Source organism: Astyanax mexicanus, chromosome 8 (genome assembly GCF_023375975.1).
Source record: "Astyanax mexicanus isolate ESR-SI-001 chromosome 8, AstMex3_surface, whole genome shotgun sequence".
NCBI classification, from domain to species: Eukaryota; Metazoa; Chordata; class Actinopteri; order Characiformes; family Acestrorhamphidae; genus Astyanax; species Astyanax mexicanus.
In genome coordinates, this window is record NC_064415.1 from 18,262,784 (window position 1) to 18,334,872 (window position 72,089).

Genomic DNA, 72,089 nt, shown 5'->3' on the forward strand with positions numbered 1-72,089 from the left:
ACACAATAGAGACAGACCATATATGTCCAGTAACATTTATTTTACTTTAATCCTGGATATATGGAGATATTTGGAGTGCATTATTAGTATTATGACATTTTCAATTACTGAATTCTGTTACAAATCTGATAAAATTCTTGTTTTTTTTTTATTTCTCAGCTAGGGGTGTGATATATCATTTTAATTTTGTTGCAATGGTGTATTCTTGAAACATATATATTTTTTTATTCAGTGTTTTGTCTTATCGCCAAGAGTATCGTTATCATGAGAAATTTCATGAAATATCGTGATATTATTATAGGGCCATTTTGCCCACCCCTAGGATGGTGTAATAACCGAAGAAGTGGTTTGTTGCCTGAGGGCAACACCATGCCACGGAAAGTTAAACAGTATTTTTTCCTTTAAATAAGATCAAATTGATACCATAGAGGGTTAGATGAGTTAGACAGACCTGCTGTACACAGTATCCTCAGACTGAGGGTATGCTGGTTTACTGACAGGCCGTTACCTGCTGTCACTTTCACCAGAACAACAACAATGACTCAGTAGAAACACTTACATTTTCAGTTGAACGTTGATGTCGAGGTCGCAGCTGTAAACATAGTTAAACTTGTCCGTGTCCATCTTTAGTCTCTTAGAAATACTTAAAATAGAAAACTGCGGGTAAAACAGAGCAATAAACACACTGCAGAGCCGGTGTTACAGACTACAGGCCCGGCGCATACACAAACACTTACTCTCACACAGCCCTGCAGCCCTAACTCTCCTCTAACCCGCCTCAGCGACTTCCTACATTAATACCTAAACCCCCGGCGCGGTAAACACTGCGCTTATATTAAACTAAAGCGATGACAGGGCGCTTTTCTGTCCGCCTGCAGCCTCCATACTGAGTCTCTATTTACCGAGCATAACACAACACATTCACCGTAGCAGACACACTCAATCCATACCAGACACTCCGATCACTGCAGCGGACCCAGCGTTCATCGCGCTGCTGCACCGATTAGTCTGGTCTGAAGAGAGTCCGGACTGGGCGCTGGACGGAAAGTGAAGAGGGACAAACTTTCAGTTAAAGATGTCTCAATCTTATTAAAGGGCCCTAATACTACATTTTTGCATTCGTGTAGATTTTTACTACAAACAAAAAGCCTCTAAGTTTGTGTGAAGTATTAACCATGTCTCTTAAAGATGTTATTAATTATTTCTTCAGTATGGACAAACATAAGGAACAAGTAATCAGACATCCCAAGTTGCAAAAATGTATTTTAGAAAGGTGGGCAAGGTGGGCTTTTGTTGTTTTTTATTTTTTACCAGATATGAATATACTTTAGAGTAGTCAGAGGTGAAATGAGTTTTGATGGGAGCCATGATACTCTGTCTCTTACACACTGAAAGCATCAAGTCCAGGAGTGAAAAAAAAAACTGTCTGCCCACACTAAAAACTAATTGGTTGACTCACAGACAATCAGAAACCTCTCTGTTTTGCATGTGCTCCATGAATATGCACATGAGGGGAGTGCATTTCCCTTCTTCTCCCACTCTTTCCCATACGCAAAAGTCCTTAAGTCTGTGTCGCCTGTGTGTGCATTTGTGTTCACTCTTGGGCCACTCATTCTAGATTTTTTTGTCAAAAAAGTCTTTACACATACAGAACCAGTCAAAATTTTACACACACTATCTCTCATAAAAGTGGATCTTGAACAGCACAGCAAACTATGTATTTAGTGTTTGATGGTCTAACTGGTCTGTCAGTATAAGCAGGGTGGTTGACCAGTATGATTAGAGCTCATACCGATACAGTCTCAGGTATCGGTACCACTCGTCTCAAGTACACTGGTAAAGTTACATAGTTTAAAGCTGGTTCTAAAGCACATGTGTCAAACACAAGGCCCGCGGGCAAAATGTGGCCCGCCACGTCTTTTTATGTGGCCCGCGAGAGCTTGTAAGATCTTAGTGTCTATAATAAATAAGTCAGAAGGGTTCTTTGACCAAAAAATACATTTCCCACAATGCTTGTCGATTGTATTACCCGCAAAGTTACGGCTTACTGCCACTACACGGCAGTGTAGTCATTGATGTGGAAACCCTGCCGGAGGGAAGGTGTAACTTCGCGGGTGGAATTGAGACATATAAATGTTTATCCCATAATGTCCAGAAAAAGAGAAGTTGATGCAGACGGACGGCTGTGCTTCAAGGCGAAAGACCGGTATGCCTTTTGTGTTACGAAGAGTGTTACTGACCAAAATAAACGCTTTTTAGGAGAGATATAAGTTCTGTGTAAATATTTATAAGACAATAGCTGACAAAATCTGTTTTAATGACGTTAATAAACATCACTGGGACAGCGCTAGTCGCAGTTTCACCGCAGCAAAGTACGAGGACGTGAATCACTTATCTAACCAGCCTTTACTAATTTCTGCCCTCAATAACCCTTTCAATAACCTCCAATAGCCTTTAATAGTCTTCAGTAGCCTTCAACAGTCTAACCTTGCAGCCGTGGTGTGTCCACTAAACTCCGTAGTTATAAACATCCTGAGGTTAGCAGCGCGATAACTGACCTGTTTATAATGTAATCCCAGCAGTGACTCATGCTCTAAACGGCTGCTGTTAGGTGATTGGGCTGAAAGATGAACTGTAGAGAGCTGTATTATTCGGTTACAAAAATCTTTATTTCATACACAGAAGAACTTAAAAATTTTAAAAACGCTCCAGACTGGCTGAGCTGAGCCCTGTAGCCCGTGGCTGGGCTGTAGCTCTGACTCAGTAAAGACTGCGGACTTGTGGTGCTGCTGCTGCAGCTCCCACTAGTGGTTGGATGAGGAACTGCTAAATCTGAAGAAATGCTATGTTCTTAACAGCTCACAATTTGATTTTATATTTATTAAGCCTTATTTCAGTTAATAATTTCAAAGTTAATATAACTTGATGTCATGTCATTTCTATTCACTTGAATAGTTTGGTTCTTGATTGATGGAGTTTTTGGATTTCATGACATGACAAATTAAAAGGATTTATGTTAATAGAGCAACAAGCAAACATTTTTTCCATGCAACTGTAATATTTGATTGAATAAATAATATATTGAGAGTTATTTAACATTAAGGAGTAATTACATTCATTTACATATATTACATTTGGTTACATTTTATTACATTTATAAGTTACATCTGGCCCTCGGAGGACAGCCAATATGCCAATGTGGCCCTCGGCCAAAATGAGTTTGACACCCCTGTTCTAAAGTAATACTGCTGCTTGTTTTGGTGTTTTCCTGCTGTAACACACCCAGCTCGGTTTAGCGAGGGCATTTAGTTAATTATTGGATTAGCTGGGCTTTAATATGCTGTTAAAACATGACAAGAGTAGTTCTAGCGTTCAGCTAATGCTAGCACACTGAACTGGCATCACAGCACAGCAGCAGAAAACGCGAGCGGACTCGATCTGGCACAACACCAGCAAACTCTTGTCGTGTGGTCTATTAAAGGTTTGGGATAATCTGGAGCTTCACAGCATGAAGGAAAAGCAGCAACTATTGTAGAAATCTATTCCAGGTGTACTCTACCTCATGAAGACACTGAGAATAAAATACCAAGAGTGTGCAGATCTGTCCTCAAAGATAAACGTGCTACTTAGAATAATAGCTGCTGCTTTTTCTTCATGATGTGAATCTTAGCAAATTACAACAAGGCTTACATTGCCTTTTGGACCAGGAACCTGAACATTGCTGAATCCCAAGTGTGCACAACTCTGACCATTTCTAGGCATTCTTTAACCAGTGTGATGCCTTAAGTTATGACACAGTGCTCTTACAACTGGAACTCAGATGTTCACTTATGTTCTGTGTACATAAGCAGTGAAAACATTGTGCTTGAAAGCCCTCCAGTTGTCACAATCTCCCAGTGCTGCACGCAAAATATACTTTTTGCCATTCTGTCTGAGGGCAGTGGAAGGACCATGCCAGTAACACCAGCAAAGAAACTCACTGTTCTCTCATCTAATTCACATTTACGAACAGCGTGTTTCAGCCCATCAGTGCCCAATTACAAGTGGGAACTCTGTCTTCCCTGCTGAGGGCTGGCCTGAGCTTATATAACACAGTGTGATGAGTCAGTCTCCACACCAGTCCAGCAGCTTGCTCCATTACACGCTCCACTCACTGTTAAAGAGCTGTTTAAGAGGACAAGGACAATTGCTCTTCCACAGAAAACTTCATGCAGCCTCAGCAGGGGCTCTGGCCTTTCTCCCTGATGCAAACACGCATTCCTGGGGCTTGGTGCAAAGGGGGCAGTGTGGTCTCTGGATGGTCAAGTCTTCCAGCTGCTGCAAGAAACCGGGCCAACGGCAGAAACCGAACTTCCTGGTGTGCATAAGACATTACTGTTCAAATTTTATGAACTATTGTCAATAAAATAAAACCCATTTGGTTACAGACAATATGTACAATTAATTTTCAAAACATTTTTACAGGTTGCAAATAAATAGTCATAAAAATCTAAATGTGAAATAACTGATAATGCTGTAAAAAATCAAAATTAATAATCATTAATTACATTAATACTGCAAACCTGGCATAAATAAGCTTGATAAAAAATAACAGATACTTTAAACTGTTGGTAACACTTCACTTGAATGGTTCATTGTTAATGTTTTATATATGCAAAGAACATTCAACTAAATGTCTATTAAATGCAACTCAATTCTTAGTTGAATATAAATTATTCTCTTTTGGATGTAACCCTACACCCTATTCCTAATACTTAGATTTAGCAGAGTTAAATTTAGGGTTAGATGTAGGTTTTAGGTTATTGTAAGATTTAGGGTTAGCTGTTTATTTTTGAATGATAAAATAGTTTTATCTGGTATTAAATCCAGTAGTGCTGTCAAGCGATTTAAAAAGTATTTTAATTGAATTTCATGCTCTGTTAATTATTCATATTAATAAATTCATATTCATAACTCAATGCTAGCTAACAGCCAAACTCAGCTATAGGCTTGGAGCATGTTAGCCTTGATGCTATCTGTATTTCGGGATGATTTAGTCACTGATGTTTGATATCAGAATGATGTTAGAGTAAGTTCTATTGTTTGATATATGTATGATGTCTATACGTTTCTCTGGAATTCAGTTATGAAGGTCAGAACTTTGGCAGGAGCCAAGGGGGCCAAGCAGGGCCGTTTTGTTCGCATTACATTACAGTGACCGGAACTGTAGAGCTGGATCAAAGGAAACCAAGGAAAGAGATTAATCAGTGCTCAATTTTAATGTGTTATTTTTTCTTAGATTATCTAATCAAAATTAACATTTTAATTTGACAGCCCTACTAAAAAGCTAACATAATGTAATTGATTAGTATTAATCTGAGCAATTTTTAAAGGGTTAGACAACATTTTAAATGTGTCTGATTCCTAAAAGTAAGGTACATTTCAGCTTGAGAGATGATACACACAACATTACAGAAGCCCAGCCAATCAAAGTAAAGCATGTGATTTAAATTGTCATGAGCTCTCTAAACAAAGATAGATAGATCAGAATGTTTTGTTCGGAGGCAAAATAAGAGGGATCTAAATAGGATTCTTAGTATTTTTTGTCTCGATCAAAGTGACAGACTTATTAATATGTCAGGTAACTTAAAATACTTAACAGATGCTATATTAGACACATTTAATGTTGTAACAAATGTATACAATGTATAATGTAACTGCATTGGTGGAATAAAGTATATAAACTAGTGTTTTCACAGAATCTTTCTATGCATTTAAGTATACATTTAATTGTTCCTTAGGGTCTAAATGGAAAGGTTAATTCTGTGTCAAGAAAACAGCTTTCTATTGTAAAGGCAAAACATGCTGCAGAGTCATGGGGCTGGAGCTCCTCAGAGGAACAGTGCAGGAGCTGAGGGGCAGCGGTGAGTCAGTCTGTCCGGACTGCGGCGTGTGGCCCAGTTACTGAGTAGCAGCACCACAGGCCTGACACAGCAAGGAGCTTTCAACACCTCTCAAACTACTGTAGGGTAACAGGGGCACAATTGCTCCATGCTGAGAATAGTGGGGCCCCTGGGTCTCTTAAAAACAGGCCGGTTTCTCCTATCACAATTCTTTCCACCTTGATAGCGAAGGGGATGAGAGATGAGCTAATGTGAGGGTGAGTAATGTGTAATGTTTGGTTCTGGCTCAAAGAGCATTACCTTTGTGTTCTAGATTTCTAGACACACCTTCTCGTGACACACAGCAAGTCTCACAACCTTCAGATACACACACATACACAAATTCATCACACTCAACACCAAGCGTAACTAGCAAGATCTTTAACAAGGGAAAAAGGTGATGTTAAAGGACATTACATCTTCCTTTCCCCACTCGACAGACAAAAACACATACACACCTACCTGTCTGCCATTCCACACCTAAAACACACAATAAACTCAGGGACACTCCATTACACACTGGACATTACCGGTACCTTTTCTCTGAACCTACGCAGCAGACAGTGTCTTATTTTAAAGTTTTTTTTTCGAATATGCTTTGGTTAATGTAATGTTATATGAGTGATAATGGGAATGTTATGTCCTGAGTTTGAAGATGTTAGACATAGTTTAGTAAATAGCTTAGGAATTAACTAAATTGTGTGTTACACCAAGAAACAAATACACAACCTGGACAAAAATGTTTGGACCTGCTCATTCATTGTTTTTTCTGAAATAAAGCATATTAAAAATATATGTCTATATTATATTATGCCGATATTATATTGCCTATACACTGTATATATTTTATACTGTCTATATTTTGGAACATTGCTGTCGGGATTGTATTGCATTCAGTGACAAATTGTACCTTCCTATCCCCTTCTCATCCAAAAAAACTTAGGATGGAGCACCATTGTTCCAGAAAACACAGTTCCATTGCTCCACAACTCAATGCTCAGCTCAACTACTTTGAGTTTTATTTCATTGCAGGCAAAAGCTGTCACACAGCCACGGTACTGGTGCATGTTGGTAGAATTCTGGGATGGCAGCATTAATGCTATAAATGTACATTGAGATCTTACAGCACTGTGTGTTGCTTTTAACATGACATCTGTTCCAGAAATGTCCATGCATTTTTCACCAAGACAATGCAAAGCCTCATGCTGCACACATTTGTATCTTTGGTGCCGATGTTTTATAAGTGTTGTGAGAAGGAATGGCAACATAACAAAGTGGTAAATGCTTTACCATCCCTATTTTTTCTGGAAAGTGTTGCAGGCCTGATATAATGCAATGGAGGTTTACCAGACAAAACATGAGACATACTGGGCCAATTTCATTGGCAGTTAATAAAATTAACATCAACATCAACCTTTTCTGATTAAGGGTTAAAATGAAATGTTTATTGTCTGTAACTGTGTACTGTGGGACATTATTGGCATTGGCCAATAAATTAAAATGTAATGTCTGTGTAGGTAACAGCATTATTGCCAATGTAGTTCCTTTAGTTTTCCGGCTTTAACATGTTCAAACATTAAGTTAAAAATGTTTTTGCTAACAGTATTTTGAAAAGCTTTGTGTCCCCAAACATCTGACAGGAGCTGTGCGTGCATACACACACAACTGCAGCACTGATGCAATAAAAGTCTAATCCTTTCTTTATGGGCTTCCCTCTCCCAAACATCCACTGAAGCCTCAGCTGGACCAGGCCCATGTGAGGTCACAAAACGGAGACATCCATGACATCATCATTATGAGCTAAGTCTGTGGAAGAAGATGAGGGTCAGGGCATCCAGAAGGCCACCGGCTGTGAACGAGGCCCGTCTGTTTGTGTGCTGGAGGAGTACCTATAGTAACCGGTGGAAACAGTAGCACCTGTCCGCTCGCTGATGTTGTCGATGCGAAGTTGACCACCCTCAGGAGCAACATTCAATGATACTGAATCACCAGGGTTCGACCCAGCAGGTGACAACTATATTAGGTGTTAATGCATCAGTGACGCTGACGTAACGCCCTAGGATGTGTAAAAGGATGCTTGACGGAGGCCGTGCCTTCTTCTCTCCCTCCGTCTCACCTCTCTCCTCGTTCTCACCTCTCCCTCCTCTCCCTCGCTCTTAGTCATCTCAGGATGTGTCAGTATTTCTATCGTTTTTCGAGGTCATGCCCAGTGGAGCGGAGAATGGCAATCTCCGGAGAAACAGATCGAATGGTGCCAAGCCACAGCCTTTTTCCTATACCCCCCCACCCCACCAACCTGCCCCCCCTCAGCGCCGCGCCTTGCACTTGGGGGCAAAGCCCTCCCCGCACCCCGGGCTTATAAAAGTCTGGGGGTATAAATGAAGGCGCGAAAACTGTGAGAAGGATTCAGAGAACAAGTGACAGAGACACAGAGAAGAGATGGCAGGACAGCAGAAGATGATGGTCTTGATTGTCGCCTCGCTCTGGGCCAGTTGTTCAGCAGCGCCAATGGAATGCCACTTCAACTCACGAGGTGAGATGCCCTTCCTCAGGCACCATACACACACACCACTACCTGCATACTTAACACATGATGATCATATCCTCCAGAACAGGTGAGTACACTATTGGTCTTGATTCAAGAACAGGTTGGAGAATTTCAGGATTCTCAAGTCCCTCTAGGTTCAAAAATTGGTTTTCAGCCTTGTTCTTGAGGAACATACAACAGACTCCAGTGACTCAAAGCTGACATTTTTGGCCCCCTTGGCCCCCAGCTTGTCACCAGCCCATCGTTGAGTAAAATTGGGTGTGTTAAAACAGGAAAAGCAGTAAAATATGGAGGCCAGTGGGCCTTGCGAACTAGGATCCATTGGGAACCGCTAATTGGCCTGCAATAAGATGATATAAACAAAGCATTCTTTAAGCCAAATATACCTGCTAGCATAACTGCAGAACAGTTTCGATTTTAGCTTAGAAAAGTGGACTGACATACCTGGATAATAAGTGTTGCTACCAACTGTCTGCTGAAGGTGACTGTTTCAGTGCGGTCTATTAGAGGCCTGCTTCCCATCCAATCTCTCTCTTCTTTTCTCCAGCTCTGTGTGAATATGAGGGGAGGCACTACTCTCTGGGAGACACATGGATGGAGGGCTGTCTGCAGTGCACCTGTCTGCACCCTATTGGGGTGGGATGCTGTGAAACGTCAGTGATCATTATCTACTCGACTTATTCTTCTACATACAAATTCTTCTCCTAGTAATCAAAATCAATCATAGTATATTTTCTTGACAATTAGTCTGATGCATTATTCCCTAATTTTCTGTCTGAAAGCAAAAAAATATTGATGTTTCTGCATAAAGGAATGCTTGTATTTATATAACAGTGATTTTGATTTCTTAAATGGTTCTATGTCTGGGTCTGAAAAGATTGTTCTTCTTGGGATAGTTTTAAACTACACAGCTTTCTGAATCAATATTTTCCATTGAACAGAAAATGTATTCTATGTCAGGTAAACTTCCCCATAGTATTTTGTAAAGACCCTTTAAAAATGTTTGTATATATATAAATAGAATCCTTCTGCTATAAAATAAACAAAACAGTGTTTCCAAACTTTGTGAACAGTTGTGTATATGTTACAGCATGTCTGAGCAAATAATTCCTCAGATTTTTCCAAACCTCACTCAGTTCTCTCCCATCCCCAGTGTTCACCGGCCTGTGGACTTCCCGCCTTGGTGTGAGGTCCGTGTTGAATCTCCAACCTGCAAGGTGACTCTGGTGTTGGCTTCTGACCCGCGCCTGCCCTGTGTTCCAGGAGAGGGGAACAGCTTGGACCCCAGCCATGGAGCCATGAACATGAAACTAGCAGGTTAAGAAGGCAACATAGTGGCCGACCTGTTTCTTAAACCACCGAATGTGTGTGTGTGAGCTTGCATATTGCTTCAAATGTAACGCAAAATATTCAAATTTATAAAACTATGAAAGTGAGTGCTCTTTGTTATCCTCCATTCTTGCAAACGGTACTGCCTGTATATCTTTACTGAGGGCTATGGATGAAAGTTCTCTCCACAAACAAGAAAAAAAAATATGATACTTTTCATTTGGATGAGAAATTGTGTTTTTTACTCCTCCTTTTCACACCTTGGTAAGCTTGGTAATTCTTATAAAAATGAATGCAGTGGTGTTATTAACAAGCTATTACCCACTAAGCATTTTTTTAAGCAAAAGCATTTTCTTTTTGATTGTTTTCTGTTTCAACTGCTGTCTGTTGTACAAAACCCAGAGAACGTATCTATCAATGAAAGAATGGTCTAGATTCTGTTTATCTATTCATATAGTGCCATGTAATGTGAAGTTAACAGCACAAAATAAACAATAAATCACACTTCATTAGTCAGTATAATGTAACCTGTATGCACACTGACATTTGGAGCAATACGCCCTTCAATATTTTTTTACATTATAAAAATGTATTCATGTTAATCAACACAAATTTGTGTACTTTCTCACATTTATCTGAATAAAACATGGGAAACGTGTGGAGTGTATCTTTTGCTTTATATTTCTATTTATGAGGAGGCTGAAGGGCATAACTGAAACTGGTCACCAATTTCTACCGCTGTAAGTTTTTGTCATGTTTGGGAATGTGCAAAAAACTAAAGGGAAAAAGGCCAAAATTAGAAAGTTTTGCTGCTGTTTATAATCACTTGTCATATTTAACCATAGTTAAATATTTTCAATCTATTTGCAATTTTGCACAACCTTTGCAAAATCACATATCTATTATCAGTGCAAATGTACATATTTATACGTATTTCTACATGATATGTCTTAGAGAATAGTTGGACACAGTTTTGTGCCTGCGCATTGTTTATGTAAATAAATGTAATTATATTTAATTCAACGTACAATAACATATATTCCTCTATGATGCCATCACTTTATTTGCCAAGAGTTCATAACACTTTCATTAAAGAATCTCTGTACACTGCTGGCTGTGCTCACACATCGAAATACACACTGGGAAACAGTATTATTTCCATAGTATTTCCATAAAAAATAGAGCAGATTATCAGGCATGATTTCATGTAAAATTATATAGATCATTACATGTAAGGCTGAAAAATAAAATAAATATGGAAAAATAGGTTGGTGATGTCTTAAATGTTAAAATGTACATACATATAGATATTCATTGCACTGCAAAGGTTAAAACCAAATAAAATGACCAGAAATGAGATGCTGGATTTCGTCCAGATACCAGATGAGCAACACTCATGTCAACACACACACACACACACACACACACACACACACACACACACACACACATACACACACTTTAGATATTAATACTATTGGTCCCTGTAAATTGTGAAACATATGAAGCTAGTGCCGGATTGGTGGGCAGCACTTTAATGGGCAGGTCCCAACTGAAGGTGTCCACATCTACCTGCTCTGCTCCAGTCCAAACAGTAACCTCTGACTGGTTCTGAAGAACAGTAGGCAACTCGACTGGTTCTCTCGCTGTAACAAACTCAAAATGTAGACGCCATCTCAGGGTCACTAAACAGAGAGAAACAGATAAAAGATTCTTTATGTTTTGGTTCTCATCCTGTAACCATCATTACCATCATGCACCACAGAAACCTAATACAACAAGAGTTCACAATCTGGTGTCCCACAAAGAGTATCTAGAGAATCCCTCATTTGTTTAGTTTCCAGCGTAAACAGACATTATTTAAATACGACAATGTGTACCTGTAAAGCTTAAAGTATGTGTTTACTACACATAATTATATGCCCAACTTGGGACCTTTGACACATATTATGTATTTAAGTAGAGATTAAATCTGATTAAGCTTTTGATATGAACAGCCATTGAACAAACCTGGACAAACAACCTGTGTACATAATACTTCATATTATGCAACAATTACTTCAGTTGTTTGCTCAGACACATCAGCCTGAATTAGGTCAACATAACAACATAAGCTGCAAATCCTACATCTTAATTTTAGCATGTAAGGTGATTACATGAAACAAAGGCTTATAAATGTTCAGAAAACTGAAAGAAAGTATGATCTAAAGGGCTGGCTGACCGATATCAGTGCTGAAGCCAGGCGTCACATTAAGGGGGATAGGCAGGGAGAAGTGGCTGGAGGCCGTGTGGAGGCAGGACTCCAGGTGCCGACCGTGACCCGTAACGCTGACCGCCTGAGCCGGCCGCCGCTGGTAGTGCTCATTGACTTCTTCTTCACTCTGCAGACTCACAGAATACTGAAAATACAAAAATACAAAGCACATGCAGCATAAGAATGAGTGCAAAGATATTAATTTTCTTGTTTTTCATATTTTGTAAACAATTTCAGGATGAATGGTTCAAGAAAAAGAATCAAAAATTACTGTAAATATAAATTTTGCATGTTGACTTTCATTTTACATGTACATGTAAGGATTTTGTTTGACAGGGATGATACAGATATTTAGAGATAAATTTCCCACCTGTTCCATTAAAATGTTATTGTTATTCTTATATTATTATAGTAGAATGTTGTATTTCTGTAAATATTTCTCAGTCAGACACTGATACCCCATCCTCTTAGTGTTCAGCCGGGTTGGCCTTTAGAATAGCTTTCACCTTCTTAACGGTGGTTGATGTGCAACAGTGGATAACACCACAACCTGCAAGTGAGTTACCACATCATGCGAGAACTTGGGATCAATTCCCGGTCTGGGTAATTATGCAGCGCTACATTAATAAGAGTCCTTGGGGCAGACTCCTAACACTACATTGGTCCACCTCTTTCACTTTGGATTAAAGTGTCAGCAAAATGCCGTAAATGTAAATGTATCTATATGTGTTTAGCTCCTGGTTGTTTTAGCTGAGGCAGTCCAAATTGTTTTCAAGAGAGCAGACATTGAAGAAAATAGATAGTAAATGCCATCTGGCTAGCATTCATTTGCACAAACATTTACTTCCCTAGCTCTCACCTTGATGCATACTGGATTTGAGCTCACCTTTTGAGGACACTAACACAAGAAATGCCATGATCATCAGGCCTAGTGTGTCTAAGATGCCATATTTCGCTAACAAAACCTAGCAAATGTCTGGTTTAATGGGCAGTATTAGCATTATTTTAGCAGTATTAACACAATATAATTCACTTTTGACTGAATCAAAGCTTTACTGTCAAAAGGCTTTTACTACTGAGCATGTTGTATATAAATTATTTGGAAAAAAAAGGGAATAAATGTAGCCAGGATTGTTGCATCATAATTTTGGGGTATTGGAATTGGCCTGTTGAATTCCAGATTTTCTTTTTAAGGAGGACCCAAAATTACTTGGCATTCACAGTATATTATTTGTATGTACTGAAGTCTTGTTACGTGTACATGAACAAATAGGTCATCTATTACTATTTTTGTAAAATTAATCACTCTTATTTAAAGTAACTAACTAAGTTTTGAATGACACTCACTGAATAAATGACTGGAAATACCAAAGCACTGTAAACACACTAGGGATCAGAAGGTTCAAAAAGAAAGGAAGTGCAGTTTGTACCTGCAGACACGGGATGTCCCCTTCTGAGAAGGTAAACGTGCCAATAATGTCCTCCCCTAGTCTGTACACAGTCTTATAGATACAGAATTTGGCCACCTTCCCTCTCATATTCGTAATATTAAAGAGATCTGTGGAAGCAGAGACAAAAACAGCTTAAATGACTCAGTGGGGGAAAGAAACACTCGTTATATGAAAATAAACACAATAAAATATGCACATAGAACAGAACAGAAAAACAAATGATGATTTATGTGCGATTTATGAAAAACACACTCACGTGGACATCGGCGTGACGTGGTAATCATCAGCATGTCTAATGCTCGTTCCAGTGTTCTTGTGTCTCTCCTTCCTCCTTCTTCTTCCTCTAGGAAAGGGTTTGAAGGGGCTACTTCCTCATCCTGCGGGAAAGGGGGCTCTGGCATCCCTATTTCATGCACATACGCATACAGATTGTAATGTAATTCATAATGCACCATTACTATAGAATTACTATGACTGGTATGACAACATTACAACAAAACCAATGACAAACTCAAAATACTCTATTAAAATTTTACATTTTCCCCCAGGTTTTGTATTATATAAAGCAAACCCTATAATTCCCATATAATTCTGACAAAATGCTAGGAAATGAGCTTATGGAATAAATAGTATATAACCCTTACCATGCAGCACAAGCACTCTGAAAGGAACTCGCAGCAGTTTGATAGGAGAGTTCACCCGCTGGCAGCCTATCGTCAGCTTGTAGACGTATTTCACTGCCTGACCACGAAAACTAGGAGGGCCGTCCATGGGGACAAGTTCACTGTAAGAATCTGTATAAAGACATAAGTGGATGAATTAACTATGCATCAAGTAGGTGTGACTGAAGACAGTAAATAAATAAAACTTGTTTTTCCTAAAACAGTATTTGCCCGTTCCCAATTTATTCACTTTTACATTTAAATGTTTTCAATCATCCAATTAAGTGCAATAAAATACAAAGAAACACAAGTTCAGCTTTCACCAATGAAAAAAAAAATGTTTTGCACCTTTAGCTGCTAAATCCAAAGTTAATCTAAAAGCCACACCCAGAAATTATTGCTGGCTGTGAAATCTATAGAACATTTATGTAGACTCTGTCTAAAAATGTAATGCAGGTTACAATGCAAGAATAGAAATTTAAATACAGTAGCCATGCCACTAAAATAAAGTCTGGAAAGGGTTGAAAACCACTGCGTAACTGCTGTGTAACATATCACTTGATATTTGTTGTGGTAGTTCACACTGAGGAAATTGTATGTGTGTGTGTCTGTGTGTCTGTGCCAGTTTTATAAGTTCTATGTCCATATTAAAACAGATTGCTTACAGGTTTTGCTTTCTCCAGGGTCCAGCCTCAGGTCACAGAACAGTATTTTTGGTGGAGTGTCCAGCATGCATTGACCCCGCTCGCCTAAATGAAAAAATGAGAGTTTAAAAACTCGAAACAAATAAACACAGCAAAAAAAACAAAACAAAAAAAAACAATGGCAAAGCGAATAAAAAGCATTGAAAAGCCCATTACTGTACAGGTGCTGGTCAACGAATTAGAATAATTTGAAATATTGCAATCATGAAATTCTTTGAATGCATTTTTTGTGCAGAAAGCAAATCAGGTGTTCACCGCACCTGTCCTACTCGTTAGACTAATCACAGAACTTGTTACCTGGAAAAAAATTTGCTCAGCTGAGCTTTCCAAAAGGCCCATTTAGGCCATTTAACTGTGACACTGTTGTTTTATTGAATTAGAATAATGGAGAAACCGTTTCATTGAATTAGAATAAATGCTCGAATTTTTGTTTTCTGTGAAGAGTGTTCACTGTGCAGTATAAAGTCAGGGTTGAGTAGAATTTCTAAGTTGTAAAATCAATCATGGGTGAGCAGCGCGACCTCTCAACCGGAATAGTGGCTCAAATTCAAGCCCTTCGCCAACAAGGCTTGACCCAAACTAAAATTGCTGAGCAGCTCGGCATCAGCCAGTCTTCCGTCTGCAAAGCTCTCAAGAAAAACTGCAGCAAGCGCACCAACTGTTCCGGCGTCCGAAAAACTTCTGCTCGCGACAACAAGCAGCTGAGAAAGATCGCAGTCAGCAACCGGTTCAAGTCCACTTCCGAGCTCACCGACTTATGGAACAAGCAGACCGGCGCTGACGTCTCCAGATCAACCACTTACCGTCGTCTGTGCGAACTCGGCTTCAAATCTCGCGTTCCAGCAGTAAAACCGATGCTGAACAAGAAACAAATGGAGAAACGGCTGAAGTGGGCCAAAGAACACGGCGAGTGGACTGCTGAAGACTGGCAGAAAGTGGTCTTCAGTGACGAATCACGCTTCTGCATCTCCTTCGGTGACCAAGGTCCTCGTGTCTGGCGTCGTGGTGGCGAAACCTACAACCACGAGTGCGTGAAAAGATCCGTCAAGTTTCCCCAGAGCGTTATGGTCTGGGGATGCATGTCCGCTCGAGGTGTAGGGAAACTCTGCTTCCTCAAGAAGACTGTCAATGCTGCCGTATATCAAGATGTTCTGGAAACGTTCCTGATTCCGACTGTTGAGGAACAGTTCGGCGAAGAAGACTTCATATTTCAACAGGATCTTGCACCGGCTCATGCGGCAAAGTTGACCAAAGATTGGTTCACTAAAAAACAGCTTGAAGTTTTGGCATGGCCGGCCAACTCGCCTGACCTCAATGTCATTGAAAACCTTTGGGCCGTCGTCAAGCGGAAAATTCGCGACAGAAAGCCTACTACGCTGGACCAACTGAAGCAGAACATCGCCACTGCCTGGGAAGCTGTGAGTGCGGAAACTTGCGACAAGCTGGTCAAATCGATGCCGCGGAGACTTCAGGCAGTCATACAAGCCAAGGGGGCAGCCACAAAATACTGAGAAAGTGATGATTGTAATTATAATAAAAATTATTCTAATTCAATGAATCGGTTTCTCCATTATTCTAATTCTATAAAACAACAGTGTCACAGTTATATGGCCTAAATGGGCCTTTTGGAAAGCTCAGCTGAGCAAATTGTTTTCCAGGTAACGAGTTCTGTGATTAGTCTAACGAGTAGGACAGGTGCGGTGAACACCTGATTTGCTTTCTGCACAAAAAATGCATTCAAAGAATTTCATGATTGCACAATTTCAAATTATTCTAATTCGTTGACCAGCACCTGTATATACAAACCAAACTGTCCAACTGTGTCACATGCTGCATGTTAGGCCTTAATAAGCAGTAAAAAGCTGCAATCAGAGTCCATTTATGAACAACAAAGCTCTTACACATGTAAATGTTCAATGAAGCTCTTTTATGAATTACAAGGCTAATCATTTCCCAACTTTCACTGGAAAATGTGCTGCAGCTCCGTGCAATCTAGATCTAATCCTCATCACATGCATATACAGTACTTAGACTAACAGTCTGGGTTTTAACTTTGTCTTTCGCCCTTCTAAATGTTAAGATCTGGATTAGCGAACAAGAGATGTGGGGGGGCTGTTTCTGTTTCTCCATTTAAAGAAAGGGAAATGGAGCTTAAGGCACAAGAAGGTACAACTTTTACACTGAAGCAGCATCATACTTAAGACTGATGTAGGGATTACACTACTGCAAGAATTTATTGGTCGCACCGAGAATTACGGTTATTACTCAAATTCAATTTTTTTGTCTAAAATTATAAAAAAAAGCTATGAAAATCTAAAATACTGCTGTAAAAAGTAATCAACAGCAAATAAACTGAGTAATACTGCCTACAAAAGATGAATGAATGGATTGAAGAAATATAATGTACCCACTGTTTTCCATTGCCATTATATAATAATTAGCTGTAAGACTTCTTCACTACCTAGTTAACATCACAGACAGTCAGATGGAACAAAACTAGTCTTTATGTGTATCTGTCCTCATTAGGTCATAGGTGGTATTCTTTTATCACTGTATGCAGTGATTTGGAATTGGAACTTTGAATTCTAGTAAACATGTTACCTGATTACAAGGGCTAAATGTGGACCAATATGCAATGTGAGTCTCATTACAAAATAACCAACATTAGAACAAACGGAAGCAGAAAGTGTCATACAAGCCAGTAACAGTTATAAACTGCTGGATACCGTAAATTTCACATATTACCCTTCTGTGCAGTTTGTTAATTGCAGGACGATGTTTCTAAATAATATAATGGTCAAAGATTATTTCATGAACAACATATTGGTTAACTAACTTCACCAACCTAGTGCTTTTAGTGATACAGAGTAAACTTAACATTCTCTCCCTATATAGTGGTAGGGATGCATTTCAGTCACAGCTTCAGAGGGTCATGAGACAATCAGCAAACCCTGTTATAAAGTACAGCCTAAACCCTTAGGACCACAAGACAGTGAAATTGCTTCTACATTAGTGGGGGCCTCACCTCTGCTGGGAATGAGTACAGTGTCGCTCTCTGCCTGCACATCCTGTTTGTTGCCTTGAGTGGGCAGAGCCACACGGCTCTCGCTAGCATGAAACTGGCAGTGGATCTGAGCACTGGCCCACGCAAGCATCTCACTAAAAAACAACATGGAAGTGTTAGAAGCAGTCTTCTACATAGCATACACACAAACATAACAGTAAATGACTAGAAATTGTGTTTACGCAACAGTGTTAGGAATAGAAACAACAATAGAAATAGAAATAATAATCTAAGTTAGAAGTGCATAAATATGACATAAAACATATGACAGAATATGTATAGTCACTGGTTAAAATGTAAATATTGAAAGAGAAGGCCTGGGTTGTGGACTGACTGACACTTTGTGGTTGAGTTGCTGTCATTTCCACTTTGTTATAATAACACTGACAGTTGACTAAGGTAGAAAATGTAATAGTGAAGAAATTTCACGACTGTTGTTGCACAAGTGCTGGAAATCACTGAGCTCCTGAGAGCAACACATTCTTTTACTAATGTTTCACAAATTAAGTGATTGAAACACCTGCATTTAATGATCTGGAGAGGTGAGTGAATAATTTGGCAATATAGTGTATTTTTGGTAAGGTAAATGTACAGTACCAATCAATAGTTTGGACACACATTTTCAGCATTAAATCAGCATTTTTCTCTCACTTTACAGATTTACAGTTATAGTCGAGCTGAAACTCCAGATATAGTAGGACCCCTGCAGCCAGGGGGTCCTTTTTTAAATATACTAAAATCACATTTTTTGGGGGAAAAGGAAAACACAAAACAATTGTAGAGCACATTTCCATGACTTTTCCAAAAACGTTTTTTGGATATTTTCTGGATATAAGTGAAGCAAATTAAAATCTCTGTGGCACTTTTTCATTCTGGTCACACAAAAGGGACATAACCCCATCTCTGCAGACACACCCTCCTAGATGCCCTATTTTTATTATTTTACCCTATTCTGTATTCATATTTTTTCTTTTTTTATTTATTGTCCACTGTTTACATATTTGCAAATTTGCTCAACCTTACCCAGGCCTGGAAAATGCTTCTTTTAAATTACACAACTTCTCATTTTTAAATATCTGAATCTCCCTTTAGCTTTGATTGCAGCACGCATTCTCTGTGGCATTGTTTTGATAAGCTTCTGAAATGTCACAAGATTAATTTTTCACCAAGATCTTGCATTGATAATGGTAGAGTCTGACAGCTGCACAAAGCCTTCTTCCGCACATCCCAAATATTTTTTAATGAGGTTAAGGTCTGGACTGGTCTGGTGATCCATGTGTGAAAATGATGATCTCATGCTGCCTGAATCACTCTTTTACAATTTCAGCCCCAAGAATCCTGGCGTTGTCATCTTGGAATATGCTCGTGCCATCAGGGAACAAAAAAATCCATTGATGGAATAACCTGGTCTATATTCAGTATATTCAGGTAGTCAGCTGACCTCATTCTATCAGCACATACTGTTGCTGAACCTAGACCTGACCAACTGCAGCAACCTCACATTATTTGCTTAGTTAAATTGGGCCAGGCAGTGTAGCTTGTGCCTAATTAATTTAACATTACCTGCTTGCACTAGTTGAGAGGTGGGACATCGGGTTGGTAAAGGTAATGAGACACTCTAGAACCTCTCCAGCCAGAAAAACAGGCCCCCTGGCCATGGAGGCCACCACCTCAATCATCTAAGGAGAAAAAAGATAGACAAAAGAAGAAAATAATTAGGAATATGGTCCCTTTAGAGCTAAAGATGAGGGTATAAATTAGCAGCTAAAGCACTACAATGAAAAATGTTTTTTTTAAACAACGTCTGAACTAAAATATACAGTTATAGATGAGTGACCCAGTATTACAAACACATTCATGTTGGCTAAATGTGTTTAATACACAACAGCTCCCCAAATGTGTGGCCTACAGTAACCAAGTTAGAGAAGTTAGCTAGCTAAGCTAACGTTAGTTAGGTTAGCTACACAGTCAATAACACAGTTAATCCCTGTCTAAAGCATTTACAGTACCTTGGCCTGGGTAAAGCAGAAACTGGGCAGATGGTCAGCTCAAATTTTAAAGCCACAGGTCTAAAATAACATAAAGCTCGCCAGAAGCTCCACCGGTTGAACCTCAAAAACAAAACAAGCTGCGGGTGAATGTGAAATGGCCAAGCATAACCCCTTTCCTGGATCTTCTCTTTCTAAAATCTATACATTTCAACAGACACCTTTCCTAAAGACCCTCAATCCCTGCATGGCCAATTTAAGCTACACTGCCTTGTCTATTCTACTGTTTCGCTCATATAGCAAGTATTTCACAGTCTGGAAAAATATGTATAAAAAAACTCTGTTAGGCGTTTTGTTTGGCCAACAGGCGCGACCAGCCAAGCTCTACAGAGGAGAATACCCATTTGAGAGTGTGTTCAGGGTTTGTCAGACACTAGAGGGCGCTCCAGAGTGAGTCCAAAATGAATGGGTTCCTATAGAACAATTGAGCAAAATGCATAGTATACATTTTTGATTACTTTTATACTGTAAATTGTAAACATTTCATCAACACAGAACCATATCAAAAAATTTAGCACTGCAGACATAATTTTAAAGCTTTTAAACTCCAGATAACCAGGTTCTCTGGCTCTGGTATATCCAGCATCAGCTCACCATCAACACCAGAGATGTAACATATAGTAGTAACAAAGTAGGACTACTACAGTACTGTACTTAAGTACTAAAATATGCTGTACCTGTATCTACTGGACTAGTATGTTTTCCACTTTGCTACATATTTGTGATGAGTTTTATACTCTTATACTTTTGTATATTTGTTATGCGCAACTATAAAAATGTTAGGAATCATTCCAAACCCACATTATTACTAAAGCCAGAAAAGTAGACACTCTGCACTGTCATCAGTTTTATACACTTTAGTTCTTACACTTAAGTGTGATGCCTAAAAAGAAGTCACTTTTTCAATAGAGCACTTGTACTTGTAGTCAAATCTAGTTCTCTAGTACACAGCAAAATCTCTGCTAAAAAAAATGGTTTGCTGTAGACAGACGGAAACATGCATGCATGTTTTCTTGGCATTTTTAGCAAAGTATTTACTTTTAATTTTAAAATTAAGTGAATGTCCCAGATACGTAGTTAGTTACTATTTTTAATTTGCGTTTTAGCCGATTAGCTCCATTCACTCCTATTCAAAGAAGGCTCACTCGCGGGCTCCCTCTAGCGGTTACAGTCGTTTTCTGATAAAAACGGGGGTAATAGTAAGTGGGCAGGCTCGCTATAAACCGGCTGTGGCACGGCTCCGTGGCACATGTGATGTAAGAGGGAGTCGAAACCAAACGGGAAGGGGGAGCTCAGCACGGCTAATATAATAATATTTGGGCTAATATTTACAAATTATATGCTTATATGGGCTTATTCTTGAGTTGTTTTAATTCGGAAAATAATGAAACATATATAGGCCGCATAAAACGTCTCGTGGTATCTTTAATAAATGTGACAAAAGTGGATTTTTTCACGATTTAGCTTGGTCCACCTCTCTTTCTGCCTGTGCTCATTGGTTTATCCCGTGTTTGACTTCGCCGTGCGAGTCCATTGTATGTTATGTAGTTAGCTGCGATGCTGTTTATAACTATAATATGCTGGGAATACAGGAGAGTCACCCTGCTTTCCTTGGGGATAATGCGTCCATAATGAACCTGCAGAGCGAAGGGTGAAGCTACAAACCCCTGTGGAGATGAAGAGGAGGTCTGCCTGAATGCGGTGGGGTGGTTCACACACTATTCATCAGAGCACTAAAAGGCATCCTGTCTAGCTTACAGATAGGGCTCGTGTGCATCAGCTCTGTGGTGGGATGAAAGCTAGGTAAGAAAGTCACCCAGCTAGATTAATCAATCTGTGATGGCTTAAAGCCAACGTGGAGCTCAGTCATGAAGTCATGAAGATGTGAACGCAGCTAGTCTGGTTTGATACTTGGTAGGATCTTGGATCTGGGCCGGTTTGACTGGTCTGATAGCTAGCTATCAGGGTTGGTTAACTTGGGACCTTGTACTGTGAGTGGCTGTTATGAAGCTTAGTGTCTTTAATCTACTGTTATTAGTGTCTGTTCTTTACTAGACATTTAGTTAGGTTAGTTTAGCTAGATTTGGTTCTGTTGGCATCTAGGTAGAGATGCAAGTCACACTATAGCTAGTATATATAAGCTATAGCATGTCCTATGAGTCCTATGTGGTGACACCTTGATTAGTTAACTAAATAAAGGCTTATTAGCTCTTAGACTCTATAGACATCTCCATCTATCTTACAATAGGAAGGTGCTGCTGCTGAAGCTGCACCTGTATGAAGCTCCATTGAAAGATCGCAGGCATGCTCAGACAGGCAGGCAACCAATAGGCTGTCCCAACCAAGCTTTATGATAAAGTCATTCATTCAGTCACTCAGCCCAGTACTAGTGCAGCAGCAGAGTAGAGCAAAGAGCAAAGAGCTCTGCCAAGCTGTAACTGGATCATGGATTTAAACGACAGCACTTCCCTGGCCGAACTGATGGACCGATACCAGTCCACTGAAACCGGATTCGGCGTGCCAAAGGATGGCTGGAGGATCTGCCTGGCTCACGAGTTCAAGGAGAAAAGAAAACCATTCCAGGCAAAAGATGTGTCAGTCTCCAACATCATGAAACACGTTGCTCTAGGGGTTCGGTAAGCAGCACAGAGCACACAGAGCTTTTATTTCCATGTATGGTTGGAATTCTTGGAAACAATAAACAAAAGCATGACAGATGTTCGTGGCACTGCACTGTCTGTCTGTCTGCAACAGACCTGGCTTTTTTCCTGAAAAGGTTGGTGGTGGAAAAAACATTAAAACAAAATCAATAGATAAAAGACCAACAAATAAAAATTACATTTTTACAGTACAGTATAATACTAGCCCTGACACGTTAACCACTTTCTTTGGGATGATATTTTGTCCCAGAAATAATCACGATAAATGGTATTCTTATAATGTTTTACCTATTTTAACTATGGCATGTTGTTGCCCTCAGACAACAAAAGGTTTTTCCCTTATTATTACACTGTCCTTTTATTATTCTATTATTATTTTTATTATACATATACACGGTTGCCTCATGAATCACTAAATCAGTGATTATTACCAAAGATCTCCAAAAATATTCTCAAATATTTTTTCTCAACAAACATAAAAAACCTGCCATAGAAGGCTAAGACCATCTAAAGACCATCATTATAGTAGCACATTACAAAAAGAATAATGAGTTCCTAACTAATAATGTTTTAGGAGATCGTATCATTTAATTCTTTACCTGCCGCAGTCCGCTCTGCATGTAAGACAAGGTGCTGTTATTGATGTATTAATTAATCATTGTGTGACTGATTAAAATATTGGTGAACTTCATTAAAATGCTATCAAACATGCCAGGAAACAAAATGGACAATATCACAGTCAACAAAAAAGATTGAGGTAATCGAGGAGAACGTAATCATTATGACAAGACTATCATACACTGTATTGTTTTAAATTAATTTAAGACAGAAGACTTTGTACATTAAATGATTGGCTGGCACATTGAGTTGGAGTAATTTCAGCCAGTCCACACCTAAAATCCTCACGGCTCAGCTCTGGCCCTAGGGACCAAACTTTGGGCAGCCTCACTCGACAACAATCTCTTATTTTTCCCCTCTGTTGTTCAGGTGTGTCACCACAGAGATACGGGTAACTGCAGGTAAAACAAAACAAAAAAACATGATGAAGATTGTCAGACACTCATTTCTGGTCCTTGTGCACCTCTGAAGTTGTGCTTCAGTTTATTTAGGTTACTCAGTGCAGTTCTATTTCTCTGGAATTTTTGCTTAGTTTCTGGAGTTTTTGCTCAGTATAATATGCCAGGAAACACTGCCAAAGTTGTTCAAAGTATCTTTTTGTTTATTTTCGGCAGGCAGGGGCTGATATTTGAAGTTTGCTATGTGTGTGTGTGCTTATTAAGGAACATGATGGAATCAAGTGTCGAATTCAGTCCGGGCCATGTTCAGTTAGATGTTTCAGAAACATAATCCAGAAACATCTAATAAGTCTGGCTGGTATAAACATAGATTGTGTATTAAGAAGCACTCCAAGTTTCCAGGGTGTGGTGGATGATCCCCTATCAATAAGATGCTCAAAATACTCCCTAAAACGATTCCTAATCACAAGCTCAGGTTAGTCTCTTTTACATTTAGAGAGTGCTACCTAAGATTTCAGAGCAAAATATAAGCATTATTGATACATTTATAAATCAAATGCAAAATTTGGACAAAAGGTGACTGATTAAGGGTTAATCAGCCGCTCATTTAAGGGTTTTACAAATAGATCTTTCCTGCATTTGTTGGAGTAACTGTCTCTACTGTCCTCAAAAGCATTTCTGCTAAATTTTCAAGCATTGCTGTGCGGATTTCTTTGAGGTCAAACTCTTGAATGATCACCTCCCACCTCACCCTCAACTCTGCAACTCATCCCAAAGGTATTAGATTGAATGCCATCATTCCAGAAAACATAATGAATAAAGCTGCACCCATTAATATCACAGGTATACAAACGCAAACATATTCAAGTAAAAGTAGTACCAGATAAACATGAACCTATTTTCACCATGACTAAGTAGGCTTGAAGGGTATAGTGGGTTCTTGTTGCTGAACACAGTCAAATATAAATGCCAATGCACCGAAATCAAGTACAAATCTTGCATAACATAACCTCATAGCCTGCATTTAATAACCTTGAATTCTGCACTCAGAATTTGGTATTTGTGTGTAACCTACGTGACGTAAATGTTCAGATGATTGGACTTATTGTTCAAAGTACAGTTTCATAAAGTCTCTGAACAAAGGACCACACAACTGCACATTCCTCTGCTCTGAACGGAACAGGTGTTTATTTGATCAATTTGGGTTTGTAGGATGTAGCCAGTGACAAGCTGTAAATGTTTAGCATCTGTTTATAATCTGCAAATTATTATCTGCATGTGAATTATATTATATAACTTATAGTATTCCTTTTCTCTGTCCAAGCGTAACAAAATTTGGTTTTGATATATATATATATATATTTTTTTATAAAAACTGCTCAGTCGTATTTCAAGAGGAATTTCTGAGCCTGGCTACTGCAACATACGCACTAAATAGATTTATGACATAAGGCCCTTTTTTTAAAGTCCTGTGACTGTGACTGTCAGAGTTCTTCCTTGTGAATCACCTAAATAAATGGATATGACCTTAACCCACTAAAGACCAGAGCAGAGCACATGTCTGTCACTTCAATTGTATGAAAGTCTAATTTCATGTCATTTGATTGCAAAATGTGAGAGCTGTTTTCCAGAATCTAGAAAATACAAACTAAATTTAATTTAACGTACATCATATCATAAGAAACATGTTTTGTTTCTTACAAAAAGGCGTTTCTTTCAGGGCTGATGTTCTTGAAGACTAATCTATACAAAATTACCTTAAGAACATATTTGCTTTTCCCACACTACAACCCTAAGCCTATTTTCATATGTGCTATAGGTTCTGTGCACACGTGTAGGTGTGGGTGGGGCCCTAAAGCTGTCAAAGTTAATAACTGATCCACCATTATGTTGGATAATACTATTGGTGTTTGTTAATGATTTAGCTGTCCTAACCCAGTAGATTCACAGTTGAAATGAAAACTGTCTGGTGTAACTCATAACGAGGAATCTGCATTTGAACTTCAGTTTTTAAATATTGAATATATTTTGGACAGACCCTCTCTGCTTGTACAGATTACTGAACTGTTGACCTAGTTTGCATGAAGGCTTTAATACGACCCCAAACAAATAACTGCTTATATTAGTCACTGATAAATAACTGCTGTATGTACACTAAAATAATATTTTAATATTAAAAAGTATCATTTTAAACCATTTTCATTTCCAACTAAGTGCACAGTAAAATCCATTGGATAAGCACTGGACTTGAATAATGAACTCTTTGAATTGCTGGGAAAGGGAGTGGGGATCACTGATCTGTTTAAAAAGGGATAACCCTGACAGACCTAGACAATTCCCAGCTTTATCCCAGCAGTCCCATTATGCAGTCTGTTCTTCCTGTTTGTCAAAGGCCTCTCTTTCCAACAGCTCTTGTGCTGAGTGCTAAAGTCCGGCAAACAGCTGTGTGTGCATTTAAAAGATATACAAACAGAGGAAGACATTTACAGTGAGAAGCGGTTCTGCGTGCTTAAGATATTAAGGCTGTGATACATTTTATTATCATTAGATATTAGATATTTAGATATTTTATTATATTAGATATAAAAAAAACAGCCTCACTCCACATATTATTATAAGGTTGTGATTATTGCTGATGAACTAGATGAAGCACAAGATATTTTGGATAAAAATCACTGTACTAAGTATGACGGAGTATTTGAATAGGAGATTTTAAATATCTACGGGGGGGGGGGGGAGTGGGGGGTGTTTTTTAAGTATTGTAAAATAAAATTTTTAGCACATTGCCCAGCCCTACAATAAAGAATCAGGATAAAGATTCTGGAACAGAATCTTGACCTGGTTACACCTGTACTAGTAGGGGTTTTTAATGTTGCATTTTGAAGGGACGGATGCATTATACTGCTACAACACATTGTTTGACCTTATCCAGATATAATCCTGATACTGTGTAAACGGCTTCTTAGATTTGAATGTTGCACATTATGCTGTATACTGGAGATATGCGGAAGGTGATATTTAAATTGTTATAAATGTTTGTTTTGAAAAGGAGAAAATTAATTAAAGTCATGATTGGATGAAAACATGGTAGACAGTAGATCCAAACAATACCTTTTAAACAAAATTTAAACTAAAACATTTGATTGATTTAAAAGAAAATGCTATTGCCCTCAGTCTGCTATATTCAGAGAACTTAATTCGCAGTGAGCAAGTTTTTGGAAGTGTTTCCACAAAGCACCCAATAATATTGTTTGTTGTGTGCAGGTATTTAAAATGGTGGTACAAGAAAACACAAGTGGAAAAGAAAGCGCCCTTCATCGACATGTTTCGGGCCGTGCCTTTAAGGCAGATTTATGGTAAGCCTTGTGCAGATGTACAAAAAAAATAAAGAAAAGCATCTTAGCATATTACAATCATCTGCTCAATCAGAAACAAGCTACTATTTTTTACCATGTGTTTTGTAGGTGCCCCTCTTGGTGGTATTGGAGGAGGAACAATCACACGAGGATGGAAGGGGGAATTTTGTCGTTGGCAGCTCAACCCAGGAATGTACCACTACAAAACAGTCATTGCTGACCAGGTAAGACTCTTTTACAGAGATATTTAAACAACAGTCAAATAATCAAGTTAGACCAGTCAGATAGTAAGTTCATCACCAATTATTATCGACATATATCTGGACTGTTACCATATTGTATAGATTACCACCCATCAACCCCACTTGATCCATCTAAATACTGCCTTAAGGAATGTCTAATTAGCCTAATGAGGGAAAACCTGACAGGAAGTAAATCTTTAGGAAGAGGGCTGTTGACCACTGAGCTAGACTAATCAATCTCATACTCAGTAAACTAATGCACAGCCACGGCCTGATATTTAAAGTGTTGCGACCGAAAGGTTGCCAGCTAGATCCTTGCATCTAACTGGACATTATACGCTACTGTGTAGCTGAATAAATATGATAAAGAGCTGCCCATATCAGTCCGTTTTTAATCATACATTTTTCCTAGTAACATATATCTTCCTTCTGAATAGCATTGCAATCTGACACTTCCTTCTGGGTGCAGCTATTTCTTTGAGAATGAGTGTATATTCAGGAAGGAATAACACATTATTTAAACCACCAGTAAACAAATTAGCCACAAGTATATGGTCTACCCAGCTGAATTATTGATGTTATGAATACTGCAGTAACTCTCACTGGAGGCTTGTGTATATTGTTTCTTAATACTGAGGAGCAGCTGCTGGTTCACAAATAAACATTCTTAATGTCAGTTTGTGTAAATATAATGATAAAATCTAGATACATATTTTTAGATTAGTTTAAAGAAAAGATTAGTTTGGAATTCCATCAGATTTTTTTCATTTGTTCCCATTCAATTCCTGCTGAAACATGCTCTTTCTCTCTCTCATTCTTTCTCCTTAGTTTACAGTGTGTCTGCGTAAGGGGGGTCAGACAGTTTACCAGCAGGTGTTGTCCACTGAGCGTCCTCACACACTGCAGGGCTGGAACTGGGGATTCTGTGGCGAATATGCATTCTATCACGCACTGTACCCTCGGGCCTGGACCGTCTACCAGCTGCCTGGCCAGAATGTCACGCTAACCTGCAGGCAGGTGTCACCTGTCATTCCTCATGACTACAAGGTGACTGGGCCTTTATTGTGCTCTTGAGTTTTCAAAAGTTTGGTTAATGTTGTTATGCTTCAGGTTTATTAGGTTGAAGGACAATAATGCAAACAATACTCTAATCAAAAATTACATTTGCACAAAATGTCCATGTGGTTAGTTGGGGTGTGTTGAAATATTGATATATCAAGTTATCGTGATGTGTTTTGCAATACGATATCTCTAAAGCACAGTATTGATTTAAGTTAGTAATTTACATGCAATAATTGGTGCCTACATTGGTTAATTTTGTGGTGTATTTCAACCCTGACTGCTAGAGAGCAGTGTTGTACTCTGTCTTCAGGTCCTACTGTTTGGACTGCATTAAAAGTAAACTTTTCTTTTCTCAGATTTTATCAATATGATGCTGTTTTTAATGCTTAAAATATTTTTTTGGTTTTATCCTCTTCCCATTAACAAGGCATATTACATACTAAGGCATGCTGTTCAGTAACTATAGGCAAAACTCATCTGCAAAATTATTTGGTTGGACTTTCTTTACACTGCTTTTTTTAGAGGCGGTTTATATAACTTTTAACTGTTGTCTAACTTCCATTACTTGTTGACAGCAATAACCTTGTTTCAAAGTGCACACTAACAAATCAGACTTCAGACATTAAACATTGGACATGTCTGGGGCTAAGTTGGCCCTTTAAGGAAAGAAACAGTCTAATAGTTAATGACTTTTTCAAGAATACTGCTGTTTTGTAGTAATACTGGCCCCTTACTATGTCTAAACTCTCACTTTTACTTACAGGACTCCAGTCTTCCTGTAGCTGTGTTTGTGTGGGATATAGAGAACAAGAATGACTATGCACTGGACGTCTCCATCATGTTCACCATGGTTAACGGTTCAGGCCAAAAGGACGATAAGAGCGGGGGTCACTGGAACGAACCATTCCACTTGGAAAAGGAGAGCGAGACTGTCTCTGGGGTTTTGCTCCACCACTGTACAACTGTGAACCCGTACACCCTGTGTATGGCAGCAAGAAAACAGGTAACACACCTTCATTAGTGAGACAAGTCAGGGGAAAACAATAATGCATGCTCTGCCGTAAAATTACTGTCCCACCTTGAGAGTGAGAGAGATGTGCAAAAAGCGTTGCCTCTGGTAACAGACTGTGCACACTTAATGGGTCATGTGGAGAAATAAAAAGTGGACAGACTGAAAGGGTATGTGACAACAACCTGTACAGATGCACTCCATGACAAAATGAATAAAGTATGTTGACACACCTTGTAATTAGTTACTGGCTGTTTTAGCCTCACCCATAGTTAAAAATAAATGTGCATGCAGTCTTTCTAGTAAAACATTGACAGTGTAATGTGTCACAGTGAAGAGGGTGAAGAGACCAAGGTTGGGCGATATGGCTCTAAAATAATATCCTGATGTTTTAGGATATTTTTGTGATATCAATAAAAAAAATTAAAAAATTGCGAAAATATTCAACTGCAACAAAATGTTAATGTGTACTGTGACAGTTTAATCATTCAGTAAAAATATAAAGACATGTAAACATTTGTATATTTTGCAACAGTAGCTTACCAAGAGTTTGATTATTAAAATATTAAAGTATAATTAAATATAGTATGTATTATATGCGAGATCACCAGTTTTTGACACAATAAAAAACTCCATATTATGATAATAGCAATATTCTTAAAAGCAGTCTATTTTGCATTTGTTTTGCTATTTCCTCCTATACCAACTGTATGCAAATAAAAAAATGAAATGTTTTTCCTGAGTTATTATTTTACTTTTTTTTTTTTTAAGCTAACCCATCCTTATATAGACTTTTTAACAGCTTAAATAAAACAGTGGATCTATTAAAACTAATAAAAATAAATAAAATTTAGTTAAAATAATTGGATTTTAAAGTAATGCAGCCAGTGTCTGCCAATTGTAGTAGTGTGGCCAGCGTTGCTTTGTCCTTTTCCGGCATGCAATATATATATATCAGCATCAGTTTGCAATATGAGCAAAACCCAATATAGTTCTAATAATATTATACATTTCTATTTTTTGTTTCTACTAAATGTATAAAACTGTTAAATTAATACTAAATTAAAGGTGTTTTTATTTTCATTTCGTCATATTATTTTAGGTCTGTATTGCTCACCCCTAAATTAGTGCATGAATATAAACGTAAATGATTATACAAAAAAATACCCATTAACCTTTATACAAATACAGCTTTCAAGACAGAATACCGCTATTATAATAATGTTAGAGAAATGTCCTGGTTTAGTTTTGTAACTGCTGTTACTTTACAACAAGACAGTGCCTTTATGAACAATGCAAGATCCATAAAGAAATATAAAAATTTATAAGAAAGATGTGTGAAATTATAAATAACTGTTATCTGGCCAAATCTCATTTCCATTAAAATTCTTTGGGATGCAATGTGTGCTGTAAGCTGGGCCTTATCTCCCAAAATCAATGCCTGACCTCACTACTGCTGTCTGAGTGTCTGAATAGTAGGAAATTCCTAAGTTCCAGAATAGGGTTGTAAAGGGACACAAAAGGTACGGTTAAGTTACCTGGTTTGAACCTCATGGTTCTATAAATTGTTCCAGTTACAGAAAAAAAAACAAATATAACTTATTCATTTTTATTCTGATTTTATACATAGGTGTTTCAGATGTTCATGCCGGGATTCTGTATTTACTTTATACCATTCTTTTTATGAAATGGTAAAATGTGAACCATTATTTATCTGTGTGTATGCAGTAGGGGTGTGCCATATCGTATCGTACGCAATAATATCGCCTAAAATTTTGAATATCGTGAACGATATTATACACTGAAATATCACCCACCCCTAATTATCACATTAGGGTGCTACTTATTGTGCTGTTTTTGGCAAAAGAAAAAATCACACTGTTCCCATTTCCTATTATATATCTACTAGAGACTATATCTATATATACTATAGAGATTATATCTGTCCAATATATGGAGATATTTGGGGTGCATTACTGGTATCATGACATTCTGGATTATTGATTTCTGTTACAAAAAAAGTGATATTATTTTAGAGCCATATCGCCCACCCTCAGTATGCAGATCCATTCAGCTCTGATCTTCAGTATGAACACATCAGTGTAGTGATGGGATGTTTGCTGATGTAAGCTATAGAGCATGAAACTCTCTCTAGTGTTTAAGATCACCTCAATACTGTAGATCTGTTAAGAAGTTGAACTGAGGTCACTTGTTGCCGACAAATGTGGATATTTTGTATATGATTTTAGTAGCAAGGAGTAGCCTAGTAGCCACTTACACAGGCACACACTTTAAGCACGGTCATATAAACTGCAAAATCTTGACACATTGTTTAAAGCGTATTTCTCAATGTTCTTGTTGCGCTCGTGGCCGTACACACCAACAACAATAGCTCCAAGAGTCATGAACCAGTTTCTGGGTGGAACTTGTGGTTGTGCATGTTGTATTTATGTTAAACATAAGATGTTTAACAAACAAATATGGATGCCATGTCCAGTGGGCTACACATGCTATATGTCCATATGTTTTTGGAGACCGCTTCTAATGTATGCAGTTAGCTAAAACAAGGTGCACCCATTGCTGACAGATGCACAAGTAAACACACAGCTTGACTAGTGCCTGCAGAGAGGTACTGTCCATAGGACTGGAGCAGATAAGATAGATTAACCTATTAACCTATAGATATTAACCTATTGGCATCTTCCCTTATGCCAGGAATGGGCTAGAGGTTTATAAATCCCCATGCACAAGTAGAAGTTCCCTGAAAAGTGCAGACTGTTATTTTTTTTATACCCTTTGATTTAAAGAATGAGCAGGTGTCCCAATACATTTGTCTATACAGTAATACTGTGGTCACATAAGGAACATTTTCTAAAGCTCAATTATTTTGCACATAGTTTTTCTTTGGTATATGTCATTATACACGTAATGTCTATACTTTAATTAATGCAAAATACTAGCTTAAATATTTAGTCTAGTTCCTAGTTCTTTCTGCATCCCTCAATAATTGAAATGTAAAATAAATCAATAATTGTACAGAAATCAAGAAAATGTTTTTTTTTTTTTTTTACAGCATTCGTAATAAAAATCATCTACATCGCAAATACACTGACATGGGACAGCAGTATGTAAATTAATTATGAATTGTAACCTAATGGGATGGCTTGGGTGTTCCCACGTCTGTGTAGATTGTGAGGTGTTATCTTGTGAGTGAAAATGAACAGTGGCCAGCATGCTCATGGCAAGGCCACGGGAATTATGGAAGTTCTGGAACTTCGTGTTAGATGGATGGGACATTCCATTGCTGAAGCTGTGTGGGCATTTAATATTCTTCAATCCACGGTGTCACTCACATGTGTACCAGGAATATGTCATAGAAGGCATTACCACAGTGCAAAAATGCTTTGAACATCTGGTTCCTATCAGTTATTGTAAACATTTTTAGCTCCGCAAGTTTATATAGCATTACACATTTTACATTATTTCACTGTAAATGACATGGCTTTAAACAGTTACATGTTAATTGTTCTGTTAATTTTGTAATGTACAAAATAATAACACTTTGCATGCTCTGTGCATTAATGCTGTATGTGTGTGTGTGTATGTTGAAGAGTAACTGTTTATTTTACCTTGAGTGTATCGGCAAATATCTTTCAATTATGATTACTTATCTTAGTATCTATAATTACATAATCATTGTGTGAAACCTTGTATTCTATATGCATAGCCAATACTCACATTGTATTTGATTATTTTTATTACTCACAGTGTATTTTACACGCATTTATATAGAAGATTAACTAATAATCACAGTATATTCTTTACATATATAGTAAAACACTGTTTGATCAGGCATGTGACTAACACCGACCTTATTATGACAAATTAACCCACATGATACATAAGGCGTTTACTAACACATAGGACCTATTATATGGCGGACTAACCATGCGCTACTAACACATTAACATATAATATATGGAATCCATTGTGTGACGTGTGTAGCTTATGCTTGAAGCATTTCGTTCACTGCATGTTTCTGACTAACGGCCATCAATCATCAGCTAGGGCACTCTGTACGAACTGAATTGATACAAAGGAGGCTTCGAGACGAACAGTGCGGCCTTTCTCTCTGTGCGTGCAAAGTTCTTCACCTACCAAAGCGGGAGGACACGCGCACATAGGGAGGGCGGCACTGTCTAATTACTGAAACAATATCACACTGTCTGACTGGACCCAGTCAATTCCTGAAACAATACCACACTGTCCGGCTGGATACAGTCAAGGCCAAACACTAGTGGTCCGGTCAGACCTGTGAAACTTGAGTACTAACACGTGAAATTACGCACGCTAACATGAGATGATTTTAGCAACGCCTCATCAGCCGGTTTCACGTCATTTGGGGTATAAACATGGAGTCAGATTAGAGGGGGGTCAGAACTTATACTGAGACAGCTAATAATTGGTTTTGTATGTTCTCCTGGATCCAGTACTTTGTAATAAATACTTGGTTTGCTTTCAACTTCACTCCACCTGTCTGACTCTCTCTATCAAACGAACACGCAGGGGAGTTGTACCCCGGACGAGAGGTGGGTGTTGACCCACCTTTCATTTTCATTTCTACAACAATGTGGTGTGTGTGTGTGTGTGTGTTTGTTTATTAGTCTGACAGAGAGATCAGCCATCAGACTGCCTTTAGTCCAGAAGGCACCTGCAGTGCTCTATGGAGTGACCTCATTAATGATGGGCGATTGGACTCGCCAGCGGGTTCCAGCCCCCCCACACAGAAAGGAGAAAGGGTGGCAGCAGCACTTGCTGTGGGTTGCCCTGTGCCTGCTCATGGACACAATAGTATAGAGTTCAGTCTGGCCTGGGACATGCCAAAAATGACTTTTGGCTCAAGAGAGAAGGAACACATCAGGTAAACGGTTTAGAGGACTAGACTATTTTATATAATCAAATAATGATTCATATTTTTTCCTAAATGAGAAACAGAGTGCCAGTATTTTTTTCCTCCTTCTTCTTTTTAGGCGGTACACCCGTTACTATGGCACCAATGGGGATGCAGGCCCAACACTTTCTCACTATGCACTCACACACTACAAAGACTGGGAGAAAAGCATTGAGGAATGGCAGAGACCCGTTTTGGAAGACAGGTAAAAATGTCTTGCACTTTAAACGTACAGAAATCAAGCATAACAATAACATGTATTGTTTTTGCACCCGCTTTTTATTTTTCCATCTCTGCTAAACATAAGGGAACACTATGTTGTTTTAGAATTACAGACTGCAGTCCTGTATCTGCTTCTTTGCATACTTTATTAGCCTCCTTTTACCCTGTTCTTCAATAGTCAAGATCCCATGTAGCAACTATTATTTTTGTTGTAGATCATTTTCAGCACTGCCGTGACTCTGCTATGGAACAATTCCAATTTGTGCATCTTAACTGATCTGTAATGTCAACAAGTCTGTCCCTGCATTGGTGTTGTGCCAGATTCTGACTCCCTGCCAGAACGCAGCTCCCTTAAGCGATGTTCTGTTGATTGTTGTGCAGAAAAACTTAATATCATTAATTATTCATAAACTGAAACAACAGGAATCAGGACAGTAATATGTTGTACCTAGACTGCTGCATGGTGTGCATGCAAGCGAAGGGTAGTCGGATACTGTCAGGAAGTTAGAATTTGGCACAAATCTGGTCCTGGCTGATGATGACAGCAGTCAGTTTATTCATACAGGCAAAAACACACAGTTTCCGACCAGACCTTTCATATTCATTTCACATGAACACAGTATATATCTTAAAATATCAGATTTAAATAATTTCTGTCCTGTAAATGTTAAATGTAGTCATAGAAGTCTGCTAACTTAAAGTACATATACAGTGCACATCTCTATTCCTGAAATTTGCTCTGTTCTGTTTGTGTGTCTGTGCTTTAGTTCTCTTCCTTCCTGGTACAAATCAGCTATATTTAACGAACTGTACTTTGTCGCGGATGGTGGGACTGTGTGGGTGGAGATTCCTGAAGACTGTGATATCAGTGGGGGGCTTCGCTCAGAGGAAGGAGGTCTTCCAGCCCAGCCTCCTATCGTGAAGGAGTATGGCCGCTTTGCTTATTTAGAGGGTGAGCTAATGTTTTTTGTAGGTACAGGTTTTTTTTTTTTTAATCTCCTTAAAATAATTTTTTTTCGTATCAAGAATGCCAGCAATGAGTAGCTTTTTGTGTTTCATAAACCACACACACTTAGTTTGACACAGAAATGTGTGCAACAAGTAGGCATCAACAGTGACTTAATGTTTCAGTTTTCAATGTGCTGCGTTTTACTTGCTATTGCCTTGTAGCTTATTGGGGATATTCCAATCGTGCAATAGATAGTTCATGCAATAGAAAAGGATGGTTTTAGAAAAGGCAATTGAAAAAAGCAATACTGAATCAGGTCTGAGTAGTTCTACCTGTTTATAGTTAAACTAATTATTATCATCTTTTTCTTGTACATATTATATACATGCTTGTTTTGCTACTGTGAATATAATATTGATGTATTTTGTTGGAAATAGAGGCTAGCTACAGTGCTAGTCCTTTCTTTTCTAATAAAAACACATTACTGTGTTAAGATGCCTTTCCTCTGTTCCCAGGTCAGGAGTACAGAATGTATAACACATACGATGTACACTTCTATGCCTCTTTTGCACTCATCATGCTCTGGCCCAAACTGGCTTTGAGTCTGCAGTATGACTTAGGTAAGTGTCTGGTATACTATCTAAGTTTGTAAAAATAAAATAGGATATTAGCCATATACATACAGTTTACACATGTATTTGTGTTCAATTTATCAGTTCTGGGCCTATCCTAGTATTATTAGAAAAGTAGATTTGAGTCATCATTTAGTACACTGTTTGGCTAATCAATACTTTATTTTGTTAAAATATGTTTGCTAGTGATTTAAATTCACAAGCCCAAGAAGACCTTCGGGACCAACATTTGATCTTCAAAGTAGTTTGAAAGATATCTATAATTACTGCCCTCTTAGTTATCCTTAATTTTCTCTTTGTCTACTAATCTAATATAATGAAATTGTTATCGTTACAGGCTTAAATATCCTGGTAAATAGTTTTAAATAAATTGCTCAGGTACTGTGTAAAACAAAAAAATTGTTTTTACCAGTAAAACATAAAACAGAATAGTTTAATAGTGCCACAATGACTAATACATCACAGAAGGTCTGCTTTTTAATCTGATTACACTTATCTTTTTAACCAAAAGCTGTTCCAAACATCCCGGGCCATGCTGTGACAGTGCCTTTTAAAGTTGAGGCTAAAAAAAAAAAAAAAAACAACATTCCCTGGACTATGTAATTTTACCATACAAATTTAGGTCATCCTACAAGATAAACCAAATTATGTTTACGTATAATTTAAATCTATTACACAGAACACACTTCTATATATTCTAATTAATATTTTAAAATACTGCACAAATAAAATAATCATGAAAGTGCTTATTTGTGCTTAAAACATGAATTGTGACATTTTCTTAATTTCCCAAAGATTTGTGTTTTAACAGACATTTTTAATAGAAGATATCTTGTAGCCTAACGTTTTTTTCCATTTCATTTGTAGCTGGTAGTGTGGTACAGCAAGACCCCACGCCAAGAACGAACCTAATGACTGGCCAATGCACAGCAGTCAAGACCCGGAATGTAGTACCTCATGACATTGGAGATCCAGGTCAGTAAAAACTACAGTATACACTTGACCTTCTAGATTTACTAGAATCTTCCCACAATCTTTACATTAGGTGGTGTTATCCGCACATTTGATGATATGTGTGATGCATTGTCTATGCAAGATGTATGCTGTACACACAAAATGTGCCAAGACTCAAAATGACAGTTTTGTAGAAAGGCTCTTGCATATAAAGCCTTGACTGCCTTTAAATGTATAATGTTTGTACTTTATACCACATTCCTGTTTGTAATTTTTTTTTTGTAATTTTTCAGATGATGAGCCCTGGCTGCGGGTCAATGCTTACCTGATTCATGACACAGCTGACTGGAAAGACCTGAATTTGAAGTTTGTTCTACAGGTTTACCGAGACTACCACCTAACTCAAGATTCACAGTATCTGCAAGATATGTGGCCCATCTGCCAGGTAAGCTTTATGGTGAAATGCCATAAAGAGGTTTGTTTGAACTGAACAGTATATAATGACGAAGTTGTTTAATTATCAATTAGTTATCAGTATTATAATCCACAATTATCTGGTATTCTTAGGCAGTTATGGAGACTGAAATGAAGTTTGATAAGGACGGAGATGGACTGATTGAGAACTCTGGCTATGCTGACCAGACTTACGATGGATGGCCTGTGACAGGACCCAGGTTAGATATATGCGTAAATATATATTTGATACAGCACTGTAGATGAGTGTACTGATTTGAACCATGTAAATTTATTATTTTTTAAATTTTATTTATTTAGTTAACAGGGACAATGCTCATTAATCAACAGGAAACAACTGTAAATAAGCCAGAGTTACCTGTAAAGGCTAATTTTCATCTGTAGTCCCTGGCCAGCTCTTACTATGGCAACCTAAAATAAAAGCAATAAATTACGTACAAATAATACAAAAACAAATATCCATCATACACAATTTGTGACTAACTATTTCACTGCTATGTGTCTGCTAGTGCCTACTGCGGGGGCCTGTGGATAGCATCAGTGTGTGTAATGTGCAAAATGGCACAGATTCTGAAGAATGATTCTGTGTATGAACGCTACCACAGTATCTTGGAGCGGGGAAGTGCAGCCTTTGATAAGCTACTATGGAACGGTGAGTAGAGGTTCAATTATGTCCAACAGGTTAAAATAAACAGTTAATTGTGTCCAACATTCATAATGTCAACAATACAATATTTCTACATTTCAAGTTGTTTAGTGTTGCTTTCTCTCCATTTCTACACAGCAAGTGTGTTGAATTGTCTTGATCAGATCCACACATGTTCACATTAAGCACAGTAAACAGTATTTGTGTTAATTTACCCTTTCTTTCATGAGGAACTGGATGTGTGGACTGTCTATTAGAAATACCCCTTTGCTCTTTTTCTCTTGGTTACATTTGGTTTTCTGTATGAAAGATGCTGTACAAATAAACTTGCATTGCATAAATATTGTAGCATGGTTAGTAACTAGTAAAATCAAGTTAAACACACAGTATACTGTATAATTCTGCCTGGTACCTGGACAATGTGGTGGGCCATAAGTTGGCTGACTGATCTACAGATTTCTTAATGGTCATATTAGTGTTCAATATTATATATATTTGAGAATGGAATAGTTATTGGCTGATCAGGTACATCAGGACAAGTTAAACATGTATAGTTTTTTTTTCTCAAACCTTGACTATCTATCTAAGCTAGCTAATTCTAAAGTTAAGCTAACTGACTGTCACAGGCTGTAATTTATTAAGCTCACAGTGTGTTTCATCTGTGTGTTTTGATTCAGAGCGAGACTTTTTAACCAGCTATCAAAAACAACCTCATCACAGTTCTTTTAGAAAAATCGCTGTTTATCCATATATGTTTTAACATCAGCGCTGCAACCCGCTGCAGAAACCCCTTAAAAATCCTCCCCAGCTCCGCAAAACCAGCAAGCTGATCGGCTGTTCTCCTGAAAGGCGCAACTTTACCTTTGAACTGGTTCTGTGATTTGCGTTAAGAGATTTTCCATTCACACAGTGGCAACTGGCCTGTCTCCTGATTAATAATACAGCTGAGCTGAGTGAAACAATTCGGGGCTACTGGAAAATTATTCGGTGCTAAAGCCCCAGAAGCCAGGCCAGGCGATGCCCCTGGTGTTCACAGAATGCTGTATAGGCCACTTGAGGCTGTTTCTTCTGCCAGCAAAGTACTTGAAGTTCCTTTATTACACCAGTTACAAAACTCCTGATTTGAGACACTCCCACCTAACTGCAATAATAACGTCCCACCAGTACACAATTAACATTGTTGACCATTTAGATTACATAATGTTTTTATATGTGTCTACTGATTATCCAGATTTCGCCATGAATATAGACAAGTTTAGCAGTAGTCTACATCACAAACCAATGTTGCTACAGTACGACTACATGAATATGTGATGTGTTATGGGCCTAGGACATAACAATGTGATTTTTTTTGTGTTTTTGCTAGAATATAGCAGAGATATCTGGTACAATGTACTGGCACTATAAAAGAATCAGTAAATTAATGGGCTGGATCTATGATTCTTTCTCAGAGGTTTAAATTGTGCATATAAGAAAGCAACAAAAATATTATTGTTCATTGTCAGATTACTCAAGCCTACTATTCACTGAAATACTTCCCTTGTGTAATGCTGTCTCTTGTTCTCAGGTAAGTACTATAACTACGATAGCAGTGGGCAAAGCCTGTCAAACAGCGTCATGTCTGACCAGTGTGCAGGTCACTGGTTCCTGAGAGCATCTGGACTGGGAAACGATGAGTTCCAGGTTAGTTCTGGTAGTCTTTATACTATTTCTCTTCTTCATTGCAGCTCTACAATAGAATTATCAAACAGATTTGCTTAGGGTAACACCCCTTGTAAATATCAGGGGAGATTAACATGTCCACCGGAGGATGTGGCTGAGTATACAGGTCATAGTATAGGTTGTAGTATTCTTATGTCTCGGCTGGAGCAATGTGTTGGTATACGGGGCACTGCTTTGGAATGGTTTGGATCTTATTTGGCTTGGGGATCTTGTATGCTCGTCAGCACCTCTCACATGTGGGGTTCCGCAGGGTTCCATTCTTGGACCAGTTTTATTTTCTTTGTATATGCTTCCCTTGGGGTCCATTCTGAGGAAATATGGCATCTCCTTTCACATGTATGCTGATGATACCCAAATTTATCTGCCTCTAACAGGAAGAGATACAAGCTCCTTAAAATTGTTGCTAGATTGTCTCGAGGACATCAAAGCTTGGATGGCCCTGAACTTTCTACATTTTAATGAAAGTAAGACTGAAGTGCTGATCTTTGGACCAAGCAGTGTCACTGAGCCCCCCTATAAAGACTTGTGCTCTCTAGACACCTACGTAAGACCTTATGCTAAAAATATTGGCGTAATAATGGACTGTGATTTTAAGTTAGATAGGCAGATAAACTCTGTTGTTAAATCCAGTTTCTTTCAGTCAAGCCATTCTTGTGCTTTAATGATTTTGAGAGGGTTATACATGCCTTTATCTCATCTAGACTTGATTATTGTAACGGGCTCTATGCAGGTGCTGGTCAGGCCTTAATCTCACGGCTACAGTTGGTTCAAAATGCTGCTGCCCGTCTTTTAACTAGAACATGTAAACGAGAACACATTTCACCTATCTTGGCTTCCCTTCGTTGGTTGCCAGTCCGATTTAGGATTTGATTTCAAGATTTTGCTTCTTGTTTATAAGTCAGTAAATGGTTCAGCTCCAGCTTATCTCTCTGAGCTCTTGCAGCCATATGTTCCATCAAGATCACTCAGATCTGCTGATCAGCTCCTTCTGGTGGTCCCTAAATCTAGGCTAAAGCATACTGGAGTCTTAGCCCCTAAATTATGGAATGAGTTGCCACTGTCTGTTAGGTGAGCCCCTTCACTGTCGGTTTTTAAATCCCGTCTAAAATCTCATTTTTATTCGATGGCTTTTAATTGTAGGTGAATTGTAATTTATTGTTGATAGTTGAGGGTTTTAATTTGCTCTATTTTATCTTGTCATATTATACTTTGCCTATTTCTCTGTACAGCACTTTGGTAAACATCTGTTGTTTGAAATGTGCTTTAGAAATAAAATTGACATTGACATTAAAAAAAATGTATATAATTGTATTTGGAATATTTCACCTGCTGTGTCCATTCGGGTAACTTAGACCTGAGAGACTTGTGCAGTTCTACTGACTGAGAACTAGGGATACACTGATGTAGGAATTCTAGGCTGTTCCGATATACGCATTTATACCTTACAAGAGACAAGACGTCCAGGTGTAACTTTAAAACAAATAAAAATAACCAAAAAAAAAATCAATTAAGAAATGGAAAAAATCTGGTAGTTTGGTCAGTGTTGACAATTGTAGAAGCATGGCCAATGTTGCTTGGTCCTTTTCAGGCATACACTAAACATGTCAGCCAATATGAAATTTTGGGCCAATTGGCCGATGCTGTTGTTTCTAAAAAAACAAACAAACAAACAAAAAATAAATAAAAAAAAAGTACTTATTGGCAGATACTGATATAGGTCCAATATTGTGCCTCCATCCCGTGCATTGCTTTTTTATAGTAATATATAGTAGTATATAGGTGTTGTATTGGAATACATGCATAAAGGCAAGATGTATTAGTTGCCCCAATATCATGTTTAAGCCTAATTGGTCAAATGTGTTCTTACTACTGCATTCTGATATCTTTCCTCAGGCTTTTCCTAAGGAGAAGATCCGCAGTGCTCTTAAGTCTGTGTTTGATCTGAACGTGATGAGCTTTGGTAAGGGGCAGTTGGGAGCTGTAAATGGAATGAGGCCAGAAGGTGTGCCTGATCACTCTAGTGTTCAATCAGATGAAGTCTGGGTTGGTGTAGTCTATGGATTGGCAGCTACTATGATTCATGAGGTGAGTACAGTTTGATTAGGGCAAATGTTAATCCACATATGACTATCTATTAGTATTTCACAATGAGCATGAATGCACATCCCTGGATAATATTTTTTTGCAGCAGTTTTCCTACAGTTAAACAGCTCATGTGCTGCCGTACTTGAATAAAATAGTCTGTTTACACATAAAGCAGTTCAGATAAGTAAAAAATGTTCTTGACTAAATAATTAAATAACTTTTAATGTTTTTCATATATTTAAAATGTTCTGTCTTTCAGGGCATGCTGGAGGAGGGCCTGCACACTGCTGAAGGCTGTTACCGGACAGTGTGGGAACGGGCCGGAATGGCTTTTCAGACTCCTGAGGCTTACTGTGAAAAAGGAATCTATCGCTCTCTGGCCTACATGAGACCTCTTAGCATCTGGGCCATGCAGCTGGCCCTGGACAATCGGCCAAAACTGGCCAAAGACACAGACGCACCTCAAACATCCTTGGCGACAGAATCAGACAATGAACTTATTAAAAAGAACTGCCATTAGTTTTTAATTTGTGTTTTTCTTCCCAAACACTTCCTACCTTTTACACAAATTGAAATATAAATCACAACTGATGTTTACTCTGAACATGCATGCGTCTACCAATGTAGCACTTTTGTGTGTGGTTTTGTGAAGGTGGGTGCTTCTATTTGCAATACCAGAAACACTGGAAGACAAAAAAAATAATCAATACGCAGAGTGTTCTCCTGAGACAGTAGGTAAACTGAGCAAGGATTTGGTAATGCACTGAAACTACAGTAAGTGCATGCAGGTTTTTTTAGCTATATTGTAAGACTTTTTGAATGAGATTTAATGGTTAGTGACCTTAAAATAACTTTATTCTGTTTTTTTTTTATTTTCCTGTGTAACATAGAACCTATCCAAGGCTTTGACAATTCAGTACTGTATATGTATCATAAATATATAGATTTAAATAAATGAATTGTACAACTGAAATGACTAAGAATGGCATGATTGTGAATGCTTCCTATACCCAGTGTCCTGTTGCTGTAAATCCATTAGGTGGCATAATCTCACTACAGTTCTTGCTGTTTTTCTAATTAACATTCCTGAATTTAGTTTATTTGAGTGACAAATTTCCTGATGATGGGTGATATGGCCTAAAAATAATATCACCATATTTCAGGTTATATTTGCAATAATCATTCTTATATTCTTAAAGAAATATAAAAAAAAACATGGAAAAATATTTGATTATTTTAAGTTTTAAACATTCAGCAGATACAAAAAATCGGTAAACTTTTTGTCTATTTTATAAACTGTAACTAACCTAAGTAAGTCTGATTGTGTATAAAATAATATTAATGCAACAAAATAATGCTACAAAAATTAAAACGTATCAAAAACAACCTACCAAGATAATACATGCAAACATTTTTGTGCATCAATATAAACAAACAATTATACAAAAAAACTACTTTAAAAATACATTAAAGTTTAACAGTAAAGAATAGACTGCTTTCACTAGCAGAATATTGCTGTTTTCATAAAATTAATTTTAATAATATTGCTGGTACAGTATACTGTGTATAACACACAACTTCCCTCATTCATATACTTGCCCATTTCTTTTTTCTGTTATTAAAAGAATAATTAACACTAGAAAAGAGATGATGTGTTAAGTGTCTGTAGGTATGCCCTAAGGATTAAAGTCTAAATTCTGCATAAAAATTTAAATGTGACCAAACCGTAACCATAAAATAAAGGTGCTATTATTAATCAGAATGCACCAATGTTGGAATTGGAACCAACGCCAATGCTGAATTTAGAAACCAGAGTTCTACCAGAATTGGCATTAAACAATTACAGGATTACAAATGCAACAAATTTAATGAAATGCATGTGTTCGGTAGAGCAACCCAGTTTTCCACACATTCTGTTGCTTTTGTGTTAAATGAACATGTTGTACAGTGTCAGTTTCAAGCATGTGCATTATATTTAAATCTGATACCTATCTGTGTGTCCCTAGAATCCCATATGATTTCAAACTCAACTTGTGTAATTTACAGAACAGAAGGCTTAGTCTGAGCAATGTATAGTTTAACTGTGACACTTTATCTTTGTGGAATAACAGAAAAAAGGCAATCCGTCCCTGGGTGGGCTCGAACCACCAACCTTTCGGTTAACAGCCGAACGCGCTAACCGATTGCGCCAAAGCTGGGGAACAATAGTCTGCTTTGCCGTGGGAAGAAGAAAAAATGGAGGGAAGAAGGGGGAAGAAGGGAAAAGGAAAGAAAGCGAGAAAAAGAAAAGTTAACCATCGAGCAAAAACTGAAAAATGAAATGGTTCTGCCTCTTTTAAAGAACTGCAGTGTTTATTTCGTTGAATATGTTTCTTTTTATATTATTATTGTCATTTTCTGAGCTAAAGGGAAGATCGGGGCAGATACAAAGGTCGCGAGTTCAAATCCCGGTGTGCTATCAAAGAACAGCAGCTTAGATTTTAAATGTACCTAAAATCTACTGAAATTTAGAGGCATTTAAACACGTTTTTCTATACACTAATCTTAATTTACTGTTAATCTCTAAATTATGTGAAAAAAAATACATTTTATGTACTATAAAAGGCTTATCACAAATTGTTACATAGTATAATATGTATACCACAGTGTTCTATATATTATAACAGGTTTACCAAAATATTTTACATAGTATAAAATGTATACCACAATATTGTAGATACCAGAATATTTTATATACTATTAAAGGTATACCACAATATTTTATACAGTATTAAAGTTATATCACAATATTTTATATAGTATAACAGGTTTACCACTATATTTTATATAGTATAACAAGTGTACCACTATATTTTATATAGTATAACAGATACCACAATATTTTATATAGTATAACAGATGCCACAATATTTTATATAGTATTAAAGGTATATCTCAATATTTTATATAGTATGACAGGTATACCAGCATTTATTTTACATAGTAAAACAGGTATACCACAATATTTTACAAAGTATAACACGTGTACCACTATATTTTATATACTATAACAGATGCCACAATAATTTAATATAGTATAACAGGTGTACCACTATATTTTATATAGTATAACAGATACCATAATATTTTATATAGTGTAACAGGTGTACCACTATATTTTATATAGTATAACAGGTGAACCACTATATTTTATATAGTATAACAGAGGCCACAATATTTTATATAGTATAACAGGTTTACCACTATATTTTATACAGTATAACAGAAGCCACAATATTTTATATAGTATAACAGGTGAACCACTATATTTTATATAGTATAACAGGTGTACCACTATATTTTATACAGTATAACAGAGGCCACAATATTTTATATAGTATAACAGGTTTACCACTATATTTTATATAGTATAACAGGTGTACCACTATATTTTATATAGTATAACAGATAACATAATATTTTATATAGTGTAACAGATGCCACAATATTTTATATAGTATTAAAGGTATATCTCAATATTTTATATATTATAACAGGTATACCAGCATTTATTTTACATAGTATAACACATGTACCACTATATTTTATATAGTATAACAGATGCCACAATATATATATAGTAAAAAAGATGCCACAATATTTTACATAGTATAACAGGTGTACCTCTATATTTTATATAGTATAACAGATACCACAATATTTTATATAGTATAACAGACGCCACAATATTTAATATACTTGAAGGTGGTTTTTATAATATGTTTTTTTTTACTAACCAGACTTAAATTAGGAATTGAATTTCAAAGGAATTCGTTTGAATTCACACTCAAAATCAAAGAGTGTAATTTTTTAAAGAGTGTATCTCTTTAAGCCACGCTTTAAGGTGGCGAGGATTTTGATTGGTCAGAACAGCTTGGCCCGCGGTGGAGAAACATTTAATTGGTTAAAAATGGACAGAGCATCGGGCAAGCGCTGCGATTTGATTGGCAAGAAATGGAGACACGCCAGGGGTTTTGATTGGTAAGAAATGGACGGGATAACCGAGGAGTAGATTTCATTGGTAAGAAATGGACGCTGTGCCGTGAGCTGATTGGAGAGAAATGGAAGTGGCGTTGGAAGAAGAGTGACACGATTGGCGTGCTGAAAGCCGGCGCTTGTGTTCCAGGTAGCGCCACAGAGACAGAGCTGCTTTGTATCCTCGAAGCAAGGAATTTCAGCATGAGGAAACCCCTCCCCCAGTCCCACCCCAGCATGAACCAGGAGTCGTTACATGGGACAAAGCAAGGGGGAAGGGCGAGCCGCAGGGAAAAAATGACTCGTTTAGTTTTTCCCCCTGCAGCTCGGGGACATTAGCTGCTTTGCATTTCTCTTGTGTATTCTCTTGTGCATTCCCACCTGTCAGAGGCAATCAGTGGAAGTAGCAATATGTTTGATTAAAGGTCTAACAAGGTTGTCTTTCTTCTAAGAGCTGGAATACGCATTTTTCCTGCTTATATTACCTAAGGAAAGAAAAGATGAGCGCCCAACGTGGGGCTCGAACCCACGACCCTGAGATTAAGAGTCTCATGCTCTACCGACTGAGCTAGCCGGGCTGCTAGTCACAAATTCTCTCCATGCACATTACAAATCTTAACTGAACAAATCTGAACTGCTATTTGATTTTCTGCAAGAAAAGAACATAACATAAAAAAACGCTGACTAATTAATTTTATTACAAATAAACACTTCTTCTGTATCAATGCAAACAAATGTATAAAGTTATTTAAGCAATGCAAAGTAACAGTTATTCCAGACTCGTTGTTGGACATTTTCAATAATGTAAACAGAACCCTGAATCTGCAACATCTGGGCTGTTTACAGGTTAATAAAAAAAAAAAAACACTAAATAATTTTTTTTTTGACAAAAGAGATTACAAAATGAGAGCTTAGAAAATGAACTCCCGTCCCTGGGTGGGCTCGAACCACCAACCTTTCGGTTAACAGCCGAACGCGCTAACCGATTGCGCCACAGAGACTGAGTTGTGACACTAGCCAGTTGGAAGCCTATTTCTACATGCAGTACCCCCAGACAGGCGCTAAAGGTACACAAGTATGGGATAAAGAAGAATAATCAATTGTATATGTACCATTGTTGTTTATTGCTGTTCCTGCTTAATCTGTGGGCTATAGTACATAATCATAAGCACAATGAGAGAAAAGGCATGTTGTTTACAACATATTGCTCTGTCAGCACTAGAGTGACTGTTGCACAAGGTTGGGTAGGAGGTTACTCCAAATGGTTGCTTTGTATTCTATTACACATTATTGATTGCCTTTTAAAAGTAAATGTAACATAATCCAAAGGATTACTATAGTTAAGTATATTAATCTGATTACTTCTCATTAATTTGTAATTTCATGTTTTTAAATAAAAAAATAAAATAAAATAAAACTTAAAACATATATGACATTATACAGACCTGCACCTACACCAAACAATCTAATTTCTACATAAACCAAACGTGTCCACTAATAAATTTATATATTTATTTTATTAGCCTATTATTTATTATTTTTATTTTATTTTTTACCATTTTTAATTTGTTCTGAGTTTACTTGCATGGTGCCATACCCTCATATAAAATAGAGGTTCCGACTGCTTCTCTTGAAGCAAAAAGTAAAGTTACTCCTGCTGTAATGCAATTTTTTGTAATAATCCTCCTAGTTTTTTAATTGTACCTGTAATAAAATCAAAGATTAAAGGTCTTACAAGGTTGTCTTGTTTCCTAGAGCTGAGAGAACGCATCTTTGCCTACTCAGATATTAAGAAATAAAAAGCTTGCGCCCAACGTGGGGCTCGAACCCACGACCCTGAGATTAAGAGTCTCATGCTCTACCGACTGAGCTAGCCGGGCTACTACTCATCACCTTTCCTTGCACTTTGACCATCTGAAATGAAATTGTTATACAAAAAATAATAATTGTTATAAAAATCTGTAAAAATGCTTAATCTGATTATATCTTAGATCAACTATACCACTACTTAAAACATGCAAATCAGAGACAGGTTTAGAGAGAGGGACGTCCGTCTTGCAGAGTCTGTTTTCCTCAGGTTTACAAAGCAATGTACTGACAATATTTGGATAATCTTTTTACATTTGCCCATATAGTAGAAGCCATAAAGAACAGCCTCCAAATCAATGATTGCTAGTCCATTGACAGGACAAAACAGACTGCAAGTGAAAAAAACTTAGTTAAAAAATATGTGTCTGATCTTTTGTGCCAAGGGTAGACGGTGTAATCAAGCAAACAAAAGAAAACTTTGCGCCCAACGTGGGGCTCGAACCCACGACCCTGAGATTAAGAGTCTCATGCTCTACCGACTGAGCTAGCCGGGCTGCATGGTGAAAGCTTGAACCAAGGCCTAAAAAGGTTAGGTTTAAAAGGAGGTAATCTTACAATAAAGCTCATGACGAAGATTATGTTAGCACTTGTGTTCCAATATAACACTTATTTTAAGTATTTCACTAGATAATGATTAATTGTACCCATTGACTGTAGATTTTGCCATCTTAAAAGCCAACATGCTTAATACGAGTTGAAAAGACAAGATCTGTTCATTAAGTGTAACTAGAACCAACATACACATAAACAGGAAAAGCAACAATAACAACTACATATTCAAGTAGATTTTTTTTAACTGCCATGCTCCCCTGCATGTTCCTTCTGCTGTCTGCTGGCAGGCTGTCTGCTGGCAGCCTGTCCACTGAAGTACGTAACCACCCAGCCCCCACAGCAACTCAGTCTCTGTGGCGCAATCGGTTAGCGCGTTCGGCTGTTAACCGAAAGGTTGGTGGTTCGAGCCCACCCAGGGACGCAGACTTTTTAACAGCTTACATCCCTGCATTTACAATAAAGCATATACATATCCTATCTTAAAGTTTACTAAATCTTGACCTAACCTGCGCATGCTTGTTATTCCAAATGTATTCCAACTCCAGTTTTAAACCAACTGTCAGTTTCAAATGTATTATTTGGCTTAACAGAGACTGTATGCTCTCAAATTAGGTTTGCCCAAAAATAAATAAATAAATAAATAAACTTCGATTCAATGTAGTAATAATAATATTAACATTACCTGATGCCTATTTGCTAGGTTTGTTAGTTAGGGCTACAGTGTTAGCGAGGGCTACAGTGTTAACCAGGCCTACAGTGTTATCTAGCTAGTGCTACTGTTTTAACCAGGGCTGCAGTGTTAGCTAGGGCTACAGTGTTAGTTATCTAGGTTAGAGCTAGTAAGTTATCTAGGTTAGTGCTAGTTAGTTAGCTAGGTTAGCTAATTAAACACATAAATAAGGTTGCCACTTATCCCGTAAAATACTTATTATTTGGTATCTAAATGTTGCGTCCCATATTGAACCAACGTATTGACGCGATTTATTCTGTACTTCCATAAATGTCCAATCAACGTGTTCAGTCACACACACATAAACACTAACCTCTGCCTGCCGCCGCTCCGCTCCTCTGTGTGCTGCTACAGAAAACAGAAACTGCAACTTAAAAATATATAGTAACATATATTTAAAAACTATTGGTCACCCCTGCATGTTCCTTCTCCTGCCTGCTGGCAGCCTGTCCACTAAAGTACATGACAACCCAGCTCACACTGCAACTCAGTCTCTGTGGCGCAATCGGTTAGCGCGTTCGGCTGTTAACCGAAAGGTTGGTGGTTCGAGCCCACCCAGGGACGCAGACTTTTTAACAGCTTACATCCCTGCATTTACAATAAACCATATACATATTATATCTTAAAGTTTCTTAAATCTTGACCTAACCTGCGCATGCTTGTTCCTAATCCAAATTAAAGAAAATTAGCACAGGAATACAATATGATGGCAGCAGTCACTTCAGGACTAGGGCTAAGAAGAACTATTGCTTATGATGACATGAAAAATTTGACAAATTACATTAACAGTATAATAGTGTCCAGTTTACCACACTGTTATTGACATTGTTATTTACTTTCCTTATTGTTTTAAAATTATATTTTAAATGTAACTATTTTTATGGAAATAAATAAAAAATACATTTAAATGTATTCCAAATCCAGGTTTATACCAACTGTCAGTTTCAAATTTAGTCTTTGACTTAACAGAGACTGTATGCGCTCAAATTAGGGTTGCCCACAAATAAATAAGTATATATATAAATAAATAAACTTTGATTCAATTTAATAATAATATTAACATTACCTGATGCCTATTAGAGATTAAGGCTGTTTTAAGGATGTTTTTCCATCATTAACCTTAAAAGATACAATGCAACCCAAAATTTACTTTTATGCAATGTTCTTTGCTTTCAGGGTCGTATATTTGTTCCTAATTCTTACCTAGGTTGCAAAAGAACGTCGAACCATTGTATAATTTTCCATTGCTAATGCATTGAAACAATGTTGATCTATGTCAGAATTTAAATATTATACAACATTATATGTACGATTACTTACATTAAATGTTTCTTGTATTTTATTCTTATAGACTTAAATAATAATTAACATCAATATTTGTGGGAAGCAAATTGCACCTATAAGCACTGTGATTGTAGATTTAGAGCCCCAACCATTCAAAACCTTTAAATAAACATCAGCATCAGTGTCAGATGCCTATAAGGCAATGTTAAATACTGGTTGTTTTAAGATAGGTTTCCATCATCTACCTCTGGTCTATGGCTACAGTAAGGCAGTTGGTAGTATCGCTAAGCTATGGTATATTGTGTTCGTTTTAAGCTACAATAAACATTTGTTACTTACAACACAATCGTTATAAAAGTTATAAATAAATAATAAGTTAGCCAGTGCCACAGTGTTACCTACCTAGGTTAGTGCTAGATGGTTAGCTAGGTTATTGCTAGTTAGTTAGCTAGGGCTTCCGTGTTAATCTGGACTACAGTGTTAGCTAGCTAGTTAGCTAGGTTAGTGCTACGTAGTTATTGCTAATTTGCTAGGTTTGTTAGTTAGGGCTACAGTGTTAGCGAGGGCTACAGTGTTAACCAGGCCTACAGTGTTATCTAGCTAGTGCTACTGTTTAGGGGTGAAACGATTACTCGAGTAAATCGAGTAACTCGATTCACAAAATTGATCGATTAATTCTATGTGCCTCGAGTAATCGTTTATTTAATTAATAAACTCAGCGCGCGGTCTTTTCACGACTTTTATTTTGACAACGCGCTTAGCATTACGTCACCCTCGCCCGGGAAGGAGACGGAGGTTTGAGCAGCTGCAAAAATAGAAGCAGTGAGAGAAAACAGCGATTTTAAAGGAAGAAAAGCATTTTATGTTCGAACTGTGACCTGTACTTGGTGCAGTGCCAAAACAGCGCGTTTTAATGCTGCACCATCTGAGCCAAGGACACCCAAGACGCGAGGACGCAGAGAGAGCAGGTAAATATAACTTATAAATAGTGCTGGACGATATGGCCAAAATTTATATCACGATATATTCCTTAAATTTCGGTCGATACGATATAATTTCGATATCGATATAAATACTTTGAAGGCCTCAGAAAACTGCTAAGAAGCCCTGCAATCCCTGCAGCACTGCGAATTTAAATTATTATATAACTGTGTATTTGCACTTTTTGTATGGCTGGCATCAGATACCCTCATTATATGCACATCTATCTATCTATCTATCTACCTATCTATCTATCTATCTATCTATCTATCTATCTAATGGAAATCTATACCTACTACTGTCTGAAAATTTTATTTAAGCCTTTGAAACCTCCTTTCACAAAAACTTTAATACTTTAGAAATACACGTAGTCAAAATAAATCAATGCTCAATATTATTTGCATATAGCAAAATAATAACATGACATCCCTGTCAAACATAAGCCTATATAACTATTACCAATAAAAATAACTTTAAATTACAACAGAGGCAGAGCTTCTTATTCTTTGTGAACAAATTTAACAGATTAAAACAAAAGTGTTTCAACTAGGATATAGAATACAATAAGCCTTTATATACGTAAAAGCAACAAGATTTTCCCGTCAAATAAACAAACCTACAGGCTTTATCAACTATGAATAACTTAGTTACAACATAAGCTATAAAAGTGCTTCAGTCAGTATAAGAAAAATATTGTATGTAGTGGAGTTGCTTGAAGTGGTGGAACAGATTAGATGTATTAACATTACCGCTGCTGGTCGGCTGCACTCTCCAGCACAATTTGCAGCAAAGCGGCAAGGGAGCGGACCCGCGGCCGGCCTCGAGGACCCGCGGCCGGCCTCGAGGACCCGCGGCCGAGCGAGCGGACCTGCGGCCGAGCGAGCGGACCTGCGGCCGGCCTCGAGGATCCGGGGCCGACCGAACCGAGTCTACCTTAGCCTTGGATCCGCTCGTCCCGGCTCCGTTTGTCTCCAGCGCAAGACATTTTTGCTGCGTAACGAAGCGGACCCGAGCCTAGCCATTTTAACCTAGCCTTGCCTAGCCTAGCCTATTTGGCTACGTGCCTGTGTGGTTACGTCATCACGCACTGACGTAGCCCAGCTACGGGGGCTGAATGTGTTGAGCTCTGCGGCGAGCTGATGCCAGTAAAAAACGCCTGTCCGTGATTCTAATACATATCGATATACCACAAAACTGATATCACCGTTATTGAAACATTTCTTTTCACGATAAATACCGATATCGAATTATTGTCCAGGCCTAAGTTACAACATAAGCTATAAAAGTGCTTCAGTCAGTAACGTTATAAGAAAAATATTGTATGTAGTGGAGTTGCTTTAAGTGGTGTAACAGATTAGATGTATTAACATTACCGCTGCTGGTCGGCTGCACTCTCCGGCACAATTTGCAGCGGACCCGCTCGGCCGGCCTCGAGGACCCGCGGCCGAGCGAGCGGACTCGCGTCCGGCCTCAAGGACCCGCTGCCAAGCGAGCGGACCCACGGCCGTCCTCGAGGATCCAGGGCCGACCGAACCGAGTCTACCTTAGCCTTGGATCCGCTCGTCCCGGCTCCGTTTGGCTCCAGCGCGAGACATTTTTGCTGCGTAGCGAAGCGGACCCGAGCCTAGCCATTTTAACCTAGCCTTGCCTAGCCTAGCCTATTTGGCTACGTGCCTGTGTGGTTACGTCATCACGCACTGACGTAGCCCAGCTACGGGGGCTGAATGTGTTGAGCTCTGCGGCGAGCTGACGCCAGTAAAAAACGCCTGTCCGTGATTCTAATACATATCGATATACCACAAAACTGATATCACCGTTATTGAAACATTTCTTATCGCGATAAATACCGATATCGAATTATTGTCCAGGCCTAACTGCAACTTAAAAATATATAGTAACATATATTTAAAAACTATTGGTCCCCCTGCATGTTCCTTCTCCTGCCTGCTGGCAGCCTGTCCACTGAAGTACATGACAACCCAGCACACAATGCAACTCAGTCTCTGTGGCGCAATCGGTTAGCGCGTTCGGCTGTTAACCGAAAGGTTGGTGGTTCGAGCCCACCCAGGGACGCAGACTTTTTAACAGCTTACATCCCTGCATTTACAATAAACCATATACATATTCTATCTTAAAGTTTCTTAAATCTTGACCTAACATGCACATGCTTGTTCCTAATCCAAATTAAAGAAAATTAGCACAGGAACACAATACGATAGGCAGCAGTCACTTCAGGACTAGGGCTAAGAAGAACTATTGCTCATTATGACATGAAAAAAATTGACAAATTACATTAACAGTATACTAGTGTCCAGTTTACCACACTGTTATTGACATTGTTATTTACTTTCCTTATTGTTTTAAAATGATATTTTAATTGTAACTATTTTTATGGAAATCAATACAAAATTGTATTCCAAATCCAGGTTTATACCAACTGTCAGTTTCAAATTTAGTCTTTGGCTTAACAGAGACTGTATGCTCTCAAATTAGGGTTGTCCACAAATAAATAAATATATATATATATATATTTTTATATTATATAAATTTATATAATATAAAAAAAAAAATATATATATATATATATATATATATATATATATATATATATTAGGGGTGTCACGATCTCGATATTTTATCGAAATCGATCGAAATGAGGTCATGGTCTCGAGTATCGAAGTCAAAACGAGAATCGACGATCCCTCCCGTGCGCGCTACGCAAATGGGGCAGCACCAACACAGCGCATCCTATTCATGTAAATAGAGAGAGCCCGCCCTCAGTTCTGCTGTGTGAGAGGCAGAGAACAGCTGCCTTTCAGCCACGGAGGAGAAACTGAAAACGGACTTATAGAATTAAAGAAAGGGCTCTCAAGTTTTGAGTGTCGGCGGGAGTGTGATCACTGTTTTTTTATCTGTGCAACGGGGGAGGGGGGTTGGGGTGCGCGCAGGTTTTGTATCTGTATCTGACGGAGGGGTGGGTGCGCGCAGGTGAGAGCGTGTGAACTCGCTGAAATGCGTGTGTCAGTGTGACTTGAGAACACTGACTATAGATCACAGTGAGGTGGATTAAAAATCTTAAACTTATAATTGACTACACCTGTTGCTTTCCATTGAATTAAAAAAACAACTTTCTCTCAGATAAAGTTAATAATATATCTTTCTTAAAGAAAAAAACTTGTAATTCTCAGGGACCGAGTCTTATTTTTCATGTTTAACTGTTATAGTAGGATAGAGTTCAGTTTGTTAAGGCTTTAATTGTTCCTATTTTTTTATTTTTTTTATTTTATTTTGCAGGTTGCAGTTTTAATAGTGCACACTGTTGCTACCAAAAAAGTCACTAGATGGCATTACCATATATATATTAATAAATAATAATAATAATAATAATAATAATAATAATAATAAATAATATATTATTTAAATTTTATGAGGCATAAAATAATAAAATGTAAATATATAATAAAAAAGAAAATCGAGAATTGAATCGAATCGTGACCCTCAAATCGGAAATAAAATCGAATCGAGGATTTAGAGAATCGTGACACCCCTAATATATATATATATATAGTGCTGGACGATATGGCCAAAATTTATATCACGATATATTCCTTAAATTTCGGTCGATACGATATAATTTCGATATTGATATAAATACTTTGAAAGCCTCAGAAAACTGCTAAGAAGCCCTGCAATCCCTGCAGCACTGCGAATTTAAATTATTATATAACTGTGTATTTGCACTTTTTGTATTGCTGGCATCAGATACCCTCATTATATGCACATCTATCTATCTATCTATCTATCTATCTATCTATCTATCTATCTATCTATCTAATGGAAATCTGTACCTACTACTGTCTGAAAATTTAATTTAAGACTTTAAAACCTCCTTTCACAAAAACTTTAATACTTTAGAAATAAAAAGTAGTCAAAATAAATGAATGCTCGATATTATTTACATATAGCAAAATAATAACATGACATCCCTGTCAAACATAAGCCTATATAACTATTACCAATAAAAATAACTTTAAATTACAACAGAGGCAGAGCTTCTTATTCTTTGTGAACAAATTTAACAGATTAAAACGTGTTTCAACTAGGATATAGAAGCCTTTATATACATAAAAGCAACAAGATTTTCCCGTCAAATAAACAAACCAACAGGCTCTATCAACTATGAATAACTTAGTTACAACATAAGCTATAAAAGTGCTTCAGTCAGTATAAGAAAAATATTGTATGTAGTGGAGTTGCTTGAAGTGGTGGAACAGATTAGATGTATTAACATTACCGCTGCTGGTCGGCTGCACTCTCCGGCACAATTTGCAGCAAAGCGGCAAGGGAGCGACCCGCGGCCGGCCTCGAGGACCCGCGGCCGGCCTCGAGGACCCGCGGCCGAGCGAGCGGGCCCGCGGCCGAGCGAGCGGGCCCGCGGCCGGCCTCGAGGACCCGCGGCCGAGCGAGCGGGCCCGCGGCCGGCCTCGAGGACCCGCGGCCGAGCGAGCGGGCCCGCGGCCGGCCTCGAGGACCCGCGGCCGAGCGAGCGGACCCGCGGCCGACCGAATCGAGTCTACCTTAGCCTTGAATCCGGCTCTGTTTGGCTCCAGCGCGAGACATATGTGCTGAGTAGCGAAGCGGACCCGAGCCTAGCCATTTTAACCTAGCCTTGCCTAGCCTAGCCTATTTGGCTACGTGCCTGTGTGGTTACGTCATCACGCACTGACGTAGCCCAGCTACGGGGGCTGAATGTGTTTCATATAATTTAATAATATAATATAATTTAATAATAATATTAACATTACCTGATGCCTATTAGGGATTAAGGTTGTTTTAAGGATGTTTTTCCATCGTTAACGTTAAAGATACAATGCAACCAAAAATTCACTTTAATGCAATGTTCTTTGCTTTCAGCGTCGTATATTTGTTCCTAATTCGTACCCAGGTTGCAATAGAACGTTGAACCACTCTGTATCATTTTCCATTGCTAATGCATTAAAACAATGTTGGTCTATGTCAGAATTTAAATATTTGTTCAAGTTTATTTTATGTTGCTTAAACATTAGAACATTATATGTATGATTACTTACATTAAATGTTTCTTGTATTTTATTCTTATAGACGTAATAATTAACATTAATATTTGTGGGAAGCACATTGCACCTATAAGCACTGTGATTGTAGATTTAGAGCCCTAACCATTCAAAACCTTTAAATTTATATCAGTGTCAGATGCCTATTAGGCAATGTTAAATATAGGTCGTTTTAAGATAGGTTTCCATCATCTACCTTAAAAGATGTTTTGTGCTCGTAGGGTAGTCAGCCAGCTAACGATTGTAGCGATTGTTACCGTATGTAATAATTGGCAATTGCAACCTTTCCGGTCTATGGCTATAGTAAAGACATTTGTTAGAGGTAAAAAATACAGGAAAGGGTATTTTTATGTAGAACACTGCTATGCAAAATTAACATTTAATTTGTGTAAACTTGACAGATTATTATTGTAATTTAGCAGTGATATTGATATAAATACTTTGAAGGCCTCAGAAAACTGCTAAGAAGCCCTGCAATCCCTGCAGCACTGCGAATTTAAATTATTATATAACTGTGTATTTGCACTTTTTGTATTGCTGGCATCAGATACCCTCATTATATGCACATATATCTATCTATCTATCTATCTATCTATCTATCTATCTATCTATCTATCTATCTAATGGAAATCTGTACCTACTACTGTCTGAAAATTTAATTTAAGACTTTAAAACCTCCTTTCACAAAAACTTTAATACTTTAGAAATAAAAAGTAGTCAAAATAAACGAATGCTCGATATTATTTACATATAGCAAAATAATAACATGACATCCCTGTCAAACATAAGCCTATATAACTATTACCAATAAAAATAACTTTAAATTACAACAGAGGCAGAGCTTCTTATTCTTTGTGAACAAATTTAACAGATTAAAACGTGTTTCAACTAGGATATAAATTACAAGAAGCCTTTATATACATAAAAGCAACAAGATTTTCCCGTCAAATAAACAAACCTACAGGCTCTATCAACTATGAATAACTTAGTTACAACATAAGCTATAAAAGTGCTTCAGTCAGTATAAGAAAAATATTGTATGTAGTGGAGTTGCTTGAAGTGGTGGAACAGATTAGATGTATTAACATTACCGCTGCTGGTCGGCTGCACTCTCCGGCACAATTTGCAGCAAAGCGGCAAGGGAGCGACCCGCGGCCGGCCTCGAGGACCCGCGGCCGAGCGAGCGGACCCGCGGCCGGCCTCGAGGACCCGCGGCCGAGCGAGCGGGCCCGCGGCCGGCCTCGAGGACCCGCGGCCGAGCGAGCGGACCCGCGGCCGAGCGAGCGGACCCGCGGCCGAGCGAGCGGACCCGCGGCCGACCGAATCGAGTCTACCTTAGCCTTGGATCCGGCTCTGTTTGGCTCCAGCGCGAGACATATGTGCTGAGTAGCGAAGCGGACCCGAGCCTAGCCATTTTAACCTAGCCTTGCCTAGCCTAGCCTATTTGGCTACGTGCCTGTGTGGTTACGTCATCACGCACTGACGTAGCCCAGCTACGGGGGCTGAATGTGTTTCATATAATTTAATAATATAATATAATTTAATAATAATATTAACATTACCTGATGCCTATTAGGGATTAAGGTTGTTTTAAGGATGTTTTTCCATCGTTAACGTTAAAGATACAATGCAACAAAAAATTCACTTTAATGCAATGTTCTTTGCTTTCAGCGTCGTATATTTGTTCCTAATTCGTACCCAGGTTGCAATAGAACGTTGAACCACTCTGTATCATTTTCCATTGCTAATGCATTAAAACAATGTTGGTCTATGTCAGAATTTAAATATTTGTTCAAGTTTATTTTATGTTGCTTCAACATTAGAACATTATATGTATGATTACTTACATTAAATGTTTCTTGTATTTTATTCTTATAGACTTAATAATTAACATTAATATTTGTGGGAAGCACATTGCACCTATAAGCACTGTGATTGTAGATTTAGAGCCCTAACCATTCAAAACCTTTAAATTTATATCAGTGTCAGATGCCTATTAGGCAATGTTAAATATAGGTCGTTTTAAGATAGGTTTCCACCATCTACCTTAAAAGATGTTTTGTGCTCGTAGGGTAGTCAGCCAGCTAACGATTGTAGCGATTGTTACCGTATGTAATAATTGGCAATTGCAACCTTTCCGGTCTATGGCTATAGTAAAGACATTTGTTAGAGGTAAAAAATACAGGAAAGGGTATTTTTATGTAGAACACTGCTATGCAAAATTAACATTTAATTTGTGTAAACTTGACAGATTATTATTGTAATTTAGCAGTGATTTCAATCACTGTAAATTAATTTACATTTTTTTTCAGTAGAGTTATTTACTTATCGTCTGTAATTTTAACAATACAGTAACTACAGTTTTTTTTTACAGTGTACAGTAACTTGTAAGGCAGTTGGTAGTATATCTAAACTATGGTATATTGTGTTTGTTTTAAGCTACAATAAACATTTGTTACTTACAACACAATCGTTAACGTATTGAAAGTCAATAACTAGTAAGTTTTAAATAAATAATAAGTTAGCCAGTGCCACAGTGTTACTACAGTGTTAGTTAGCTAGTTAGCTAGGTTAGTGCTACGTAGTGAGCTAAGTTATTGCTAATTTGCTAGGTTTGTTAGTTAGGGCTACAGTGTTAGCGAGGGCTACAGTGTTAACCAGGCCTACAGTGTTATCTAGCTAGGGCTACCATGTTAACCAGGGCTGCAGTGTTAGCTAGGGCTACAGTGCTAGTTAGCTAGCTTAGAGCTAGTAAGTTTGCTAGGTTAGTGCTAGTTAGATTGATTGTTTAGGATGTTGAGTTTTGTCAAAAGAATGATTATTTCTATAATACACAATAGTAAAAGCCTATACAAATATTATATATGGCCATTTAAAGAACCAATCAAACTAATGGATTAACAATTAATTAAAAAAACAACTTAAGAGTGTATACCTCCACAATGTGTCCGGGAGATTACTGGAGAGTGTATTCCTCACAAATATAAACATTTTGACACAAAATACACAGAAATCTGTACTAAAAATTATATATGAAAATATATCTTATATTACACGTTTTTGTACAGATGTCTGTGTATTTTTTTGTGTCAAAATATCCACAAAATCCACAAAGAAATTTGAGTAATAAAGTGTCCAGTGATTATTACATAAAATATAATTAATGGTTTACTAAAAACACCAGCACAAAATAAAACATACCACTGCTTGTGTCGGGCCTGTGGTGGGTGTCCCTTATTTGAAATTCTGAAAGATGGCAACCCTACGCATAAACCTCATTCCAGTGTCAAAGTAACGCACGCTACTGTTATTAGAAATAACGTGGTGTTTAAATTATAACTTAAAATACGTTTTAACGTCGACAAACTTCCCTAATGGCGATGAAAACTGACTTTAATTTTCCGTTCCACCTTAAACGGTCCGTTGTAAACTACAGCGACCGCTAAATCACTGACGTGAGTTTTCCGTCCCACCCTAAATGATTCGTCGTAAACTACAGTGATCGCTAAATCACTGACTTGAGTTTTCCGTTCAAACTTAAACGGTACGCTTTTAACTACAATAACCGTTACATAAATTACCTGAGCTTTCTTTTCCACCTGAAACCGCCCGCTGTTAACTACAATAACCGCTAAATCAATGACCTGAGTTTTCTGTTCCACCTTAAACGGCCCGCTGTTAACTACGGTGACCGTCATACCATTTAAGGTGGCACGGACAAAACGTAATTAAGAAACCGACTTCAGCCTCACAAAAATCAGGTAAAATGTTTTTTTAACAACATAACTCGTTATTAAAATAAAAAAACAACATAAAATGTGGCTTCTTTCTCGCTCTTTCTTTCTGAGGAGCAGCTAACATTAGCCTAATCCAAACGACAGATTTACTTAGTTAGCTAGCTAACCTAGAGTCTATATTTTCAACAACTAAGTTAGCTAAACATTCCAAGTATTCAACAAAATACATCAGTAACAAACAAGCTGTTTACCAGATCTCCCGTTCTCTTTACATCAAGCTGCTTCTCACAGACAGAGAAAAGGTGAAGTCCGAGAACAGTGTTGATTTATGTAGTTAGTTAACTACAAAAGGAGCCAAGATGGACGATAGCCTACTCTCGACACTCGTTAAGAGCGTGAACAACGTGAAGTAGGCATGATCAACGCATGAACACAAATCAACCAATAAGAACACGACCAATAGTTTTAACCAATCATTAAAGTACAATGGAACACACCATATCACATGATATCTTCATTTTTGTCCATATTTAGTGTACTACATAATTTAAACATAAAAACTGCCCCTACACTGTGCCAACATTTTTTGATGACTGGACCAATATAAATTCTCCAAAATGACCTAAAATAAACTCTTTCTACATTTTTACTTTTTATTAAAAATTAAGATGGCTTTCTTGCTCTGCTGTAAAGTTGCTCTTTCGTAGATAAAGTAGACAGTAACAATGTATATTTGAACATATTTATTCATATTTTTTATACTATGCAAAAGTTAGTTTTAGCTTAATTTTAATTGTTTTTTTATTAATCTTATTTTTTAATCTAAATTTCTTATTAATTAAACTAAGTTTTATAATTGTTTTATTCTTATTATATTTAAATTCTTGATCCTTTTTATCTTATATTTACTGTTATTTTAAAATGATTAAATGTTAAATGTGTTTAAATAGTTATTATTTTCTTTGTCATGTCAATCCCTGTATTTGTCAATACTCGGAGAAATTGAACATGAGGATTGCCCTCAATGTACTTCAAAATAAAGTCAAAATAAAGATTGATTGATTGATCATTACACATTAAAACAGGAGAGGGGACTCCGGGAGAGGGTGAAGGGCGACCAGCTAACCTTATACCCTTTCACTATGGCAAAAAAAAAAAGGACATTGTCATACTAATAACTGACAGACCGTTTTTTTCCCACCATCATACATGTCCATCATATAAACGTAACAGAATCAGAGAAGCCCTGGTGTAGTAGGGCTGTACATGGCCCTAAACACGTCAGTGTGGTTGGCATCATTGTAAAAAAATGTTGAACGTTTCACTTTCTTTTCCTCACCCATATAAATGGTTGTATTGTTTCTTAAACAACAATATAGCAGAGCCACCACAAGTTACCGATTCACTGCCTGTCTAGTAGAAGCTGCCTGGGACTGACTATTAAAAAAGGACAATCCAGGTGAAACCTGGACAGGTGACAACCCTTGTAGAACTTTTGCCAATTACAAGTATAATACATACTTCAAAGCAGGGAAATCACCAAAAAGTCAGTGGGCCTGTCTAAGGTGTTGCCACCCTGTTGAAAAATCTTTTAACAGATTACTCATCATCCCGATTTTACTACTGCTTTTGTTGCTGAATGCGAAAGCTTCAAAATCTAGGAAAAAGTCTTACCTGGACAGCAAAAGCAGTTATTCCAAGAAAAGCAGAACAATCTTAATAACTTTGATTTCAGATGAAACAATAAAAGAGCAGGTGTCCACAATATCCAGTTGCCCATTTGTCCAAAACTCAGCTGCTGGCAACAAAATTATTTGTATGATGTTCTGTTGTTTCAGACACAAATATCTGACCTTTAAAATGTTTTAACATTGCTTTGAATAGTCCTTTATGTAAAGGTGCAATTTTGGGGAAATCCAAGGGAGAGTCCAAAAAAAGAATGAAAGTGAAACCATGCACCGTATATAAAGCAATACAAGCAAGGTGAAGGTGTTTAAACTGTTTAAGCTGTTGGACAAGTGGCACGAAGACACAATTGGCAACAATGGGAAATTTCTACAGCTATGTCTACAGCTATTTCTATGGCGAGGTAAGTTATTTTTAGTTACGGAAGAAGATTTATTTAGTACAACGTAATAATAATTTTAATCTTTTACATCATGACTACCATGAGTAAATCTAGGTCTAGGTGTATTTGCTGAGGGATGAAGATATTGGTTAAATGAAGGAAACTGTTTAATTCCCCATAATGAACAGCATAAATGCCTGACGTGTGTCTATGCTCTTCAGCAAAGTCAATCAACAGAAGTGACAAATTTGCAGGAGCAGCCTGCAGAGAGTCCATCCGAAAACTTATCTGCAAGTTCTGCAAATGGGTGCATTCAGAGTGAAAGTAAGTTGGGTGGAATTAATGCTAATGTTATAATTTTTCACAATCCTTAATTTTTTTTTAAGTCACAATTTTCTGAACAGTTACATATCTCTGTTTCAGACATCTCTGCAGACACACCCTTCTTTCATAACCACATTGACGATGTGGACAAGAGGAACATTTTTGTGGTCAGTGGTGGAAAATCTGAAGAATTTACTGTATTCCCTGCAGAGAAGATCTCAGTCTTACTTGAGGAGGCATGCGCCTGGGCCGGAAAAAAGCCAGAGAAAATGAATCTGTTTTTTAAAGGTAAACAAATAAAATATAAGGACCTTTACATATCAATAAATTCACCAGTTAAGCAGTGCACTACTGTCTAATGTTAAATATTGTCCCTGTTGAACAAAAGATGTATCTTCAAAATGGCAACTAATGCTAAGATTGTTTTTGGAACTGAGCCTGGAGGAAGGAAAAAAATATCTAGATTTTAAAATTGAAGTCATTGTAATTTTAGAGCATTTCTATTGGATTGTTTACATGAAGTTTGACATGATATAGATTCACATTTTGTTTAAAAAAAAATAGATGTTAAGCACAGATAAACTATCATGCAAAAATCCTGATACAGTCTGATACACTTTTGTTATAATTATATTATAACATTTATTGTTGTTTACCTGCAGGGGAACAGCTGGATGTGATGAAAGCCGTGGGTGAGTGTCCCGGCCTACGAAGAGGAAGCAAAGTGCACCTAATTTTTGCTTCCTAAAGAACTTCACACTTTGTTTTTTTAATGTACTGAAGTAAAGTGAAGTGCTCTTCATAGTGGGACAGAATGCACAGGAGCCTCTCACCCGTGCAAGTCAGCCTTCAGACTCAATAATAAGCCCAGTATGGTGCACATGTGTACATTACGCAATGCTGCTTGTGCTTTATGTGCTGTCTGTATTAAATACCTCTGCTGATTGGCAGTTGGCAGTTAGAAATAGAGAATATAGGTGAAGTAATAGAGAGTGAAGGGCAGCACATAGCAAATCTCTTATAATTATAATTTTTAATTTAGTGATCAATCAGATATCTGGTTTTCTAGCTAGGTGGGAGTACATTGTTGACTGACAGGTGGGCAGGAGGCAGTAAAGCTGCTGCGCTCCACTTTAGAGCTCTCAGGGCTTTGGCCTGCACTTGGATAGCTACTCACTGTCCACTGTCCTTTCTCTCTGTGCTAGCTTCGATGGGATCTCTTGAAATGAGAACTGAGAAATGTTATTGTCATAGTTGTATGTACATTACATTTTAAATAATGTTTTATAATAAACTTGGTTAATTCCATGCAGTTTCCTGTGTTTTTTCTTGTAACCATAGAGCCTAGATCCAGTTTTAAATATTGATGCAAAATGTATATAAAAATAAATGTATATATAAAAATATTTTGTTAAATGAATTAAGCAGCACACTCATGTTTTTTCTTATTGTGATAAAAAGAGCATATGGCTGTAGACAAATATTTTAAGGTTACAGTCTGTATGCACCACAACAATTTGATAACATTTTGTTGTAGAAACTGTTTCAAAACGAATTATATGGAGGGTAAAACTATTTATTAAAGTATTTGAATTGTTACAATGATTGGACATGTAGGAGCAAAAATACACTTTTAAAAGTAGCTAGTTTTATCTTTAGCACCAACACAGCACACATACATTCTGTAAATAAGGTCAGATAAATAAACACACATTTACACACTGACCTCTGATGTCTTTAGGATGTTCAGTATATGAGTTAAGATGACAGAGAAAGTGCAGCAAGGAACTTTATACAGCTCTTAAAGGGTCTATGACACATACATTGCTCTTTTTTTATTTCGCTTTTCCTCTACAACCCCTTCTACATCCAGCTACATATTTTTCATGTTTTAAATCCTAAAATCCTTAGCAGGGTTTATAAGTGTACATTTGAACAGGATACCCAAGCATGCATGCATAAAGAAAGGCATGACAGTACTTTAAACACAGAACACAATAAAAAGGTAACACTATATACACTGGAATGTAGAGGTGTGTGAATAAATACCAATTTTTACTTTGTGCAAAAGCTAAATTATGTCCTAATATATTTCTGGCAAAAGTCTTTGACAGTGAGAAAGCATCAAAAGGCCTTAAAGTAGCTACAGAATTTTTTTGTGACTTTCAGTCTGGAAGAATGAAAAGGAAAGTCACAGTAATAACAATAAAACAGATGCTTTCTAGGAAATTCTATACGGAATTGAGTCTCTGTAAGTAAACACACTTCTACTGCCACAACCACTTAACATGTTCTCTGGATTCCTGCTTCCATCCTCCATGTTTATAAATTGTACATCTTGTCAGCTTTAAACATGTTTATACCTAGCAAGTGTTGTGATACAAGATCACAGACTGTTATTTTGATTCTGTCAGTACTGTTAATTCAGCAGGAGCAAAGCCACCAAGTGTGCTGCCTAAACATAACTCAAATGGAAAGTGAAACTGAATGATGATATACCAGACCTCATGGAACAACAGTAAACAATCTATGCTGCCTAAACATTATTCAAAAGGAAAGTGAAACTGAGTGGTTGTTTATAGGCCAAAAAGGGATCAAGAAAATTAGGCGAGAAAAATCCCCAGTATTCCTTATTGGATTTGCCAGGGATTTACCAGGGATTTTTACCCTGCTGAATTTTGCTTCTTAGGGGAAATCCATGTTAGGGAGTTCCATCCCTTTAAAAAAGCAGGAGGGAAGAGGGGCTTTAGTCAGCGTAAGCTCCCAAGACAAGACATTGGACACATGGAAGGAAGAGAAAGGCTTAGCAGCATGAAGAACATATTTGAGAAGGTATGTTTCTTTTATTTTCATGTGGAAATAAACATTATCACATTGTATGAACAATTTACAAATTATTATAGTCACCTCAAGTGTACTTTTTACAATATTGTGAATCTAATAGTATAATTTTGTTACAATGTCCTTAATTTTTTGCAATGTTAATAGTATTACAGCCTATTAGAACTATGTTAATACACCTTTCAAATTGACTGTCAATTAACTAAATCAACCACATAACATGACCATCTACTCATGGATGGGTATGAACATATTTATATTACTCTCACATTCACATATTATTTAATTGAGGGATAAATACTTTAAAACCTAATATTGAAACATTGAACGCTGATTTGAGGCTGAATGCACTTCTGTCTGCAGACATAGAAAAAACCCACTAAAGATAAAAAAAAATTGCAAAGCTCTTTCTCATTTTTGCTCACAGGAGATTCTAACTTTACTGCAAATATAAGCAAATCCAACTAAACAAATGAATATTTATCTGCTTTAACACCTTGAGGAGGAGCACAACAAGTTCTAATTTTATCATATTGTTAAACATATCCTACTGAATACAACACTGAAACTTGTCTTTCAACATAAGACAGGAAGAAACTGCTGCAAATATTAGATCACTGCTTCTAATTAATATGCAAAAAGTAAATTCTACTGAAATCAAAAACTGGTAAGGTCATTTATTCTCACTCTAAATTGGCAAATGAGTGTTTGTCTGTAGAAGAAGATCCTGAAAAGATACTGTCATTATACAAAAAAACACTTTCAACCCTGCACTTATTTGAGGCTGTCTTCTGTAGCTGCATGTGACTGACACTGACACGATAAAGACCCATATCTCTGTACTAATTTTAGGTTTAGTACTGTTAATGTAAATTTAGGAAAAATAATTTCATCATATTTCCTTACAGAAATATCACGCACAAGAAGTCAAGAATGTACAGCAGGCCAAAGACTCTGGACCCCAGAAAATCTCACCAACATGTACAGAAAATGGGATAAAGGAGCTTTCGAAGGACCAAAGCGAAAGTAGGTTTACATCTGGCTCAAGTCCTTGCGAAAACTCATCTGCATATTTTTTAAATAGTACAGACAGCCTTCCATGGACTCAGAGCCAAGGTGAGTTGAACATAATTAATGTTTATATCACATTTTCCACCACCCTTAATTTCTCCAAGTCACAGTTTGTCTCATAAAACAATCACAATTTCTCTATTTCAGACATCACAGCGAACACACAAAAGACTGAGACTGCCATTTCTTCATCCGTCACACCTGATTACACTGATGATCTTTACAAGATGAGCATTAATGTGACTTGTGTCGGACAATCCAAGATTTTTTTTATATTTCCTGCGGAGAAGATCTCAGTCTTGCTTCAGGAGGCATGTGACTGGGCTAAAAAGAAGCCAGAGAAAATGAACCTTGTTTTTGATGGTAAACTACTTACTACTAAACTCTCTTCAAATATTAAATAATGCACCATAGTGATTTTTAAGCTTAGTAATCCTGATACTTTACTTGTTTTACCTGCAGGTGAACAACTGGATGTGATGAAAGCAGTGAGCGAGCACCCCAATCTGCGAGGAGGAAGCAAAGTGAACCTCATTCGTGCTTCCTGAAAATCACAGAAACAAAGTTCCATTCTACAGAGTGTGTACATGCATGTAACAGCTTTACTAATCACTGTATTAATTGTATATATTATAATAAAAGTGCTTACTTGACAGAGAATATTGTGGGTTTTCTCACTGGCCTAGAGCTACCTACTGTCATGCAAAGTGAACAACCATACAGTGTTTTTGGTGGCATACAGACATAGTTAAAAGTAAAAACATAGCGCAAAAGTATTCCAGATCTGTTTGTCTACTTAATACAGCTGACTAACTAACATTTAACTTGATATTGTGTGTGTGTTCATGTCTGGAACTCAGTACTGTATTTTCTATATTTGCTAAAGAGAGAAAGTTACTAGAGAATGAAAAAACTATGGGAATGCAGGTACACAGAGTGTGAGTGGATTCCAGGATAATTTGGGAATGTGCAATGGTCATTGTTATTAAATAAATATATTGCCCAATTTAAATAAATATTAATGACAAGGCAATAATAGTTGTGCTTGTGTGTGTTTTTCTTATTAGAACTAATTTGCTAAATTAATATCATTGTAGTCTTCACTCTTTTATTATTAAATGTTTTGTCACACCTGAGACCACTTGTGTGTGTGTGTGTGTGGGAGAGAGTATCATTATTGATTTATTGCCACTGCTCATAGTGTTGAAGAAAGAGGTGCCAGTGTTATTGAAGCTACAGAACATACAACATAAAAATAATATATATAAAAAAAACATAAACATAAAAATAATAAACACAGACAAAATAACTACATAAAACATAGATACACTTGGGAATAACTTGAGAGTCACGTTTAAGGTGCACAATACTGGCAGTGCAGTTAACAAGAATTTGGGTCAAATATATACCATGATATTGGTTCAGTAACTGTCAATCGTAGGAAAATATTGATTTTATTTTGACTTGTGGAAAACAAAACTATTTTTTTCTGACAAAAATAGAACTATGAGAATGGAGACTTTCAAATGTGGACACATGGATAAATACCCTGACAGCAAAGAACATTTGTTTTGGTATTATTTTATTTTATTGTGTATAATTTGGAATTTAGGGGAAACATTATTGTCAACAAATTATTGTCATTAATGAAAAACTTATTGTTGAATTATTATTGAAATTTATTGTCATTCATTTTCAATAATTTCAATGTATTTCAATTCTCAACCTTATTATAATACTAGCAAAATATTACATTAACAAAGTTAAAAACACAAAAAATACTGTCTGATATATATTTTACAAAGTCAGACCTATTCTGGTGTGAAATTTATTTTAAAAAGATTAATTGATTAAGTTGATGGGCCCCTCTTTACATGAAAAATGGTAAACATTACAGTTTAATGAAAAAAAAAAACATTTGAACATTTGAAGAGTTGGTGAGGTGGGTTGCTCTTATGTTCTTAATGTTTTCATGTGTTAAGATGATTGTAGAAGTATTTGTTTGGGCTTTTGGTGTCGCACTTCTTCTGTCACTAGTTTTGTTTATTTAGTTAATTATTGCATTTGAGATTTGGTGTTTTTTTGTTGCTGTTCTCTTTTTTTAGTGTTTTTCAATGTGTGTGTAGTTTATAATAGCTTCTGTGGCCTCAGAACCAATGAGAACTGTTTTTTGCTGTAGCCAATAAGAAACAGGGAGCATTCTTGTTTTAGCCAATAAAAACGAAGAGGCGTTCCTGGAAGGGGGCGTTTCTGCAGCCTGCGACTCTTTTCACCAAAACAACAACACGGGCAATGGCGTCGGGAGCTCAGGCGGATGATCAGGGATCGGTAACGGTGTTACAGAGCGTTTATACGGAGAAAACACGTTAAACTTCTCGAACACACCTAAAAGACAGATACGCAGATCCGTAGCTACACAGAACACAAGGTGAGCGAGTTTAATCAGCATGTTCAGACTCTGAAAACTTTCCGTTACTGTTAACTAGTGAACTGCGTTCAGGAAAGTTAGCACTAGCATGTTTAGGCTAACGGAGCAGTAATATCCTAAATAGTGATATTAGCGGTCTGAGTGAGCAGCAATGCTTATGATTCTCTTATTTCTTTCTTAACTATTTTCTCTGCACCGCGCTTTTTATATCTTTTGATCTATTTACCTAAAAGCTCCGAGCGCCGTTTATCCGACCGTCTGAATAACCACAGCCGGGGGTACGTTTCCCAAAAGCGTAACCTAGTTGCTAACTACGTTAGCAACTTACATAGTCTGGACGATGCAGCTGCGACGCAGGTGTTTCCCAAAAGCGTGGTTGGAACTATGGAGGTAACCACGTTAGTAACTTGCATAGTGCGAACCTTAGTTAAGCTACTCAGGTGTTTCCCAGAACCGTGGTTCCAGCGAATGTTCGCAACTACCGTGGTTCAGCTGCGTCGTTCCAACTACAGCTCTAGACCTGTCGTTAAGAGCTTAGTTGCTGGTGATTAGTGCAGACGGTGGACGGTAGGATACAGAAATCTGATAAATCACATTAATATTGCTGCACGAGGATTTAAGATATCAAGTGTACCTATTTTTTTAATGTTTGTGTTAATTACATTAATTGAGCCACTTCACTTTTACCCATGTGCGCCCAGGTAAAATAATAAAATTCAGTCCTTTTTTTAATGTATGTCTTTAACATTTAGCTTTATTTGGCAAACATGAATTCAGTGTAGTGAAAAGAGAAGTGCTCTTTAGCTAAAATGTATTTTACAGTCTTGGAAAGATGTATGTTAATTATTCAAGCAGGCATCTCTTGAGTAAAGATAACTTGTGCTGTGAACATTTATGAAATAGTTAAACCCATTGTGCTATATGCACTCTGTGAATAAGATATGCAATAAGCAGGTGTTTTGAATTACCTAATTATCCTCTGCAGGTAACAGGGCCAGACAGAGTGTGAATACAGAAAATTTATTATTTAGCCAATACAACGTGTCTCTAGGCCTATACAAATGTTATCAATCAGTATTTGTTAAATAATATATTACAGGAAATACGTAGAAATATGTAGGCTACATTAATATATATGTAAAAAACAATAACATTAATTGCCATTATGAGAAAAAACATTAAGAGAATAAAACCACGACTGGGATTCGAACTAGGCTTCCATCCGGTGTCTGTCGAGTTTTGCTACCCTGTCAAACCGTATTATCCTAGTGCATATTTAATTTTTAAATATAAAATTGCTAGAAAAAGCCCCATATTTAAACATGCTTTCGGTAGAATATTTGGAAAGCCTGATTCAAAATATCAGGAGACAGTTTAGGGTTATTAGGGTGATTATAAACCTTATTTTTTTTATTATTGCTAACTTATCATTACTTTCATTATCATCAGCTGTCATTTACGCATTTGTAATACTCAGAAATAATGGCAAGGGGTTTCTGGTTGTTTAATGCAACCAAAAAGAACAGAATTACCATAAAAAAATAATAAATAAATAAATAATGTTTCCACGCATGGGCCCTGGTGTTGAGAAGCACATCTCGATGGGTTGCACAATTCGACAGAACACCGCACGCTGCACGTTGTAGGCGCTCTGCTGAACCACTGAGTAACACATTTCTCATGTCTCATTTTAATAAGACTTCTTCAGAATGGTGATTATTTTATTAAAAAAAATATTGCAATAGCAAATATGTGTATGTTTTTTTTTAAGTAACACTGTCTGTTACAAATAATAATTAATATATAGCAATTATTGTCTACATTTTACTTGCAGTTCATTGTTATTTTATTAATAGTATTGTTGTCCGTTATGTTCTGGTGATAATTACAATATAAATAGCCTAAATGATACATTAGTAACATATTTTTGGCATAATATTTTAAAGATTGTGAGTTTTGCACGTTTTCTGCTGGGAAAGTCTGGCCGAACACATCTGGAAACACCTTAGTTAAGATCACGGTGGTTCAAACCAACATAGTTCAGACTTCTGTGGTACCAACAAAGTACGATGGTTTCGGGAAACGGTCGTACTTCAGATGTTAGTTAGTTTAACGATGCATCGTACCACGTTAGTTCAATGCTAGGCTCCGTCGTTGTACGGGAAACGCACCCCGGGTCATTCCACCGAATGGGTGCCATTTGCTTGTTACTCTTCCAAAGTAAACATAATTATTTTTTAACTCTTAATCAAACACATATATTTAACTATTAAAAAAAGTCAACTAATTCATTTGATTTTCTCTTTATGACAAAAAACACTATATATGCATGCACATTGTTTTTTTCTTAAATATGCATAGCCATTTTTATCTTTTCAAGAACACTAAAACCTGAAATTCAGGACTGATTTTTCTTTGCATAGAATTAGTAAAAACATGAAAAATAGCTAAATGGCAACTGTGCTGATAGCATGAGCACACTAAGTACATTTTAGTGATTTCCCAAAAAAAAAAATTTTTTAAGAAAAATATCTTAGAAATAATATCTGATGTAGATGTGAACTTGTAGAAAGTTCCAAATATTACATATGGGCTAATGTGTTACGGTAACAGGACTGAGGGATAGCCAAGGGACACAACTAAAATGCGTATTTTAACTTAAATATTATGGATTTATTATAAAAATATATAGATATTTTTTTAAGGCATAGATGGGATTTGGATCACACAACAATGCAAAAAATACGCCTCTGAAGGATTTTAATAAATATATTTCATAGTAAAGTTGACAGGTAACAAATTCTAATGTGTTCTAATGTGTTCTAAGTGTTAATGTACAAGACACTATGCTTAATAACAAAATGCATTTTAAAATAGTTTTAGTGCACATTTAGACATGTATTTTCCTGGGGACAGAAATGGCACTGATTCAGTGAAATTAAGTTTACCTGTTTGTTTTTAGTGTCCAGGCTGGGTAACACTGCAGAAGGGTCTGTCAGAAAAATGACATTATTGATTTATTGCACAATAAATGGAAATGACCTTAATAGTATTTGATAATCGCCTGTTGTGTTTATTTGTATATTTGTTCACATAAATAGCAGTAAGCTGTATTTTAGCAAGCCATGCGTTGGTC

The 72,089-nt window shown here is 37.3% G+C and overlaps 4 protein-coding genes and 7 non-coding genes across 13 annotated transcripts in view; 5 read left to right on the forward strand and 6 right to left on the reverse strand.

Annotated features, from left to right (window-relative positions):
* pik3c3 (phosphatidylinositol 3-kinase, catalytic subunit type 3) overlaps positions 1–955 on the reverse strand; it is a 17,142-nt gene extending 16,187 nt beyond the window's left edge. For 2 of the 3 annotated variants that reach the window (XM_007233788.4, XM_007233785.4), the window contains exon 1: positions 560–954. In XM_007233788.4, the coding sequence (XP_007233850.1) occupies positions 560–624 (65 nt within the window). In that variant the 5' untranslated portion in view covers positions 625–954. Of the gene's footprint in view, positions 1–559 lie in introns of all 3 variants that reach the window. The other variant, XM_007233787.3, reaches the window with a different exon arrangement.
* A 7,341-nt stretch (positions 956–8,296) lies between these two features.
* msmp1 (microseminoprotein, prostate associated 1) lies at positions 8,297–10,456 on the forward strand. The gene is made up of 3 exons (XM_007233789.4): positions 8,297–8,454; positions 9,017–9,122; positions 9,623–10,456. Exons 1-3 carry the CDS (start codon positions 8,361–8,363, stop codon positions 9,789–9,791), a joined length of 369 nt encoding a protein of 122 aa, XP_007233851.1. The 5' UTR covers positions 8,297–8,360; the 3' UTR covers positions 9,792–10,456.
* A 381-nt stretch (positions 10,457–10,837) lies between these two features.
* Positions 10,838–20,311, reverse strand: rgp1 (GP1 homolog, RAB6A GEF complex partner 1). Its single transcript, XM_007233790.4, has 9 exons — positions 19,943–20,311; positions 19,497–19,612; positions 17,895–18,028; positions 14,831–14,914; positions 14,148–14,297; positions 13,760–13,906; positions 13,483–13,610; positions 12,020–12,197; positions 10,838–11,483 (listed from the first exon to the last, which is right to left on the reverse strand). Exons 2-9 carry the CDS (start codon positions 19,610–19,612, stop codon positions 11,260–11,262), a joined length of 1,161 nt encoding a protein of 386 aa, XP_007233852.2. The 5' UTR covers positions 19,943–20,311; the 3' UTR covers positions 10,838–11,259.
* Positions 20,312–21,278: 967 nt separating this feature from the next.
* gba2 (glucosidase, beta (bile acid) 2) lies at positions 21,279–42,934 on the forward strand. The gene is made up of 16 exons (XM_007233784.4): positions 21,279–22,617; positions 26,922–27,013; positions 27,122–27,237; positions 28,084–28,302; positions 29,081–29,320; positions 33,991–34,247; positions 34,357–34,482; positions 35,267–35,451; positions 35,964–36,068; positions 36,948–37,055; positions 37,328–37,479; positions 37,602–37,708; positions 38,018–38,160; positions 39,722–39,837; positions 41,770–41,961; positions 42,221–42,934. The coding sequence occupies exons 1-16, from the start codon at positions 22,427–22,429 to the stop codon at positions 42,479–42,481; spliced, it is 2,610 nt and encodes an 869-aa protein (XP_007233846.1). The 5' UTR covers positions 21,279–22,426; the 3' UTR covers positions 42,482–42,934.
* A 3,546-nt stretch (positions 42,935–46,480) lies between these two features.
* Positions 46,481–46,553, reverse strand: trnak-cuu (transfer RNA lysine (anticodon CUU)). Its single transcript has one exon. It is a non-coding gene; the product is annotated as a tRNA-Lys (tRNA).
* Positions 46,554–46,902: 349 nt separating this feature from the next.
* trnan-guu (transfer RNA asparagine (anticodon GUU)) lies at positions 46,903–46,976 on the reverse strand. The gene has a single exon. It is a non-coding gene; the product is annotated as a tRNA-Asn (tRNA).
* Positions 46,977–47,782: 806 nt separating this feature from the next.
* trnak-cuu (transfer RNA lysine (anticodon CUU)) lies at positions 47,783–47,855 on the reverse strand. The gene has a single exon. It is a non-coding gene; the product is annotated as a tRNA-Lys (tRNA).
* A 410-nt stretch (positions 47,856–48,265) lies between these two features.
* trnak-cuu (transfer RNA lysine (anticodon CUU)) lies at positions 48,266–48,338 on the reverse strand. Its single transcript has one exon. It is a non-coding gene; the product is annotated as a tRNA-Lys (tRNA).
* A 405-nt stretch (positions 48,339–48,743) lies between these two features.
* Positions 48,744–48,817, forward strand: trnan-guu (transfer RNA asparagine (anticodon GUU)). Its single transcript has one exon. It is a non-coding gene; the product is annotated as a tRNA-Asn (tRNA).
* A 799-nt stretch (positions 48,818–49,616) lies between these two features.
* On the forward strand, positions 49,617–49,690 carry trnan-guu (transfer RNA asparagine (anticodon GUU)). Its single transcript has one exon. It is a non-coding gene; the product is annotated as a tRNA-Asn (tRNA).
* A 3,700-nt stretch (positions 49,691–53,390) lies between these two features.
* Positions 53,391–53,464, forward strand: trnan-guu (transfer RNA asparagine (anticodon GUU)). The gene has a single exon. It is a non-coding gene; the product is annotated as a tRNA-Asn (tRNA).
* The last annotated feature ends 18,625 nt before the right edge of the window (positions 53,465–72,089 follow it).

Bases quoted from the DNA above. Each gene is read 5' to 3' on its own strand.
- gba2 (XM_007233784.4), top strand. From the start codon at position 22,427: ATGGATTTAAACGACAGCACTTCCCTGGCCGAACTGATGGACCGATAC. The intron at 22,618-26,921 runs GTAAGCAGCACA...TGTTGTGTGCAG, and splicing joins CACGTTGCTCTAGGGGTTCG to GTATTTAAAATGGTGGTACA. The intron at 37,480-37,601 runs GTAAGCTTTATG...TGGTATTCTTAG, and splicing joins ATATGTGGCCCATCTGCCAG to GCAGTTATGGAGACTGAAAT.
- msmp1 (XM_007233789.4), top strand. From the start codon at position 8,361: ATGGCAGGACAGCAGAAGATGATGGTCTTGATTGTCGCCTCGCTCTGG. The intron at 8,455-9,016 runs GTGAGATGCCCT...TCTTTTCTCCAG, and splicing joins ATGCCACTTCAACTCACGAG to CTCTGTGTGAATATGAGGGG. The intron at 9,123-9,622 runs GTCAGTGATCAT...TCCCATCCCCAG, and splicing joins GGGGTGGGATGCTGTGAAAC to TGTTCACCGGCCTGTGGACT.
- rgp1 (XM_007233790.4), bottom strand. From the start codon at position 19,612: ATGATTGAGGTGGTGGCCTCCATGGCCAGGGGGCCTGTTTTTCTGGCT. The intron at 14,298-14,830 runs GTAAGCAATCTG...GTCTTTATACAG, and splicing joins CCCTGGAGAAAGCAAAACCT to ATTCTTACAGTGAACTTGTC. The intron at 13,611-13,759 runs GTGAGTGTGTTT...CTGCTTCCACAG, and splicing joins CACGTCACGCCGATGTCCAC to ATCTCTTTAATATTACGAAT.